At 50.1% G+C, this 54,326-nt stretch overlaps 5 protein-coding genes across 6 annotated transcripts; 2 read left to right on the top strand and 3 right to left on the bottom strand.

Annotated features, from left to right (window-relative positions):
• Positions 1 to 783: 783 nt before the first annotated feature.
• On the bottom strand, positions 784 to 4,820 carry CIAPIN1 (cytokine induced apoptosis inhibitor 1). The gene is made up of 9 exons (XM_066584159.1): positions 4,749 to 4,820; positions 4,175 to 4,338; positions 3,946 to 4,101; positions 3,410 to 3,486; positions 2,300 to 2,459; positions 2,137 to 2,210; positions 1,459 to 1,580; positions 1,301 to 1,382; positions 784 to 952 (listed from the first exon to the last, which is right to left on the bottom strand). Coding segments are annotated over exons 1-9 (948 nt in total). The 5' UTR covers positions 4,751 to 4,820; the 3' UTR covers positions 784 to 841.
• Positions 4,821 to 4,870: 50 nt separating this feature from the next.
• Positions 4,871 to 10,706, top strand: COQ9 (coenzyme Q9). The gene is made up of 9 exons (XM_066584160.1): positions 4,871 to 4,976; positions 6,865 to 7,009; positions 7,085 to 7,220; positions 7,291 to 7,433; positions 8,318 to 8,402; positions 10,020 to 10,124; positions 10,210 to 10,365; positions 10,448 to 10,501; positions 10,624 to 10,706. The coding sequence occupies exons 1-9, from the start codon at positions 4,898 to 4,900 to the stop codon at positions 10,657 to 10,659; spliced, it is 939 nt and encodes a 312-aa protein (XP_066440257.1). The 5' UTR covers positions 4,871 to 4,897; the 3' UTR covers positions 10,660 to 10,706.
• A 2,102-nt stretch (positions 10,707 to 12,808) lies between these two features.
• On the bottom strand, positions 12,809 to 21,702 carry UTP6 (UTP6 small subunit processome component). Its single transcript, XM_066583924.1, has 19 exons — positions 21,547 to 21,702; positions 21,382 to 21,466; positions 21,263 to 21,304; positions 19,925 to 20,017; positions 19,798 to 19,845; positions 19,657 to 19,720; positions 19,460 to 19,578; positions 17,197 to 17,274; positions 16,939 to 17,020; positions 16,775 to 16,856; positions 16,283 to 16,464; positions 16,118 to 16,197; positions 14,953 to 15,030; positions 14,693 to 14,872; positions 14,533 to 14,613; positions 14,360 to 14,463; positions 13,916 to 13,982; positions 13,753 to 13,825; positions 12,809 to 13,376 (listed from the first exon to the last, which is right to left on the bottom strand). Exons 1-19 carry the CDS (start codon positions 21,636 to 21,638, stop codon positions 13,063 to 13,065), a joined length of 1,944 nt encoding a protein of 647 aa, XP_066440021.1. The 5' UTR covers positions 21,639 to 21,702; the 3' UTR covers positions 12,809 to 13,062.
• Positions 21,703 to 21,815: 113 nt separating this feature from the next.
• POLR2C (RNA polymerase II subunit C) lies at positions 21,816 to 33,849 on the top strand. Its single transcript, XM_066583925.1, has 9 exons — positions 21,816 to 21,968; positions 29,841 to 29,890; positions 31,192 to 31,260; positions 31,336 to 31,388; positions 31,465 to 31,593; positions 32,741 to 32,792; positions 33,240 to 33,408; positions 33,503 to 33,577; positions 33,655 to 33,849. The coding sequence occupies exons 1-9, from the start codon at positions 21,883 to 21,885 to the stop codon at positions 33,797 to 33,799; spliced, it is 828 nt and encodes a 275-aa protein (XP_066440022.1). The 5' UTR covers positions 21,816 to 21,882; the 3' UTR covers positions 33,800 to 33,849.
• Positions 33,850 to 33,899: 50 nt separating this feature from the next.
• Positions 33,900 to 43,743, bottom strand: DOK4 (docking protein 4). Of its 2 annotated transcripts, none has more exons than XM_066582922.1 (8): positions 43,578 to 43,743; positions 38,219 to 38,326; positions 36,985 to 37,099; positions 36,075 to 36,194; positions 35,699 to 35,888; positions 35,444 to 35,579; positions 35,213 to 35,333; positions 33,900 to 34,127 (listed from the first exon to the last, which is right to left on the bottom strand). In XM_066582922.1, the coding sequence occupies exons 1-8, from the start codon at positions 43,641 to 43,643 to the stop codon at positions 34,048 to 34,050; spliced, it is 936 nt and encodes a 311-aa protein (XP_066439019.1). In that variant the 5' UTR covers positions 43,644 to 43,743; the 3' UTR covers positions 33,900 to 34,047. The 2 variants fall into 2 exon arrangements, with proteins under 2 accessions (XP_066439019.1, XP_066439020.1); XM_066582923.1 differs by having other exon boundaries at positions 38,247 to 38,326; positions 43,578 to 43,596.
• Between the last annotated feature and the right edge of the window lie 10,583 nt (positions 43,744 to 54,326).

Below are 54,326 nucleotides of genomic sequence, written 5' to 3'. Positions count from 1 at the left end.
ATCCTGTGGCTAGCAGTCCCACGTCCCGTTCCTCTCATCACTGCACCCCCCCCCCCCCCCCCCCACAATGAGGAGGAGATTGAATGGCGCAGCGGTCACACACGCTCGGTGCCACTGCATTCATTTAAATGGGGTTGAGGGAAATAGTCAATACAAGCGCTTCGCCATCTCCGGCCGTCACGGACAGCGAGCCCGCAGCCCACGTGGGAACGGCTGCATTCACTTTAATGGCTCACTTGCAACATCGGAGAGAAATCGGCCATTAAACTCTGAGGTCCATCCGAGTTTCCAGCGGACAGGACTTGGACCCGTTAACGTGAATGCAGCCGTTCACACGTGGGATTTGTTTTCACGCACGGAGGGTCTGCGTTAAAAGAAACATTGCAGTCTGTCCTATTTTGGTAAATTTTTACGCATCAAAATCGCCCTTTAGAAGTCAATGGGTGCACGAAAAACCCAGAATGCACTGGCATGGCTGCCATGAGCGCCGCTCTTTCATGCACCCATTGACTGCAGAGTGACTTACATGACATCATCCGGAGCCGCTGGTTTATGCGCACGACAAAGGGATGCCACTCCGATGACACGTCAAAATACAACGAAAACGCTGTGAAACGCAGTGAAATTGGTCAATATATCCCTGACTAGAGTCACAGACGCCTGTGCGAATAACGCCTTCGTCTCCGGCTCTGAGGGGTCTGATGGGGCGATAACATACCTGGTGCCCCCCGAGCAGAGGGCAGACCATGCCCCAGGCTACAGCAGCCAATCACCAGACACATCAACAGCAGCACATATTTATTGTAAATCCTGTACACACAAGAGGGTCTCGGGACCCCCACTAAGCGTCCTGCAGCTGGCCCGGATTCAGCAGAACCTTCTCTCCTGGTTTAAATGCGGGCATTCCTAGATACGGGCAGCTGGCACAGCGAAATGCATCTCCCAGGTAACACTGAAAGGCAAAGACAGCAGTGACTCCAACAGCAAGTGAACTTACCTACCCAGCCCACGGCGGCCACCATTGCTCAACCACATTCACTGTGGCCACCACTACCCACACCAGATCCGCAGCGGCCACCACTACCCACATCAGGCCTGCTATGGCCACCATTGCTCGACCATGCCTGTAGGCACCAATACCCAACCACATTCACTGCGGCCACCACCACCACCCGCACCAGGCCTGCAGCGGCCACCACCACCCACACCAGGCCCGCGGTGGCCACCACTGCCCGAGTGGAGGATTCCGTCTAGGAGAGCTGTCCCATCTTCCCACAGCCGAGTAGGACTCAGTACTCACATTACCACAGGCGGAGGCGGCAGGTCTGGGGGCGGCGCTCTTGGTCTTCTCTTCTTCCAGTTCTTCGGCTAGTCCGCACGTGCTGAGGGAGATAACAGAGTCTCAGCTGCAGGGCGGCCATGGAGAGTCTCTACTTCTCCAGCACGCTCGGCACTCACCAGTTCTTGCAGGCTTTGCGTTTCTTTTCGCTCCCTTCCCCACAGCCACCGGCTCGCAGAGAAGAAGGAAGCGGCTTCTTTAGGTCATCTTGGTCCAGAAGGTCATCCGAGTCTAAGAGATCCTGAAGAGACAGAAATAAGAAGGTGAAACAGCGACATCTGGAAATAATCCACGGAAACGAGGAAGAATCGGTCAAGTCAGCCGTCTGCGATACATCACTGATCTGTCCTCAATCCCTCGTCCACCTCACGGAGCTCTGTCCTCTCCTCCAGCAGTCTTCACCCTGACCTCATTCCCCCCCCCAATGACCCCAGTGCTCACCTCAGCCCCAATGGCCCAGTGCTCACCTCCATCCCTCACCCACACTGATGAGCTCTGACCTCACCTCCATCCATCTTCAGCCCGACCTCAAACCTCAGCCCGCTAATCTCAGTCCTCTCCGCCATTCCCGCCCCACCCCAATGACCTCAGTGCCCCTTCTCCCCCATTCCCGCCCACCCCAATGACCTCAGTGCCCCTTCTCCCCCATTCCCGCCCACCCCGATGACCTCACTGCCCCTTCTCCCCCATTCCTGCCCCACCCCAATGACCTCAGTGCCCCTTCTCCGCCATACCCACCCACCCCGATGACCTCAGTGCCCCTCTCCCTCAGTAAGTGAGACTGAGCCACAACTGACCACATCCTCATCATCTATGTCGTTAGCTGACAGGGTCCAGAGCTTCACGGCAGCAGGATCTGCAGAGGGCTTCACTGGAACACAAAACCACCATGTTATTAAAGGATCTACCAACCCCTCCCCCAACCACAAACTTATCCGCCCCGCCCCCTCCTGTCAGTACCGGGGATCGGGCGTCTGGAGAGTGACAGCGGCCGTGAAGACCCCACTTCATAGTTTGGTTTCTTAGCTGCCATTGTCACAGAGGCGACGTCACTGCTGGAGGAACCCAGACGCCCCCGGATGCCGTCCATCTGCTGCGGGGACAGCGGCCCTTGGAGAACCTTCAAAGGAAAGAAGAGGGACAAGATCACCGCATGCAAGACGTCTCGTCACGGGGCGGCAAATACAAGCAGCCTTCCCGAGCCGAGTATATATATATATACACACACAATAAACAAGCCCTGATTAGGAACCACATGACCCAGGGGCCCCTTACTGGACGAAGCACACGCACACGCGCACGCGCACACGCACACGCACACGCACACACACACACACACACGGCCTACGTACTACACCCCCCCCCCCCCACAAACCGTGCCCGACCCGCGGACCGCACCCCCCCACGTGCCCCGCGGACCGCACCCCCCCACGTGCCCCGCGGACCGCACCCCCCCCACGTGCCCCGCGGACCGCACCCCCCCCACGTGCCCCGCGGACCGCACACCCCCACGTGCCCAGCGGACCGCACACCCCCACGTGCCCAGCGGACCGCACACCCCCACGTGCCCAGCGGACCGCACACCCCCACGTGCCCCGCGGACCGCACACCCCCACGTGCCCCGCGGACCGCACACCCCCCACGTGCCCCGCGGACCGCACACCCCCCACGTGCCCCGCGGACCGCACCCCCCCCCCCCGCCCCGCGGACCGCACCCCCCCCCCCCCCACGTGCCCCGCGGACCGCACCCCCCCACGTGCCCCGCGGACCGCACCCCCCCACGTGCCCCGCGGACCGCACCCCCCCACGTGCCCCGCGGACCGCACCCCCCCCACGTGCCCCGCGGACCGCACCCCCCCACGTGCCCCGCGGACCGCACCCCCCCACGTGCCCCGCGGACCGCACCCCCCCCCCCACGTGCCCCGCGGACCGCACCCCCCCACGTGCCCCGCGGACCGCACCCCCCCCACGTGCCCCGCGGACCGCACACCCCCACGTGCCCCGCGGACCGCACACCCCCACGTGCCCCGCGGACCGCACCCCCCCACGTGCCCCGCGGACCGCACTCACCTGCGTTACTTCTGTCAGACCAGACAACGTGAGGGCAGAGGAGAGCTGCGACGGCGAGCGGAGCCAATCAGTGCCAGCTGAAGGAGGAAGGCAGGATACTGTCACTAGCAACAACTGCACATACAGAACATGGTCAGTAGGGGGCGTACGCAGCGATCAGTTTATCAGGTCTGGGCAATTAGAACAGTAGACGAGGTCAGAACTGACGGGTGGGATAGTAGACGGGGTCAAAGTTCGTGAGGGGTGATAGCACATGAGGTCAGAGGTAATAAGTGGCAGAGTGGACAAGGTCAAGGTTCGGGGGGGGGCACATGGGAGGTCAGAGGTGATAATAGGGTTAGTAAGTGATCTCACAGCTGATGAGGGGGGGGGGAGTAAAGGAGGTCAAAGGTAATAAAGAGGGTAGTAGTCAGGGTCAAAGGTCATAAGGAGGAAAGTGAGCAAGGTCAGAGGTCATGAGGATTCCTGGGTCGCCCCGGTACCCCCTCTGTGTGTCGGACACGGCTTCCATCTCCCCCCACGGACCCCCGTCTCACCGGCGCCTCGGGGGTCCACCGGCTCTTGCAGCAGAACGCTTCCTCCATTCTTCAGGATCCGAGCCACTTCTGCCAAGACATCGGCGCAGTGAACCGCGATGCTTCCTGCGGCCAAACCGAGGAGGACGGCGTCAAAGCTGGAGGCGGCGTGAGCGGCTGGAGGGGAGAAGAGGATGCTGGGTAACGAGAGCGCGAACACGGCGACACCGCACGGCGCCAAACTACTTACACAACACCAGCCGCTCCACGTTCTCCACAGCGACCCTCCCGCCGGCGGCGACCGATGCCTGCGCCTCCGACACCAAGTGCTGCAGCGCGTCCGGCGCACAGCCGCCGTCCCAGGTGACGAGGACGTGGCGAGCCTGCGAGAGCCGATCCCTGAGAGCCGCCAACCTGCAGGGAAGACAACAGTCAGCCGACGCCCCCCAGTGGCGGACCGAATACTGCGCAGGGTATGGGGTCTCACACCATGTTATATAACACAACTAGTCCATGACATCACAGCTATGACATCACACTAAACCACATGGCATCAAAACTATGGTGTGACATGCCAATGTATGACACCACACTCTACTATATGACATCACAGCTATGACATCACACTTCACTCTACTATATGACATCACAGCTATGACATCACACTTCACTCTACTATATGACATCACAGCTATGACATCACACTACGTTCTATAACTATTCTCTCCCAACACTCAGGCATATGAGTGTATTATGTTGCAATCTATGATATCACACTACACTACATGACGTCACAGTCCACTCTCTCACGTGACGCTCCGTACATCTCGCTCTTCGCGGTCGCCGGTTTCTTCTGCTGTTATTTCCAACTTCCGGTTCCTGACGTATTGTCTCCGGAAGTGACGTCTGCTCTGAGTGCCCGCCCCCTCTCTGGCAGTGAGTCTCCCCCCGCCCCCCGCTGCCAATAGGTGAGATGGCGGCGGTCGCGGTGAGGTCGTTGTCAGCCGCGGGCGGGAGAAGACTGCTAGCGCTGTGCGGGCGGCGGCCGGCGGGTGAGGAGAAGACTGCTAGCGCTGTGCGGGCGGCGGCCGGCGGGTGAGGAGAAGGCGGGCGGCCGGGTGTAGAGACCCACGGGGTAGGCGGGACATGACGGGAGTAGAAGCTGCCCCCTTCTGAGGGTCTCTGCGGCTCTTCTGCCCTCAGCCATGTTCTGGACACTGCCAGCAGGTGGCGCTGCAGGAATATCATACTGTCCTATTTGCATACCACATTTCCCAGGGAGCATTGCACGACCTAGAAGCCTCCTTACACCAACCAGCTGCTCTCCACAAGGTGAAAGCGGCCCGGACTCCTATAACCCCTTGTGCCCCCAGCGCTGTACAGTTTGGGGCAGTGCGGGTGCATCACACACCCCCCAGCCCTCCTGGATGTGATACGTCCCTCCTGATCTCATGATACTGCAAGTCCTCAGCGCTAACTCCACCTGGTCCAGCGATTGGCTGCAGCGGTCACATGTTACTCCGCACCGGCTGGCGGACTGAGAACCGGAGAATCAGCGGGATCCGGAAGGATGGAGAGCGGGGAAGCGGCAGAAAAGAGGAGACTGGGGGACACTAAAGGGGGTTGAAACGGCTACTAGGGGAGGCCTCCAGGGGCCCCTAAAAGGGATCGGAGCGACTACTGCAGCCGGCTGGGAAGCAGCGGTTTTGCGGGTCAGAAAAAAAGTGTGGAGTTCAGATTGATGATGGCGTCCGCCGGGGGATGGGGAACGCTAAGGAAGTTTTAAAAATGTTGCCTCGTCTCCGGGTTGTCACTTTACTACTGTGGGGGATGGGGGGCACTATTATCACCGGGGCCACTATGGGGGGAGCGGGGTCACTGTTATCACCGGGGCCACTATGGGGGGAGCGGGGTCACTATTATCACCGGGGCCACTATGGGGGGAGCGGGGTCACTATTATCACCGGGGCCACTATGGGGGGAGCGGGGTCACTATTATCACCGGGGCCACTATGGGGGGAGCGGGGTCACTATTATCACCGGGGCCACTAAGGGGGGAGCGGGGTCACTATTATCACTGGGGCCACTATGGGGGGGGGGAGCGGGGTCACTGTTATCACCGGGGCCACTATGGCGGGAGCGGGGTCACTATTATCACCGGGGCCACTATGGGGGGAGCGGGGTCACTATTATCACCTGGGCCACTAAGGGGGGAGCGGGGTCACTATTATCACCGGGGCCACTAAGGGGGGAGCGGGGTCACTATTATCACCGGGGCCACTATGGGGGGGGGAGCGGGGTCACTATTATCACCGGGGCCACTATGGGGGGGGAGCGGGGTCACTATTATCACCGGGGCCACTATGGGGGGGGAGCGGGGTCACTATTATCACCGGGGCCACTATAGAAGGGATGTCACTATTATCACAGAGGTCACTAGGAGGGGGGGTGGGTCTTTAATATCAATGAAGCCAATATGGGGAAGGACGGGGTGTGGGGGGGTGTCACTTTAATCACAGGGGCCACTGTGAGTAGGGGTGGTGGGGGCCTTATCAGCGGAGTCACTATGGGGCCCCGTAGTAATCTGTACCTGTTCTTCTTGTCCCTGGAGGTGAAGGTGTGATCATTGGATCGCTGCTATAATACACTGCACTACTTCTGCACGTGTCCCAACAGCCCAAATTCAGTGACTGCAGGGCGCCCTTACAGGTACAGAGGGGCATGGCCTGTCAGTGATGTCAGCCGTCGCTCATTACGCTGCTGCCCACATGTTGGGAGGTATAAGGCTGCAGCTGTACGGAGGGGCGGTGGGTGCCGATACCGCCCCCCCCCCCCCAATCTCCCAATCTACCGCGTTACCTGCAGTCACCTTGAGGCGTCGGGCCTCCCATATTACTGTGACGGCGCCCCTGATTTCCCATCACCCCTCTTGCCTTCCAGCTCTGCCGCGGACCGCCTTCTGCTCCGTCCGAACCTTTTGGGTGACCTCAGCGGTGAGATCTGCAGATCAGAAATTGCCCCCACCATTTCCGGATGCCTCCTCCCCACCAGACGCGGCGGAGGAGCCGAGCACATCGCCCCCCAGGTAGGACGAGGCTGCTCACTATCGGCATACACGGGGGTCTCCTGGGGTCCCGTCTGATCACCGCTGTGGCTGCAGGTACACAGACCAGGGAGGAGAGGAATCGGAGGGCTACGAGAGCGAGGAGCAGCTGCAGCAGCGCATTCTCTCCGCAGCCCTGACCTTTGTGCCCGAGTATGGCTGGAGCTCCGAAGCCATCGCTGAGGGGGCGAAGGTAGGTCCTGGCTCTGTGAGGTCAGTGGATGGGCCGGGTGGGCATCGTGTGACCTTCCTTCTTTCCACAGTCCCTGGATCTGTCCTCGGCTGCAGCAGGGATGTTCGAGAATGGCGGCAGCGACCTCGTTCTGCACTTCGTGTCCCTGTGCAATAGGAACCTGACGGAACTCCTGGAGGAGGAGCACAAACTGGTGCAACTGGGCAGCACGGAGTGAGTGCGAGGGCACCGCGGGATGGAACCTACAGGGTATTATGTACATGGGACACACATGGCAAACTCAAGGCCTGCTGGTCAGATCCGGCCCGCCACGTCCCTTCTTGCGGCCCTTAAGGACAGGCTCTCCACTTTTACCAGAGGGTGCAGCCATTCTGGGCACGAAGTGTGGTGGGGGGAGGGCAGCGCCAGCACAGGGAGCGGGTGCCATCTTGAATTCTGTACTCCGGCACGCACCTCATACAGGTCCGTTCAGCAACTCGCAGGTGGTGGCTCAGCCCTGACAGCCCCACTGGGCACCCTTGCCACGGTAGGACACTCGAGAGAGAGAAGGGGAGGAGCCCCGTCACAGTGCAGAGTGCGCCACAGCCGCGTCAGGGTGCGCCACAGCCGCGTCAGGGTGCGCCACAGCCGCGTCAGGGTGCGCCACAGCCGCGTCAGGGTGCGCCACAGCCGCAGATGCAGTTTCTGTCTGTGAAATAAGTAGCATTTTCCCGGATTGAAGCTGCGGATTTGGACCTTCTTGCGTTCTTTTTGCGCACGTATTCACTGCGGTTTACACGTATGTAAGGAAACAAAGTCCCGTAGATTTCACCTGCCTTCATTCATACATGTGCAGTGCGTGTGTCCGTGTTGTGTAGTCGCTGCGTATTTACTTCACCCCATTGACATTAATGGTCCGTTTGGCCTGTCTGACCCCCCAACGCCCATCAATGGGGTTTAAGCCGTCCATAATACACCCGTGGGATTGAGCCCTTATGAACGGCCCTCTGAAGGAAGCCATAATGCTGATGTGGCCTGCGGTAACAATGACTTAGGGGCCGCAGGATATGATGTCACAGAATGATACACTTTATATTCCCAAATACGGTTTATGGCAGGAAGAAGCCGACGGCGCAGATACTGAGGGATGCCGTGGAGACGCGACTGAGGATGCTCATCCCATACATCGGACAGTGGCCACAGGTAGCAGCCGCACCTTAATGACTACAACCCACGAGACGTTGTATATTATACAGCAGTGATGTCACTGCTCTGGAGATATAACTGACATCCAGAGAGCACTGCTGTATAATATATAACATATCTAGAGAGCGCTGATGTCACTGCTGTATAATATATAACTGATATCCAGAGAGCGCTGATGTCACTGCTGTGTAATATATAACTGGTATCCGGAGAGCGCTGATGTCATTGCTGTATAATATATAACTGATATCTGGAGAGCGCTGATGTCACTGCTGTATAATATATAACTGATATCCAGAGAGCGCTGATGTCACTGCTGTGTAATATATAACTGGTATCCGGAGAGCGCTGATGTCACTGCTGTATAATATATAACTGATATCTGGAGAGCGCTGATGTCACTGCTGTATAATATATAACTGATATCCGGAGAGAGCGCTGATGTCACTGCCGTATAATATATAACTGATATCCGGAGAGCGCTGATGTCACTGCTGTATAATGTATAATGTATAACTGATATCCGGAGAGCGCTGATGTCACTGCCGTATAATATATAACTGATATCCGGAGAGCGGTGATGTCACTGCTGTATAATATATAACTGATATCCGGAGAGCGCTGATGTCACTGCTGTATAATATATAACTGATATCCGGAGAGCGCTGATGTCACTGCTGTATAATATATAACTGATATCCGGAGAGCGCTGATGTCACTGCTGTGTAATATATAACTGATATCCGGAGAGCGCTGATGTCACTGCCGTATAATATATAACTGATATCCGGAGAGCGCTGATGTCACTGCTATATAATATATAACTGATATCCTGGGAGCGCTGATGTCACTGCTGTATAATATATAACTGGTATCCGGAGAGCGCTGATGTCACTGCTGTATAATATATAACTGATATCCAGAGAGCGCTGATGTCACTGCTGTATAATATATAACTGATATCCGGAGAGCGCTGATGTCACTGCTGTATAATATATAACTGATATCCGGAGAGCGCTGATGTCACTGCTGTATAATATATAACTGATATCCGGAGAGCGCTGATGTCACTGCTGTATAAGATATAACTGATATCCGGAGAGCGCTGATGTCACTGCTGTATAATATATAACTGATATCCGGAGAGCGCTGATGTCACTGCTGTATAATATATAACTGATATCCCGAGAGCGGTGATGTCACTGCTGTATAATATATAACTGATATCCGGAGAGCGCTGATGTCACTGCTGTATAATATATAACTGATATCCAGAGAGCGCTGATGTCACTGCCGTATAATATATAACTGATATCCAGAGAGCGGTGATGTCACTGCCGTATAATATATAACTGATATCCGGAGAGCGCTGATGTCACTGCTGTATAATATATAACTGATATCCAGAGAGCGGTGATGTCACTGCCGTATAATATATAACTGATATCTAGAGAGCGGTGATGTCACTGCTGTATAATATATAACTGATATCTAGAGAGCGCTGATGTCACTGCCGCTGTATACATATATGGTTGCAGGTGTACCAAGTGAAGTGCCCCCTTGTGGAGTGAGATGATGCTGATGTTTTCACTATTGTTTGTGGTTGTTTCCCAGGCGATGGGCATCCTTCTCTTGCCGCATAATATTCCCTCCAGCCTGGCGCTGCTCACGGCCCTGGTGGACGACATCTGGCACTATGCCAGCGACCAGTCTACTGATGTGAGTATCCACGGCTCTCGTATACATCTCCCTCTGCCCGTGTCATCACCCCCCAGTACTGACTAGTGCTCGCTGGTGTCTGCAGGTCAGCTGGTACACGCGTCGGGCAGTGCTGGCCGGGATATATAACACCACGGAGCTCGTCATGATGCAGGACACGTCGCCGGACTACGAGGACACGTGGCACTTCCTGCAGAATCGGATCTCCGAGGCCATGACGATGGGGGAGTCTATGAGCCAGGTACAGACCACGGCCGCAGCGGGGATGACCCAGCGGGGATACTTAACCCTTACATATTTAACCCCTCTTCTCCGTGTCATAGGTGACCGCCACTGGAGAAGCTGTGATCCAGGGGCTGATGGGAGCTGCCGTCACTGTGAGTATCATGATGTTACTGCCTACTTCCAGCAGAGGGAGTTACTGGAAGACAGTGAGCCCCAGCCGGGGGAGGGGTGTATAGGGGTCAAATCACTTAATTGCATTTTTCCTTTCTTCCAGTTAAAGAACCTGACGGGTCTGAACCAGCGCCGGTGAAGCTCTGCCCCTCCCCCATCACTCATGTATTAAACGACTGTATACCAGCGCTGTGTCCTGTTTTTGCATGCGGGTGCAGCCGTCCTATCAGAGACCCCCAGGTAGAAGGGACTAAACCAAAAAACATGTTCCCTGTCCTGCTCCGGCCATGGATGGACGATGTCTACCTGCATGCATCAGCCTCCTCCAGTATTGGGGCTACACAGATGCAACGCTACCGGTTGGTGATAAAGGGTAACTACCATCCAACAACCCCCGACATGTGGGAGGGCCGGTAAGAGCGGAGCCCCATCGCCTTCAGCTAGTGAGCAGAGATGGCGCTACTACTTCAGTCTAGGGGGTTTCTGCACCCCCCACTGATGTAAAGGGACCCCCGATCACTTCAGACCCCACAGTGAGGGCCTGCAGCTTTGGGGTAGGTAGGAAGGGAGAGCGCAGGACGCCATACAACACAGGTGCCGGCTGTTTCTTACCGGCGGCCCTCACCCGACGCGCCTTAACACTTTAAATGCCACCGTCCATTCTGACAGCAGCATTTAATTGCAGTAGGGCCGGATAGATTGCTTGTATGATGGAATGCTATGGCATCATATCATACTGCAGGAGTGAGAGAAGCAACGAGAGTTCTTGTCCCCGCTGCGGCCTAATCATTAAAAAAGAAAGTAAAAGCTTAAAAAACCTTTTGCTGTAATAATCTAAGTCAGAAAACAAAACTCCCTATTTGGTCCGGCTGCATCCGTAAGAGTCTGATCTATCACCGTACTGCCCTCCGCAGGCTTTGTGTTGGGGATATTCTGCACATCTTACATAAAGAGTTGCTGTGGCTATACTGCGGGCGCCTTCGCACTGTCGGAAAAAAATCAGGTGTTTTTCTTACTTTGCAAAAGTTTGTGAAAACACACGATTACGAAACCAAGCAATTTCCCATGGCTTCATTCTCGTTGATGTCTTCACCCCTGCGGGCTCACATTGTGTTTGTGATCGCATCCCTTGTTTCCAATGAGGCGAGCTGCAGCGCCGGCCCCTGTTCAGGGTAATAAAAGATTGTGATTCCTTTAGTCCCCAGCGGTTTGTGAGGCTGTCACAGCCAGGGGTGTAACCTTCTCAGCAGGGGAGCAGCAGCACCGGCCCCACTGAAAACATAGGGAGAAGATTCAGCTTCTCTGCTACTGCTGCGCTAGGGGATTCCCCTCATCCCTGAACACTGGCACAGCAGCTGCAGCCTGATCGGTGATGAGGGGGATCTCCACAGGCCACTGCTTGGGAGGGGGGGGGGGGGGGGGGGGGGGGGGGGGGGGGGGGGGGGGGGTGGGGGGGGGGGGGGGGGGGGGGGGCAGGAGGCAGGAGCCCTGATGGTGGGAATCCTACCTGTAAGATGTGACGGCCCCCTTGGCTCTGCCCACACAAATGCTGGGGCTTCTCCAACTGTTTGCAGGAGCCGCAGCTCCTCCCTCACACTAACACCAAGTGGGTAAGTTTACATCCGGGGGTCCGCGGCACGGAACATATTGAACTATTCATCCGGCAACAACGGTTTAAAAAGCTACAATGCTTTTCATTATGTACCCCAAAACGAGACATTAGGAACTACGGCGAGAAAAAACACACAAACCCTGCGAGGGCTGTGCAGAAAAATATAAAGCCAGGGGCCTTCAAAAAAAATAAAGGACACCATTTTTGATATCGTCATAAGCGCACCGACCGCCGGGAGCAACGTCGCGTCAGTTATGTTTAAATACTGTTTAAAAACAAAAAAAATGGCAGAATTGATAATCTTTCTCCTTACCCTCCAAAACAAACAAAATAAATGTAACAAAGCGCTCATTCCGCCGCGCCAACAGGCAGAATAAAAAAGTGATGGCTTTTGAAAAGATGAGCTGAAAATCCTCAAATAAGTGACGCCACGGCCGGTTTTTGGCCATAAGAAACACTAAGGGGTTAAAAAGAAGGAGGTGAAAATCCACGCTAATAGCAAAGAGGAGTCTCCCATCCCCCCAGGCGGTCAGCAAAAAGTCACCTGTGCTTCCGGGTGGGCTCACCTCCAGGATTATTAGGTAGTGAGCGGGTCGTGCCCGCCGCGCAGATTCTGCATTCAGACATACATGATCCTGCAAAACATTTCCAGGGGTGTGAGCGCCCTCAGGGGAGGGCAGCAGTGGCCATCTCTCCCCTCCCCCGCCCTGTAGTGATGGCGGCGCTCACGGGCTCTTTTTTTAGTGCAGTTTTTTTATTCTTCCAGAGTCAATGAGAAAAAGATATTACAACGGCGCCGTGCGTGCCTGAGAGAAACATAGTAAATAGACCCCAAAGACCCCGGGGCCCCTCCACCTTTTATGGATCCAAATGTAAACTGTGACCGCTGCCAGCGAGGCGCTAGCCTTAACGAGAGATCTCTTCAGCCGCTCAGCTTAGTTTACACACACACACTGTAACGAAGCACCAGCTCTCCGCATCGCTTTGACTGAGTAAGAGATGTTTCCATTCACTGACAGCAAGTACAGAGGTTGAAGACTGTAAGGCATTAAAGTCCAGTTGATCGGCTGGCGATGAAGCGCTGATCACAAGTGTCCCGCTCTGCAGCAGCACATGTTTATTCACAAACTCCTCCACGTCGGCTCCCTGCAGCACTTTCATGGCTCTCCAGTGGATGGCGCCGCAGTTCTCTGGTTTTCCTTCTGGATGGCTGCGCTCTTCTTTAATGTAGCAGAGCCAGAGATCTGCGGATGAAAGACAAAGTCAGCGTTCACTTGGGCAGAACCCCCTCCACAGGGGCAAGTGGGCTACAGCCTCAGCCCAGCAGGGGGTGCCATCACCAGAAGGCACAACCCTTTCTAGTTTGAGGGCCGCAATGAGACATATCGAGCGCACGCACCTTCTCTGGGTGGGGATATTAGCGGACGGGATGAGTCACAACGACCCTAAACTACATTCATGGCCACTACTCCACCTAAACTCCAAGCAGCGGACCCCCGGGGTAATAGATGGATCCTCTCTGCACCGGACTGTGTGGACATCCCACTAGTAGCATCGCGGGGGCCACGGGGCTCCTGATTTAGAAGATGCACTGTTGTCCGAGGGGTAGAGGACACTGACCTGGTTCCGTGGCACCAAACTCCCTCAGCGCCCGCTCGTAGTACTCTCTTAAGTTCACCATCCTGCTTTTCTCCTGTGTGTGATAAGTAGAGGTGAACTAAGTGCTTTAGAGCAGCACTCCTGAACTTGCATCATCTACACCAGCCAAGCGGTCTCCACTCACCTGCTGCTTCTCGATGTCAATCATCTTCTGGAAGAAATCCTCGGAGAAAGGACGATTCTCCTGCAAACTAGAGAAAACGGGGCGACTCAGGGCGGGTCATCGCATGCAAGACTTAAGACAAGGCCGGGCGACCCAGGGAGGGTCATCACAGGGCGACATCGGGAAGGGTCCCAAAACTCAGGATGGAGAGGAGCAACCCAACACAGGTTGTCACACACAAGATGAAAGCGGGCAACACAGATGGGGCAGACCCAGGACAGTGGTCTTGCACAAAGGCAGCAACTCGGGGAAAGTTGAGACACACAAGGCGAGGAGGGGGCAAATCGGGGCAGGTTGTCACAAAGGACGGGATGGGAAGACAACGGAGGGAAGGTGGTCACACACGGGCAGGAGATGCTCTGCAGGGACGGCTGTTAAGACAATAAGCGGCTGTAAGTTACGCACTTGCTGAACACCTTCCTCGCTCTCTTGTAGCCTCGCGTCCTGTAGGCCCAGTCCAGATACTTCACCTTCAGGGTCTTGGTGGCAGCCGGGTTGAGGACCAGTTTCTGTGGAGAATCAGTGGTGAGGACGAGTGGCTTCGGGTGGTGGTAGGTGGCTGGATGAGACACACTTACCTGGTACAGGGACTCCGTGGCTTCCTCATTCCTCTCCTCCTCACTCCAGTCGGCCATCAATGTCCACAAAGGCAAACAGTCCTACAAGCAAGAACAGCGGACGTCAGCTGCCATGACACCAGAACCTACAGCTCATCATCCTCCTCCTCAGGACTCGTACCTGCGTCTTCACAAGGGACAGCGCCTTCTCAAACATTGATTCCACGTTCTCACATTTCAGAGTAATCAGAGTCTCCAGTCTCCTCTTCCACATCTCCACCGACCCGCTGAACCTGTCAGTCGCTGCCGCCAAAACCTGCGCTGCCACATCCGCCTGACCCAGCTGCAGCAGGAGAGATACCTGGGAGGACACAAGAAGTTATAATCGGCCTCCGTCGCTTGGTGGCGCCACTGATCCCCTCCACCTTATCAGCTGCTCACCCAGTCATGGTATTGCGCTTGCGGTAACCGGCCGGCATCGTGCGCCTTCTGGAGTGCAGACAGCAGCCGCTCCTTCCTCTGGTGAGATAAGATGACCGTCACATCCAGACCGCCAGCCCTCTACGAGAGCCATTTCCTTCCTTACCCGAATGCAGCAATGCCCCTACAGCGCCACCTATTTGACTTGCAGGAATCTTGCCTTCCACGTCAGACGTCTTAACAAGTGTGACAATAGGTGGCGCTGTAGAGGCATTCTTCCAGCTTCCTATTTGCATAAGTTTCCCAAAGGATCTTGGATGACCTTAAAAGTCCTCAGCGGCCCACAGAAGATCACTTCCTGGTTACTTGATTCATAAATCCCGCCTCCAGGAAGCGATGGCTCTGAGTGGTTCTCGAGCACTGCTCAGCCAATCACATCCATCACGTTATGGAGGCGGGATTTATGAATTAACCAACCACCACGATGACTAACTGGCTAGGCAGCGCTTGAGAAGCAATCAACGCAGCGTTCGATGAACCAATCACAGACATCGCATTGGTTCATCGAGCCCTGCATTGATTGGTTCTCAAGTGCTGCTCCGCCAATTTAAAGCCATTGTTTCCTGGAGGTGGGATTTATGAATCCTATGACCAGGAAGTGATCTGTGGGCGAACGAGGACTGCAAGATGCATGACGGCGCTCTGGAGAGCACCGAGATGAACCTGCACGGAGCCTGCTAGGCAAGTATAATAAGTCATCCACCAAAAATAAGACCTATCGCCTCTTTTGGGACACAAATTAATATAAGGCAGGGTCTTATTTTCAGAGAAACGCGGCGCTCTTTGTCCCTATATCACATCGCACGACCCAATTCATTGTGTAACCCAACCCACTTTGTAGAAGCCCCTATCCCTGTGCAGAGGGATGCGCACCGCTGACCACTATCCTCGGAGGGTTGAAAGCTCAGAACAGTCATACTTAAGTGTGGGAGAGTGAAAGTGTATAACCAGAGGACTATCCAGACAGCACAGCCGAAATAGTCCCTGTCTCCACCCACAAGCTGAAGCTTCCAGGAACCAGAATAGAATACTGAAGCCACAGTGTAGACTGACACACAGCCTCCCTTTATTGGCAGTCCCTGCTTCCTTCAGTGAAGCAAGCTCCTGGGAGCGGATGGGGACGTACCTGCTGCTTCAGCTCTTTGCTGTTGGTCTGTCGCTTGTATCGCTCTAGGCAGAAGGACACGTAGAGCTGCCACAAGGACTCTAGAAATAAACGGATACCGCAGCATTAGCAGAAGTGCGTCACGCCATCACACGTGGCCCAACGAGACACCGTGCCAGTCATTACCTGTCTGCAAGGAGCCCAGCGCAGTCTCGTACACACGGCTGCAGCGCTCCTCCTGTCGCGCCAGGTCTTGCGCTTTAGTCTGCTTGGACGTGTACTCTGACGATGGCAACGGTTTGGCTAATAACTCCTGACGAGCCAAGAAGTCCCAGGTGAGAGGGTCCTCGGGATAGAGGGTCTGCAAGCTGAAGAGGAAACAGTCACTTCCAGCCCCCACTTCGAACCTCCTATGACAGGGACGACTTGCATATCTCACAGTAGTGGTAAACAATGGGGGTTGTTCTCTCTACCATCATCCAAGGTGGAAAAGAACTATGAAATACCAGAAAACTATCACAACTGAGGAGATGGAGCCGGCCGGGCACCGAGGAGGAGGTCACTGAGGAGCAGGTGGACAGGCACCGAGGAGGAGGTCACTGAGGAGCAGGTGGACACGCACCGAGGAGGAGGTCGTATCGCTTCCTCCCCAGTCCAATCCAGACAGCAAGAACTTACTCGGCCACCATGTCCTTCTGCAGGTCTTCAGTGAATGTAAACTTCTTGGCAATGTCGAGAAGCGAGAGATGGAACTTGGCCCCTGTAATAAAGAGGAGTAGACGCTGGTCACATGACCCCTCCCTGCGCGCTCTGGCGTCACGAACACACAGCACGGAACTCACCTTTAATCTTCTGCACGGCCGTCTTATAGACGATACGGACCAATCCTCCCTCCAGAATCTCATCTGAGTACGAGGCTTCCGCCTGCGAGGAGAGACACAAGGCTGCGATTACTGAGCCGTGTGTATATGCACGCGAACCTACCCATGGGGCTATAGGTCATAAACAAGGGGGCAAATACTTTACATATAACTGTACAGCCCAACTGCCAGGACTGCACCCCACCTACTAACTAATAGAAAGAAGGAAACAATGCTTACAATATCCATCTGCTCCCCGACCAAATCTTCTCGCTCTTTTCTTTGCTTCTCGACATTCATCAATTCCATCCGAAAATACTGGAAAGGAAAGCCGTGGTCAGTCCAGAAAGACAATTATACTACCGCCCCCCTACATCCAAGACTACAACTACTATAATACTGCTCCTACGTACAAGAATATACCAACTATAATACTGCCCCCTACGTACAAGAATATAACTACTACAATACTGCCCCCTATGTACAAGAATATAACTACTATAATACTGCCCCCCTACGTACAAGAATATAACTACTATAATACGGCCCCCTATGTACACGAATATAACTACTATAATACCGCCCCCTATGTACAAGAATATAACTACTATAATACTGCCCCCTATGTACAAGAATATAACTACTATAATACTGTCTCCTATGTACAAGAATATAACTACTATAATACTGTCTCCTATGTACAAGAATATAACTACTATAATACTGTCTCCTATGTACAAGAATATAACTACTATAATACTGCCCCCTATGTACAAGAATATAACTACTATAATACCGCCCCCTATGTACAAGAATATAACTACTATAATACTGCCCCCTATGTACAAGAATATAACTACTATAATACTGTCTCCTATGTACAAGAATATAACTACTATAATACTGTCTCCTATGTACAAGAATATAACTACTATAATACTGCCCCCTATGTACAAGAATATAACTACTATAATACTGTCCCCTATGTACAAGAATATAACTACTATAATACTGCCCCCCTACGTACAAGAATATAACTACTATAATACGGCCCCCTATGTACACGAATATAACTACTATAATACCGCCCCCTATGTACAAGAATATAACTACTATAATACTGCCCCCTATGTACAAGAATATAACTACTATAATACTGTCTCCTATGTACAAGAATATAACTACTATAATACTGCCCCCTATGTACAAGAATATAACTACTATAATACTGCCCCCTATGTACAAGAATATAACTACTATAATACTGCCCCCTATGTACAAGAATATAACTACTATAATACTGTCCCTTATGTACAAGAATATAACTACTATAATACTACCCCCTATGTACAAGAATATAACTACTATAATACCGCCCCTATGTACAAGAATATAACTACTATAATACCGCCCCCTATGTACAAGAATATAACTACTATAATACTGCTCCCTATGTACAATATAACTCCTATAATACTGCCTCCTATGTACAAGAATATAACTACTATAATACTGCCCCCTATGTACAAGAATATAACTACTATAATACTGTCCCCTATGTACAAGAATATAACTACTATAATACTGTCCCTTATGTACAAGAATATAACTACTATAATACTACCCCCTATGTACAAGAATATAACTACTATAATACCGCCCCTATGTACAAGAATATAACTACTATAATACCGCCCCCTATGTACAAGAATATAACTACTATAATACTGCCCCCTATGTACAAGAATATAACTACTATAATACTGCCCCCTATGTACAAGAATATAACTACTATAATACTGCCCCTATGTACAAGAATATAACTACTATAATACCGCCCCCTATGTACAAGAATATAACTACTATAATACTGCCTCCTATGTACAAGAATATAACTACTATAATACTGCCTCCTATGTACAAGAATATAACTACTATAATACTGCCCCCTATGTACAAGAATAGAACTACTATAATACTGCCCCCTATGTACAAGAATATAACTACTATAATACTGCCCCCTATGTACAAGAATATAACTACTATAATACTGCCTCCTATGTACAAGAATATAACTACTATAATACTGCCCCCTATGTACAAGAATATAACTACTATAATACTGCCCCCTATGTACAAGAATATAACTACTATAATACTGCCCTATGTACAAGAATATAACTACTATAATACTGCCCCCTATGTACAAGAATATAACTACTATAATACTGCCCCCTAGGTACAAGAATATAACTACTATAATACTGCCCCCTATGTACAAGAATATAACTACTATAATACTGCCCCCTATGTACAAGAATATAACTACTATAATACTGCCCCCTATGTACAAGAATATAACTACTATAATACTGCCCCCTATGTACAAGAATATAACTACTATAATACTGCCCCCTAGGTACAAGAATATAACTACTATAATACTGCCCCCTATGCACAGTGTGTGGTAGGGTTGGCACTATCTGGTAGGTCATACACTCACTTCGTGGTACAGTTTGGCGGAGTCCGGGTGGAAGCGCAGGGCTCGCAGGAAGAGTTGTCTTGCGCTCTCAGTTGACAGTTTATCTTCAAATTCCCACTTAGCCGCCATTATCCACAAGGCTGAAAGGGAAGATAAAGGGGTTGAGAGGCGGTGGCGGCGGGGCCCCTGGGGCCGCAGGTATGAGGAGCGGCAGGTACCTGGTTTGTTGGAGTGCACGGCCAGCAGGGAGGAGAAGATGCGGCTCAGCTGCAGTTTACAGTTCTGAAAGGGAGAAGCGGGACATTCAGAATCCGCGCGGCGGCCGACCGCGAATCGGCAGCGACGGAGAAAACACTCACCCACTTCTTACAGAAGGCCACGTGAGAGAGCCACAGCTGGAGATCCTCCTGCAAGACAGCAGCCGAGGGGTTAAGACTGCTCCACAAGGACCACAACCCCCAGCAAACTCTGCTCAGCACTACTTACCTTCCACTTGTTGATGGCGCGGCTGAAGAGGTCGTGGATCCGGTGCACGATGACGAATTCAATCTCCTCCTTCTTAAACAAGTATCCGATGCGCTGAGAGCAGGAAACACTGACCAATCACTGCAAGTAACAGCACTGACCCCGCCCCTGCAGATCCACCAGGCACCTGCAGCCTTTAGAGCGCTGACCCCGCCTCCCAAGAGCCACCAGGCAAGCACCTACAGCCATCGCAGCCCTGACCCCACCTCAGCAGAGCACCCAGCCACACATCTGCAGCCATTGCAGTGCTGACCCCACCTGCAGCAATCACAGTCCTAGCCGGCCTCCCAAGAGCTACCAGGCAAGCACCTACAGCCGTGGCAGCGCTGACACCGCCTCCGCAGAGCAGACAACCAGTCACCTGCAGCCCTGGCCCCGCCTACACAGAGCCTGCAGCCATCACAGAGCTGCTCCTGCCTGCGCACAGCCTCCAGTCAATCAGCTGAAGTGACTGCACCTCCGCAGAGCCAGCCGTTCACCTCCAGCCCTGACCCTGCTTCTGCCATTCAACTGTAGATGCCACAAATTACCCCTCCTCTGCAGAGCCACCAGCCATTCAACTGCAGCAGTTGCAGCGATGACACCGCCCCCGCAGAGCCATCAGCAGCCCTGACCCTGCCACTAATCTGCAGCCATTGCAGTGCTGACCCCACCATGATCAGTCACCTGCAGCAATCATAGTTCTAGCCCGCCTCCCAAGAGCTACCAGTCAAGCACCTACAGCAGTTGCAGTGCTGACACCGCCTCCGCAGAGCCAACCAGTCACCTGCAGCCGCCGCCTACACAGAGCCTGCAGCCATAGCACTGCTGCTCCTGCCTCCGCAGAGCCTCCGGCCAATCACCTGCAGAAGTGACTCCGCCTCCGCAGAGCCAGCCATTCACCTCCAGCCCTGACCCCACCTCCGCAGAGCCAGCTATTACAGTGATAACCCCGCCTCCACAGAGCAACCTGCCATTTAACTACAGTCACAGCGATGACCCTGACTCTGCAGAGCCACCAGCGGCCCTGACCCTGCCCCTCATATGCAGCGCTAACCCAGTCTTTGCAGTGCCGTCAGGCAGTCATCAGAAACCACAGCCCTAACCCACTTCCCAAGAGCCACCAGGCAAGCAACTACTGCCGTGGCAGCACTGACCCCTCGTCCGCAGAGCCACCAGCCAGTCACCTGCAGCCCTGGCCCCGCCTCCGCAGAGCCAACAGCCCTGGCCCCGCCCCCGCAGAGCCAACAGCCCTGGCCCCGCCCCCGCAGAGCGCCCTGCCACTCCTCTCATGGCAGAGCTTCCCTCAGGATCACTTACCCGCCGCCTCTTCGTCAGCAGCTCCAGCAGGTTGATCTCATACTGGAAGACAGAAGGTGGAGCCGCTAAGTACACGGCGGGGGAGGGGTCTGCAGGGACCACTCCCCCCCGACACTCACCTGGATGTAGGTAATGTAGTCCTCCTTCCCCACCGTCCTCCGCAGCAGCCTGTACTCCAGCGCCGCCACCTTCTTCACCACCGTCCTGCACAACAAGCGTCACACGTGAGCGCAGAACTGACCGAGCAGCCCAGCGCCCCCGCCGGCAGCAACACCGGCACTCACCTGGCCTCCTTCTCGGTCAGCAGACCGACTCTCTCCAGCTGCTGCAGCTCCGGGATCTGATCCTCCAGCCGCCGCTGCACGAGCTCTGCCATGCTGCCGAGAGGACCGGTTCGCCACTTCCGCTCTACAGTCCTCCTAGAGCTCTATGCTGTACTAGACGCTCTATACTAATCTTAGAGCTCTATTGTCCGCTCGGCGCTCTGTCCTCTTCCTAAAGCTCTATGCTCCAATAGACGCTCTGTTCTTTTCCCCTAGTACTCTGTACTCCGACTGGCGCTCTGCCCTCCACCTCCTCTCGCTTGTTCACACTTCCGGTTGTGCTTCTTCAGGTAAAAGATGCCGTACGCCAACCAGCCCACCGTGCGGATCACGGAGCTCAGCGACGAAAACGTGAAATTTGTCGTGGAGAACACGGATCTGGCGTGAGTGACCATAGTTATTAGAGCGCCCCCTTGTTACAGTCCTGGGTATAATAGATAATGGGAGAGATCTCTGTGCTGACCCCTGATATATCTATACATAGTTATTAGAGTACCCCCTTGTTACAGTCCTGGGTATAATAGATAATGGGAGAGATTTCTGTACTGACCCCTGATATATTATACATAGTTATTAGAGCGCCCCCTTGTTACAGTCCTGGGTATAATAGATGATAAGAGAGATCTCTGTACTGACCCCTGATATATCTATACATAGTTATTAGAGCGCCCTCTTGTTACAGTCCTTGGTATAATAGATGATGGGAGAGATCTCTGTACTGACCCCTAATATAATATACATAGTTATTAGAGTACCCCCTTGTTACAGTTCTGGGTATAATAGATGATGGGAGAGATCTCTGTACTGACCCCTGATATATTATACATAGTTATTAGAGCGCCCCCTTGTTACAGTCCTGGGTATAATAGATGATGGGAGAGATCTCTGTACTGACCCCTGATATATCTATACATAGTTATTAGAGCGCCCCCTTGTTACAGTCCTGGGTATAATAGATGATGGGAGAGATCTCTGTACTGACCCCTGATATATCTATACATAGTTATTAGAGCGCCTCCTTGTTACAGTCCTGGGTATAATAGATGATGGGAGAGATCTCTGTACTGACCCCTGATATATTATACATAGTTATTAGAGCACCCCCTTGTTACAGTCCTGGGTATAATAGATGATGGGAGAGATCTCTGTACTGACCCCTGATATATATATACATAGTTATTAGAGCGCCCCCTTGTTACAGTCCTGGGTATAATAGATGATGGGAGAGATCTCTGTACTGACCCCTGATATATCTATACATAGTTATTAGAGCGCCTCCTTGTTACAGTCCTTGGTATAATAGATGATGGGAGAGATCTCTGTGCTGACCCCTGATATATCTATACATAGTTATTAGAGTACCCCCTTGTTACAGTCCTGGGTATAATAGATAATGGGAGAGATCTCTGTACTGACCCCTAATATAATATACATAGTTATTAGAGTACCCCCTTGTTACAGTTCTGGGTATAATAGATGATGGGAGAGATCTCTGTACTGACCCCTGATATATTATACATAGTTATTAGAGCACCCCCTTGTTACAGTCCTGGGTATAATAGATGATGGGAGAGATCTCTGTACTGACCCCTGATATATATATACATAGTTATTAGAGCGCCCCCTTGTTACAGTCCTGGGTATAATAGATGATGGGAGAGATCTCTGTACTGACCCCTGATATATTATACATAGTTATTAGAGCACCCCCTTGTTACAGTCTTGGGTATAATAGATGATGGTAAGGATCTCTGTACTGACCCCTGATATATATATACATAGTTATTAGAGCGCCCCCTTGTTACAGTCCTGGATATCATAGATGATGGGAGAGATCTCTGTACTGACCCCTGATATATTATACATAGTTATTAGAGCACCCCCTTGTTACAGTTCTGGGTATAATAGATGATGGGAGAGATCTCTGTACTGACCCCTGATATATTATACATAGTTATTAGAGCACCCCCTTGTTACAGTCTTGGGTATAATAGATGATGGTAAGGATCTCTGTACTGACCCCTGATATATATATACATAGTTATTAGAGCGCCCCCTTGTTACAGTCCTGGGTATCATAGATGATGGGAGAGATCTCTGTACTGACCCCTGATATATCTATACATAGTTATTAGAGCACCCCCTTGTTACAGTCCTGGGTATAATAGATGATGGGAGAGATCTCTGTACTGACCCCTGATATATTATACATAGTTATTAGAGCACCCCCTTGTTACAGTCTTGGGTATAATAGATGATGGTAAGGATCTCTGTACTGACCCCTGATATATATATACATAGTTATTAGAGCGCCCCCTTGTTACAGTCCTGGGTATCATAGATGATGGGAGAGATCTCTGTACTGACCCCTGATATATTATACATAGTTATTAGAGCACCCCCTTGTTACAGTCCTGGGTATAATAGATGATGGGAGAGATCTCTGTACTGACCCCTAATATATTATACATAGTTATTAGAGCGCCCCCTTGTTACAGTCCTGGGTATAATAGATGATGGGAGAGATCTCTGTACTGACCCCTGATATATTATACATAGTTATTAGAGCGCCCCCTTGTTACAGTCCTGGGTATAATAGATGATGGGAGAGATCTCTGTACTGACCCCTGATATATCTATACATAGTTATTAGAGCGCCCCCTTGTTACAGTCCTGGGTATAATAGATGATGGGAGAGATCTCTGTACTGACCCCTGATATATTATACATAGTTATTATAGCGCCCCCTTGTTACAGTCCTGGGTATAATAGATGATGGGAGAGATCTCTGTACTGACCCCTGATATATCTGTACATAGTTATTAGAGCGCCCCCTTGTTACAGTCCTGGTATAATAGATGATGGGAGGGATGTCTGTACTGATCACTGATCTATCTATACATAGTTATTAGAGCGCCCCCTTGTTACAGTTCTGGGTATAATAGATGATAAGAGAGATCTCTGTACTGACCCCTGATATATTATACATAGTTATTAGAGCGCCCCCTTGTTACAGTCCTGGGTATAATAGATGATGGGAGAGATCTCTGTACTGACCCCTGATATATTATACATAGTTATTAGAGCGCCCCCTTGTTACAGTCCTGGGTATAATAGATGATGGAGAGATCTCTGTACTGAGCCCTGATATATTATACACAGTTATTAGAGCGCCCCCTTGTTACAGTCCTGGGTATAATAGATGATGGGAGAGATCTTTATACTGACTCCTGATATATTATACATAGTTATTAGAGCGCCCCCTTGTTACAGTCCTGGGTATAATAGATGATGGAGAGATCTCTGTACTGACCCCTGATATATTATACATAGTTATTAGAGCGCCCCCTTGTTACAGTCCTGGGTATAATAGATGATGGAGAGATCTCTGTACTGAGCCCTGATATATTATACACAGTTATTAGAGCGCCCCCTTGTTACAGTCCTGGGTATAATAGATGATGGGAGAGATCTTTATACTGACTCCTGATATATTATACATAGTTATTAGAGCGCCCCCTTGTTACAGTCCTGGGTATAATAGATGATGGAGAGATCTCTGTACTGACCCCTGATATATTATACATAGTTATTAGAGCGCCCCCTTGTTACAGTCCTGGGTATAATAGATGATGGAGAGATCTCTGTACTGAGCCCTGATATATTATACACAGTTATTAGAGCGCCCCCTTGTTACAGTCCTGGGTATAATAGATGATGGGAGAGATCTTTATACTGACTCCTGATATATTATACATAGTTATTAGAGCGCCCCCTTGTTACAGTCCTGGGTATAATAGATGATGGAGAGATCTCTGTACTGACCCCTGATATATTATACATAGTTATTAGAGCGCCCCCTTGTTACAGTCCTGGGTATAGTAGATGATGGAGAGATCTCTGTACTGACCCCTGATATATTATACATAGTTATTAGAGCGCCCCCTTGTTACAGCCCTGGGTATAATAGATGATTGGAGAGATCTCTGTACTGACCCCTGATATATCTATACATAGTTATTAGAGCACCCCCTTGTTACAGTCCTGGGTATAATAGATGATGGGAGAGATCTCTGTACTGACCCCTGATATATCTATACATAGTTATTAGAGCGCCCCTTGTTACAGTCCTGGGTATAATAGATGATGGAGAGATCTCTGTACTGACCCCTGATATATTATACATAGTTATTAGAGCGCCCCCTTGTTACAGTCCTGGGTATAATAGATGGTGGGAGAGATCTCTGTACTGACCCCTGATATATCTCTACATAGTTATTAGAGCGCCCCCTTGTTACAGTCCTGGGTATAACAGATGATAGGAGAGATCTCTGTACTGACCACTGATATATTATACATAGTTATTAGAGCGCCCCCTTGTTACAGTCCTGGGTATAATAGATGATGGAGAGATCTCTGTACTGACCCCTGATATATTATACATAGTTATTAGAGCGCCCCCTTGTTACAGTCCTGGGTATAATAGATGATAGGAGAGATCTCTGTACTGACCCCTGATATATCTATACATAGTTATTAGTGCGCCCCCTTGTTACAGTCCTGGTATAATAGATGATGGGCGAGATCTCTGTACTGACCCCTGATATATCTATACATAGTTATTAGAGCGCCCCCTGGTTACAGTCCTGGGTATAATAGATGATGGGAGAGATCTCTGTACTGACCCCTGATATATTACACATAGTTATTAGAGCGCCCCCTTGTTACAATCCTGGGTATAATAGATGATGGGAGAGATCTCTGTACTGACCCCTGATATATTATACATAGTTATTAGAGCGCCCCCTTGTTACAGTCCTGGGTATAATAGATGATGGAGAGATCTCTGTACTGACCACTGATATATTATACATAGTTATTAGAGCGCCCCCTTGTTACAGTCCTGGGTATAATAGATGATGGGGGAGATCTCTGTACTGACCCCTGATATATCCATACATAGTTATTAGAGCGCCCCCTTGTTACAGTCCTGGGTATAATAGATGATGGGAGAGATGTCTGTACTGACTCCTGATATATTATACATAGTTATTAGAGCGCCCCCTTGTTACAGTCCTGGGTATAATAGATGATGGAGAGATCTCTGTACTGAGCCCTCATATATTATACACAGTTATTAGAGCGCCCCCTTGTTACAGTCCTGGGTATAATAGATGATGGGAGAGATCTCTGCACTGACCCCTGATATATTTATACATAGTTATTAGAGCGCCCCCTTGTTACAGTCCTGGGTATAATAGATGATGGAGAGATCTCTGTACTGACCCCTGATATATTACACATAGTTATTAGAGCGCCCCCTTGTTACAATCCTGGGTATAATAGATGATGGGAGATCTCTGTACTGACCCCTGATATATCTATACATAGTTATTAGAGCGCCCCCTTGTCACAGTCCTGGGTATAATAGATGATGGGAGAGATCTCTGTACTGACCCCTGATATATTATACATAGTTATTAGAGCGCCCCCTTGTTACAGTCCTGGGTATAATAGATGATGGGAGAGATCTCTGTACTGACCCCTGATATATTATACATAGTTATTAGAGCGCCCCCTTGTTACAGTCCTGGGTATAATAGATGATGGAAGAGATCTCTGTACTGACCCCTGATATATCTATACATAGTTATTAGAGCACTCTCTTGTTACAGTCCTGGGTATAACAGATGATGGGAGAGATCTCTGTACTAACTCCTGATATATCCATACATAGTTATTAGAGCGCCCCCTTGTTACAGTCCTTGGTATAATAGATGATGGGAGAGATCTCTGTACTGACCCCTGATATATTTATACATAGTTATCAGAGCGCCCCCTTGTTACAGTCCTGGGTATAATAGATGATGAGAGAGATCTCTGTACTGACCCCTGATATATTATACATAGTTATTAGAGCGCCCCCTTCTTACAGTCCTGGGTATAATAGACGATGGAAGAGATCTCTGTACTGACCCCTGATATATTATACATAGTTATTAGAGCACCGCCTTGTTACAGTCCTGGGTATAATAGATGATGGGAGAGATCTCTGTACTGACCCCTGATATATTTATACATAGTTATCAGAGCGCCCCCTTGTTACAGTCCTGGGTATAATAGACGATGGAGAGATCTCTGTTCTGACCCCTGATATATCTATACATAGTTATTAGAGCACTCCCTTGTTACAGTCCTGGGTATAATAGATGATGGGAGAGATCTCTGTACTGACCCCTGATATATATATACATAGTTATTAGAGCGCCCCCTTGTTACAGTCCTGGGTATAATAGATGATGGGAGAGATCTCTGTACTGACCCCTGATATATCTATACATAGTTATTAGAGCGCCCCCTTGTTACAGTCCTGGTATAATAGACGATGGAAGAGATCTCTGTACTGACCCCTGATATATATATATATATATATACATAGTTATTAGAGCGCCCCCTTGTTACAGTCCTGGGTATAATAGATGATGGGAGAGATCTCTGTACTGACTCCTGATATATCTATACATAGTTATTAGAGCGCCCCCTTGTTACAGTCCTGGGTATAATAGATAATGGGAGAGATCTCTGTACTGACCCCTGATATATATATACATAGTTATTAGAGCGCCCCCTTGTTACAGTCCTGGGTATAATAGATGATGGGAGAGATCTCCGTACTGACCTCTGATATATTATACATAGTTATTAGAGCGCCCCCTTGTTACCGTCCTGGGTATAATAGACGATGGGAGAGATCTCTGTTCTGACCCCTGATATATTATACATAGTTATTAGAGCGCCCCCTTGTTACCGTCCTGGGTATAATAGACGATGGGAGAGATCTCTGTTCTGACCCCTGATATATTATACATAGTTATTAGAGCGCCCCCTTGTTATAGTCCTGGGTATAATAGATGATGGGAGAGATCTCTGTACTGACCCCTGATATATTATACATAGTTATTAGAGCGCCCCCTCGTTACAGTCCTAGTATAATAGATGATGGGAGAGATCTCTGTACTGAGTCCTGATATATTATACATAGTTATTAGAGCGCCCCCTTGTTACAGTCCTGGGTATAATAGATGATGGGAGAGATCTCTGTACTGACCCCTGATATATTATACATAGTTATTAGAGCGCCCCCTTGTTACAGTCTTGGGTATAATAGATGATGGGAGAGATCTCTGTACCGACCCCTGATATATTATACATAGTTATTAGAGCGCCCCCTTGTTACAGTCCTGGGTATAACAGATGATGGGAGAGATCTCTGTTCTGACCCCTGATATATTATACATAGTTATTAGAGCGCCCCCTTGTTACAGTCCTGGGTATAATAGATGATGGGAGAGATCTCTGTACTGACCCTTGATATATTATACATAGTTATTAGAGCGCCCCCTTGTTACAGTCCTGGGTATAATAGATGATGGGAGAGATCTCTGTACTGACCCCTGGTATATTATACATAGTTATTAGAGCGCCCCCTTCTTACAGTCCTGGGTATAATAGATGATGAGAGAGATCTCTGCACTGTCCCCTGATATATCTATACATAGTTATTAGAGCGCCCCCTTGATACAGTCCTGGGTATAATAGATGATGAGAGAGATCTCTGTACTGACCCCTGATATACATAGTTATTTGAGCGCCCCCTTGTTACAGTCCTGGGTATAATAGATGATGGGAGAGATCTCTGTACTGACCCCTGATATATTATACATAGTTATTAGAGCGCCCCCTTGTTACAGTCCTGGGGTATAATCAATGATGGGAGAGATCTCTGCACTGTCCCCTGACATATGTATACATAGTTATTAGAGCGCCCCCTTGTTACAGTCCTGGGTATAATAGATGATGGGAGAGATCTCTGTACTGCCCGCTGATATAGCTATACATAGTTATTAGAGCGCCCCCTTGTTACAGTCCTGGGTATAATAGATGAGGGAGAGATCTCTGTACTGCCCCCTGTGATACCCCATTAGTAATGGTGACCCCCTCCATTACTGCCCCCTCTGGTACCCCACTGGTAACGGTGACCCCTCATATATTGCATCGCAGAGCACACGGACACCGCACATTACATGCCCTGTGATCGTATGATACATGTAAACAGGACCTGCAGTGATTCCCGTCTCGGGCGGCGGGTGAAGAATCACTCGTGTAAATGAACCTACAAGATAGAAGCGGCGGGAGGTCAATCCGTCTGAGTACAACCTGATCCTCTATCTTATTCTGCCCTCATTGTTTTGTAGGATTGCCAACTCCATCCGCCGCGTGTTTATTGCAGAGGTGCCTACGATTGGTAAGTCGTGTGACCTGGGTATATGGGGCAGGTCTGGTGCCTACGATTGGTAAGTCGTGTGACCTGGGTATATGGGGGCAGGTCTGGTTCCTACGATTGGTGAGTCATGTGACCTGGGTATATGGTGTGGGTCTGGCCCCTCACGGATCATTGATGTTATGGACTTTGCTGGGCAGATCTGCTGTTTGGTCTGTACCCCGGGATACAACGCTGCTGCCTGCAAGACTGAGTGGGACCAACCTGCTGCTCCTCCATCGGCCTTCATTGTCAACTGTCGGCAGTCTGGTGGCCGCAGCCACAACTTCTGTCTTTTCCTCTGCAGTGGTGAATGCTCGGCCATGTGAGAGCTGCTTCCCCAGTGGGCGCCCTGTGGTGGGCACTGATTGTCTGGCCATGTGGTAGCTGCTCCCCCAGTGGGTGCCCTGTGGTGGGCACTGATTGTCTGGCCATGTGAGAGCTGCTCCCCCAGTGAGTGCCCTGTGGTGGGCACTGATTGTCTGGCCATGTGGTAGCTGCTCCCCCAGTGGCGGGCACTGAATGTTTGGCCATGTGAGAGCTGCTCCCCCAGTGGGCGCCCTGTGGTGGGCACTGAATGTTTGGCCATGTGGGAGCTGCTCCCCCAGTGGGCGCCCTGTGGTGGGCACTGATTGTCTGGTCATGTGAGAGCTGCTCCCCCAGTGGGCGCCCTGTGGTGGGCACTGATTGTCTGGCCATGTGGTAGCTGCTCCCCCAGTGGGTGCCCTGTGGTGGGCACTGATTGTCTGGCCATGTGGTAGCTGCTCCCCCAGTGGGCGCCCTGTGGTGGGCACTGATTGTCTGGCCATGTGGTAGCTGCTCCCCCAGTGGGCGCCTTGTGGTGGGCACTGATTGTCTGGCCATGTGGTAGCTGCTCCCCCAGTGGGTGCCCTGTGGTGGGCACTGATTGTCTGGCCATGTGGTAGCTGCTCCCCCAGTGGGCGCCCTGTGGTGGGCACTGATTGTCTGGCCATGTGGTAGCTGCTCCCCCAGTGGGCGCCCTGTGGTGGGCACTGATTGTCTGGCCATGTGAGAGCTGCTCCCCCAGTGGGCGCCTTGTGGTGGGCACTGAATGTTTGGCCATGTGGGAGCTGCTCCCCCAGTGGGCGCCCTGTGGTGGGCACTGAATGTTTGGCCATGTGAGAGCTGCTCCCCCAGTGGGCGCCCTGTGGTGGGCACTGATTGTCTGGCCATGTGGTAGCTGCTCCCCCAGTGGCGGGCACTGAGTGCTATCTTCTAACCGGGTTCAACATGTTCCAGCTACTAATCTTATCTGCTTCTTGCAGCCATCGACTGGGTGCAGATAGACGCCAACTCCTCCGTCCTCCATGACGAGTTCATCGCACACAGAGTAGGTGAGTCGGGAGACCCCTGCCCGGGTGGTATTGTGTGCGGGACCCCCATGACCGGTCTGTTCTTCGTGTCCGCAGGGCTTGTTCCTCTGACCAGTGATGACATAGTAGATAAGCTGCAGTACTCGAGGGTAAGTGTCCCGCTGACCACCGCCGGCGGGCATCGATGTGCGTTACTCTCAGTGACTCTTGCCGCTCGCCCCGCAGGACTGTACATGTGACGAGTTCTGCGCAGAATGTTCGGTGGAGTTCACGCTGGACGTACGATGCAATGAAGACCAGACGCGTCATGTGACCTCCCGGGACCTCATCTCCAACAACCACAGAGTGATTCCGGTCAGTGTCGCGGCACGCAGAGGGTCGTGTATCCTCCGCTACGCTCAGGTGCCTCGCCCGTCTGTGAGGCCAGGAGTGATCATGTTTATAGCGGACACATGGGGGCGTTGCCTGTAGTAGCCAATCAGATGCCAGCTGTTATCCTTGCAGTTAGACCCCTACCGTGGGGACCCTCAACCTTCCAGTCGCTGGAGTCATGGCAAACACTGGGCAACGTGATCAGCTATACACCTTGTAGTTCCCCGCAACGCCACGTGTCTGATGATGTCTCTCACGTAATATAACAGCCATTACTGCTGACCCTCCACACCATTTTTAACCCCTTAGTGATGCGGCCTATTTTGGATGCAACGCTATTTTGGAGGCCGGCTATTGTAACAGATGGCTCCGCTTCTGATCCGGCACCATACACAGGATGTAAGTTTACGTCCTGTTGCGTTAAGTACCCGGCCGCCAGGACGTAAACTTGAATTAAGGGGTTACAGAGGCTAACGGCTACTTTTAGCCCTATAGGTTTATGGGCTGACGGCAGGTGACCCGCTGAGCCCGGGGATGGAAGGGTTTTTCATTTTTTTTTATACTTACCTCCCCTGTTGTTTCCCTGGTAACAGCGCTGGAAGACTCCACTGGATGCGTTGAGCTGCGCCGCTAAGTAGTCCGTCCATTATAACATTAAACAGGTGGACTACTTGGCGCACCACTTAATGCATCGGGGGTGGGATGAAACTTACCTCCCCGGACTCAGCGGGTCGCCTTCCTTCAGTGCATAGATATAGCGTATGGGGCTAAAAGTAGAGCGATTCCCTGCAGTGAGAATTCACCCGTTAGTCATTAGTTTTCGGCTCACCTATAAACTTGGCATTGGTTGATGAATTGACATGATCACATGACCGTGCATGGGAGGAGTGAAGAAATGGCGAATCCGTGCCGCCAAACAAAAGGAAACGCCCCAACAAGTGGTGAACGATAAATCTGCTGGTGTAAACGCTTCAAATAACTGAACAACCAGCGTTTCAGATGATAACCGCCCTGTATAAAGGGACCTTTACCCTCCAGGTATGTTCCCTCTCTGCCTCTTGTGCTTTGACTGTAAAGAAGCTTTCCGGTAGGCGCCTGCTCCGACTCATGTGCTCAACCTGTGTTTTAGGTGACATCGCGGAGCAGAGACAACGACCCCAGCGACTACGTGGAGCAGGATGGTGAGTGGCTCAGTGGGAGGCTTACCTCCACATGGGCGATGCCCCCGCAAATGCCAGGCGGTTTTCAGGCAATGACCATCCTGCATCTGTGAAGTTGCGATCCTTCGTGCGAGTTTTACATGATAGAAAATTGGAAGTGATTTCCAAGGAAATCTCGCATCGCACTTCATGCCAGAGCCGTGCGGGGCATTAAAGGTCCCGCTGCATGGCGAAGAACACAAAGTTAGAGCGCCCCCTCGCTCCTGTGTAGGACTCCATTCAAAAGAATGCGCTTCAGAGTCTCCCAACACACAAATCTCACAAGATTTACTCCGCCTAATGCAGGGGGATGGAGAGACTAGATCACATAAGGGGTAATGGCACGACTGCTAGGAGGGATGGCGTGGGTCAGGGCGAGGGTGGCACACAGCCGTGCCCGCAGGTTGAGATCTTCATTTCTCCTCTTAGATATTCTCCTGGTGAAGCTACGCAAAGGACAAGAGCTGCGACTCCGCGCCTACGCCAAGAAAGGGTTTGGAAAAGAACACGCCAAGTGGAACCCCACCGCCGGGGTAGCATTCGAATACGACCCTGACAATGCCCTTAGGCACACGGTCTACCCCAAGCCTGAGGAATGGTACGGCAGGGAGCGGCTCTTACACTCTGTGCCTACGATGTGCATGAGGGCGCCGCCGCTCCTCGGTATCTCACACGTTTGTTTCTGCTTTCAGGCCTAAAAGTGAATACTCAGAAATAGATGAAGATGAGGCGCAGGCGCCATACGATCCCAACGGAAAGCCAGAGAGGTGAGTCTCATCTGACGCCAGCGCCCGATTCGCATAGATCCGTGACCAGGACAATCATGCATTCTCCCCTCCCCCAGGTTCTATTATAACGTGGAGTCCTGTGGATCCCTCCGGCCGGAGACCATCGTCCTGTCAGCTCTGTCCGGGCTGAAGAGGAAGCTCAGCGATCTGCAGACGCAGCTGAGCCACGAGATCCAGAATGACGTCCTCACCATTAACTGATCCCCTCCCCCATGTTTTGTAATAAAGCTGCTCTATTATATGCAACCCTATCAGTGTGTCTCTCCGAAGTGAATGGAACACATCACAACACAACTGGGATCTTTTCTTTTATAGTGCAAAATTGACTTTCTCCAGAATCCCCCCCTCCCCCGATGAACTCAGCGCTGCGGAGGCCGGTCCCTGACAGGGCGCCATCCACTGCGGCCGTAGTCCTGGAGTCTTGTCTGTTCAGAATGAGGCAGATGTGGTCACTGTGAGGCTGACGTGGGCAGTTTCCGAGGAAATGTCCTCCGTGTGATCGGATCTGAATCTCTTCCACTGTGAGGTTCTGGAAAACAAAGAGGTAACATGAGGGCGGACCCCTGGGGTAAGGCAGGGTGGTGGGCTTCACCCCCTGATGTGGTTAGGGTGGAGATCATCCTGGAACCCAAGGACCGATCTGGACTGACTGCTCCACCCAGGATGGATTAGGATCTGCTACGTTCACATGTTTGTATCTTTTGGGGTTCCCTGGGAACGCCTCGCTCATGGTTTACAATGGGGCTTTTCAAGACCTCGCATAACGTGCGCCTGAAGATCGCAATTTCACAGAAGTGATGCAAGGCATCTCGCCCCATATTGCGCATGCCCGTGTGAATCCAGCCTACAACCGGATTCCTATTGTGGAATCTGCAGTCTATATTCGCAGTGAATGGCCCGCAGTGAATGGCCCGCAGTGAATGGCACGTACTTTCGCTTTTTCCTTCACACTTGTGGAAACTAATCACAGATTCCGAGAGCGGAAGAAAATTTGCAGCATGCTCTATTTTGCCGAGGACGGCCTCCATTGAAGTCAGTGAAGGCTGTCCGATCCTCAGCCCGTTCGCGACTGACATTGCGCTGGGCAGCGCTTGGCGACGGCGCGGGAAATACAAATATTTTCTTTTTAAAAATTTGTATTGCACATGACTGATGGTGAGCGGCCGCGGTCATCCGCAATACAGATGCAGGTACGCAGGGTCACTGCGGGTTCCCGCATGTAGTAATCGGCTCTCCTGTGTGCAGCTGGCCTAACGGGGACCAGGACTACTCCACCCATGACATGATAGCGGGGTCTGCAGCTCACTAATATGGATAGTGCTTCCATTCTACCCAAGACTGAGGATGCATCGGCCGGGCGCTAACACGCACCTGGGCAGGAACGCTATCTTTTCTCCTTAGGGAGAGCACCTAGAAGGTGAGTGAGGAGACTTAAAAGGCCATTCATGCTCCTCTGGGTAATATGCAAATAAGGGAGCTGGAACAATCTCCCTTATTTGCATAACACAGACCTTTAACTATGCTCCACCCAGGATAGAAAATGTGGAGTGGTGTGACATGGATTTGCTGCACTCCACCAGGGATGAATTACAGGGGGACACGCGGATCACTTACTGTTGCTGGAAGACTCTGCGCTGTTCTGGCCGCTGGTAATATGATGCCAGTATGCACTACGGGGCAGCATGGAGGTGCTGGGGCCGGGGTGAGGCACGTTCTCCACTTCCTTGTTCAGTAGCTGAATTCAAACAAACCAATTAGACCCTGCAAACCAATTAGACCCCGCCCAGATCCGCATTCCTCCGCCCTCCAGTAGATGGCGGTTGCCAAAGAAAATCCAATTCTCACCCGGGAATTTTTTTCCATCTCGAAAAGACTCTTGTGCTGCTCAGCCAGAGCCAGGACGGCCACGTGCACCCGCTCGTAGATCTGCTGTCCTTGAAGGGTCTGGAAGGTGTAGAGCCCCTCGCTGATCCCACACACCCTAAAAGCCAGCAGAGATGATCAGGGGAGAGACAGGGCAGGACTTGGGGGTCCGGATGGTTGGAGATTCTGCATCGTCCAGCCGCCCATCAACTTCCCTCTAAAGGACTAAATTCTCACCGTTCTGCCTCAAAAGTGAAGCGGGAGGAGTCGCTCCCATATCTTCGCAGTGCGCAGAGGGGCCAGGAGAGCAGCTTGGTGCGCGGATTGTGGGGGTCCCAGAGGTAGAGATTTTCTTCAGTTATTTGCATCTTGCACTCTCCGTACACGTCCAGGTTTGATGTCGGCACCAAGAAGACACTGAAGCGATCTGAAAAGGAGCAGAAGACACTTATCTCCCCAGTCTGGGTCTATTGTTCCTGTTTGCTCTGATGATGGGGCCTTTACAACAGAGCAAGACTAGACGTAGACAAGTCCAGGTGTACAGCTGCGCCCCCCCCCAGGTACATTACCTGGGCCCCCCTTACCCACCAAGACCCTTGTGCCGCCCGCTCACCTGTCTGCTCGCTCTGCACTCCTGGAGTCAGCAGGTCTGGTTCTCCGAGGTTACAGTCGTTGACTTGTGTGCCCGGACAGTCCATGGACAACACCTTGAACCACTCCTCAGCTTCCAGCTCTAGAAACAAAAGCATAACAGACCCTCACAACGCAAGATGGAAGACACGGACCCCCGGAGAAGGGCCCAAGGCAACTTCTAGGCTTCCTTTACACACATTTTTGATAGCAGACCCTGAAAAGCGCATGCCAACCACCATACGACCGCCTAATGTAGACCTATGTCGGGCGGTCGTGAAGTGTGTATGAAGCAGACTCTGGAGCCGAGTCCACGACGTATCGGGCGGCTATCAGCTATTTCTTGACAGTTGCCAGTAGTTGCAGCGATCAGGGTTAGCGGTTTAGATACTGCGGTCAAAGCTGACTGCACATCTGAACAGCGGGAAGGGGAATTGCCAAACCAGCACCACCTGCAATGCGGTTGGAGGGTGCTAACGGGCTAGCATGCCAGCCTGGTGCCTACTGAAGGCTCCGAGGGCTGCCATGCATACATTCTCACAAAGTCCTGCTTGTGGCAGAGCTTGACAGGAAACTTTAAAAAATCATTGTCCTGACCCCAACAACAAAGTTCATAGGTCATAGTTCCTGCACTGTGAACGCTGCAGACCCTAAATCCCCCCAAACAGCACAGTTGCATCTTTTTAACATTTCTGCCATTTTTAAAATTCTCCCCCCCCCCCCCCCCCAAAGTGCCACCAGAAGAAACGCCGCTGTTTCTGTTGGGTTTCCCATTTCCTCTTGACCGGCTGCGACTATCTGACCACTGCGATTTCTACAGCAAAAAACGCTTCTAAAAGGCGTCCGCGACATTCTAGGCCGTCCGAGCGGTCCGGACTCTGCATCCAGCTCACCTGAATCACAAGTGAAGGTGCGGGCGAGGTCGTCGCAGAAAATGATGGCCACCGCTTGCCTCTTCGTTTCCTTAGGAAGCCGCATGATGCATTTAACGTTACTGATCTCCATCACCTGCGGGAAGAGCAACAGAGCTGGCTCCGGTTAGAACGGCCGGCCGGCAGTAATTCACCCCATTATATGCCAAGACACAAATGGCCTTCAGGGAATCGGAAGAGTAACCTAAAGGGACACACGGATGGTTGCAAGCAGAATTCCCCCCCCCCCCCCCCCTCCATTGCAAATTGGGTTTATCTACCAAATTTACAAACTTTCAGCTGTTTGCAAACACAACAAAAAACACAAACAATTGAAAGGGAATCTGTCAGCAACTCTGCGCCCCCGACCACCCCCTAACCTGAACGTACGCCCATCTATACGAGCGGATGAGTCGTCCACTCAATGCGTTTGGCGGTGGGTTTGAGTGATGACAACGGGCGAATGGAGGGGAAGGGAAGTCTTAAACCTCCATCCTCGGACTCAGCAGGTCCGCTACGTTGGGCCCAGAAGTTTAGGTTCTAAGGCTCAGAGTCGTCAACAGAGTCCCAGCTAATCACAAATAATAGAACAAGCAGTTTATCTAAATTCACACAAAATGCCATTTTTTCCTGAGTCCTGTATTTATCCCCCCTTCATGTCTTTAGTACTTGGTGGGCTGTGAGGTCTCCTTGGGATGGTTGTCCTGTTGGAAGGTCCAATGACGCCCAATCTTCATCTTGCTCCCATGTTTTCTCTCGGGATTTCCTGATACTTGATGGAATCCGTCTTCCCCTCCACACGCTGCAGGTTTCCAGCCCCCGATCATCAGCGAGCCGCCGCCATGCTTCATTGTAGGCGGGGGTCTCTTCAGCGTCGGCTTCCTTCTTCCTCCTCCAGACCTCCGCTGGTCCAGAGGACCGAACAGTTCTGGCGTTCTCTCTCCGCTCCACAGAACAGAATCCCAGAACTTCTGTGGTTATTTATGTGGTTTTGATCGGAGGCGCCTCTTCTTGTCTTCGGGGTCAGTGATGTCTTGGAGTCTGGACATGGAGGTCTTCAGCGTTTAGGACGCTCCTCAGCCGCTTCAGAAGGCCAAATTCACTGCAGAGTTTTCCACATGAATTCTGTCTATAAAAACTGTAGCAAAATTCTGCCGCAGATTTAGTCCTGTCAATGGGGAAATAAGAGGCTCTGAGCAGGAAGGTTCTCCCTCACCTTAGGGGACACGCGCAGGAGGACTGACCTCTCGTCCGGATACTTTTCCAGTCTCCAAGGTCCCTTACTTGAGGATTTTCTAAGCACCAGCCAACAGCGGCGGTAGATCTGCAGATGAAAGGATCGCAGGTTAGACAGGTCTGGCTTAATGGAAATACGGATGCTACATCGTAAGGAGAAGAGGTCCCAGAGGAAGATGGCGGCAGAGAGAAAAAGGGTCCGGGAGGAAGATGGCGGCGGGGAGAAGAGGTCCCAGAGGAAGATGGCGGCTGGGAGAAGAGGTCCCAGAGGAAGATGGCGGCAGAGAGAAAAAGGGTCCGGGAGGAAGATGGCGGCGGGGAGAAGAGGTCCCAGAGGAAGATGGCAAGGAGAAGAGGTCCCAGAGGAAGATGGCGGCAAGGAGAAGAGGTCCCAGAGGAAGATGGCAGCGGGGAGAAGAGGTCCCAGAGGAAGATGGCGGCAGAGAGAAAAAGGGTCCGGGAGGAAGATGGCGGCAGGGAGAAGAGGTCCCAGAGGAAGATGGCGGCAGGGAGAAAAAGGGTCCGGGAGGAAGATGGTGGCGGGGAGAACAGGTCCCAGAGGAAGATGGCGGCAGGGAGAAAAAGGGTCCGGGAGGAAGATGGCGGCGGGGAGAAGAGGTCCTATTGGAAGATGGCGGCAGGGAGAAAGAGGTCTGGGAGGAAGATGGCGGCGGGGAGAACAGGTCCCAGAGGAAGATGGCGGCAGGGAGAAGAGGTCCCATTAGAAGATGGCGGCAGGGGGAAGAGGTCCCAGAGGAAGATGGCGGCAGGGAGAAGAGGTCCCATTAGAAGATGGCGGCAGGGAGAAGAGGTCCCAGAGGAAGATGGCGGCAGGGGGAAGAACTCCCAGAGGAAGATGGCGGCTGGGAGAAGAACTCCCAGAGGAAGATGTCGGCAGGGAAAAGAGGTCCGGGAGGAAGATGGCGGCGGGGAGAAAAGGTCCCAGAGGAAGATGGCGGCAAGGGGAAGAGGTCCGAGAGGAAGATGGCGGCAAGGAGAAGAGGTCCCAGAGGAAGATGGCGGCAGGGAAAGAGGTCCCATTGGAAGATGGCGGCAGAGAGAAAAAGGGTCCGGGAGGAAGATGGCGGCGGGGAGAAGAGGTCCCAGAGGAAGATGGCGGCGGGGAGAAGAGGTCCCAGAGGAAGATGGCGGCAGGGAGAAGAGGTCCCATTAGAAGATGGCGGCAGGGGGAAGAGGTCCCAGAGGAAGATGGCGGCAGGGGGAAGAGGTCCCAGAGGAAGATGGCGGCAGGGGGAAGAGGTCCCAGAGGAAGATGGCGGCAGGGGGAAGAGGTCCCAGAGGAAGATGGCGGCTGGGAGAAGAGGTCCCAGAGGAAGATGGCGGCTGGGAGAAGAGGTCCCAGAGGAAGATGGCGGCGGGGAAAAGAGGTCCCAGAGGAAGATGGCGGCGGGGAAAAGAGGTCCCAGAGGAAGATGGCGGCGGGGAAAAGAGGTCCCAGAGGAAGATGGCGGCGGGGAAAAGAGGTCCCAGAGGAAGATGGCGGCGGGGAAAAGAGGTCCCAGAGGAAGATGGCGGCGGGGAAAAGAGGTCCCAGAGGAAGATGGCGGCGGGGAAAAGAGGTCCCAGAGGAAGATGGCGGCGGGGAAAAGAGGTCCCAGAGGAAGATGGCGGCGGGGAAAAGAGGTCCCAGAGGAAGATGGCGGCGGGGAAAAGAGGTCCCAGAGGAAGATGGCGGCGGGGAAAAGAGGTCCCAGAGGAAGATGGCGGCAAGGAGAAGAGGTCCCAGAGGAAGATGGCAGCAGGGAGAAAGAGGTCCCAGAGGAAGATGGGGGCGGGGAGAAGTCTCAGAGGAACGTGGCAGTGGGGAGGAGACATCCCAGAGAAAGGTTGCAGCAGGAAGAAGTCCAAGAGGAAGGTGGCAGGAAATTGAGGAAAAAGAAGGCGGCGGGAGAAGGAGCAGTCCCAGGAAAAGATGGCGGCAGGAAGGAGAAGCGGTCCCAGGGAAAGATGGTGGCGGGGAGGATAGGTCCCGAAAGAGGACTGCAGCAAGGAGGAGAGGTCCCTGGGAATAATTATAGCAGGGAGAAAAGTTCTCAGAGGAAGATGGCGGCAGGGAGGAGGAGCGGTTCCAAAGGAAGGTGGCGGGGGGAGGTTTAAAGGAGAGATGACAGCAGAGAGGAGTTGTCCCAAGAAAAGATGGTCAAAGGGAGGAGGAGCGGTCCTCGGAAAAAGATGGCAGTGAGGAGGAGGAGGGGTTCCAAGAAAGATTTGCACAGGGAGGAGGAGTGGTCCCAAGGAATGGTGGGGAGGAGGAGCGGTCTCGGGGAAAGATGGTGGTGGAGAGGTTCCGAGAGAGAATGGCAACAGGGAGGAGTGGTCCCGGGGATAGATGGCGATGGAGAGGAGGTAGCAGTCCTGGGAAAAGATGGCAACGGGGAGGAAGTAGTGGTCCCAGGGAAAGATGGTGGCGGGTAAAAGAAGCTGTCCCTGGGAAAGATGGCGGCGGGGAGGAGCAGTCTCGGGGAACAATGCTCACAGGGAGGAGCGATCCCAAAGGAAGGTGGCAGGAGGGGGAGGTTCGAAGGAGAGATGACAGCAGAGAGAAGTGGTCCCGGAAAAAGATGGTTACAGGGAGGAAGAGCAGTCCAGGGGAACGATGGCGGCTGGAGGGGGAGTCGTCCCGGGGAAAGATGGCGGTGGGGAAAAAAAGTCCCGGAGGAAGATGTCAGAAAGGAAGAAAAATCCCTAAGGGAAAATGATAGCGGGGAGAAAAAGTTTCAGAGGAAGATGGAAGCGAGGAGGAGCGGTCCCAAGGGAAGATGGCAGGAAGATGAGGTTGCAAGGAGAGATGACAGCAGAGAGGAGAAAAGATGGGTCCCGGGAAAAGATGGTCACAGAGAAAAGGAGCGGTCCCAGGGACAGATGGTGGCGGGGAGGAAGAGCGGTCCCAGGGAAAGATGGTGGCGGGGAGGAAGAGCGGTCCTAGGGAAATATGGCGATGGGGAGGAGATAGCGGTCCTAGGGAAATATGGCGATGGGGAGGAGATAGCGGTCCTAGGAAGATGGCAGTGGAGAGGAGCAGTCCCGGGAAAAGGTGGCAGCGGGGAGGAGGAGCGGTCTCAAGAGAGGATGGCAGCAGAGGAGAGAGTTCCCGGGGAAAGATGGCAGCAGGGAGAAGGAGCGGTCCTGGGAAAAGATGGTGGCAGGAAGGAGTGGTCCGGGGAAGGAGGTAGCAGTCCTGGGAATAGATGGCAGTGGAGAGGAGCAGTCCTGGGGAAAGATGGCGTCGGGGAGCAGGAGCAATCCCAGCGGAGGATGGAGGCAGGGAACAGAGTTCCCTGGGGAAAGATGGTTGCGGGGAAGTGTGGTCGCAGGGGAAAGATGGCATTGAAGATGGCGGCCAGGAGAAGGAGAAGTCCCGGGAGAAGATGGCAGCAGAGAGGAGAGGTCCCAGGGGACTATGGGAAACCATTTGCCTATTGACTACAGACTCCCAAAAACTGCACTGTGGATTAGAGCGGTCAAAAAGTGTCAGAAGTATTGTGCCATCCATACGCCACCCGGTGCCCGGAGACCGCTGCCGCCGCCTTGGTCCGGCGCTGACCGCCTCTCGGCGCCCGCTGCTTTGATTACATTCACAGAGTATCGCCCGTAGAGATGCCATCCCATCCATCAGACGGCGGCGGACGGCGGTTATACACATTACTGCGCAGCAAATATAGTCGGGATCGGGCCGCTCTCATACAAGCGTTTTTAACGCACCCCATTCATTTTAATGGGCGCTGCACATGGGTGAGCCTGGAGGCCCTGAGGGTGTATACAGTCGGACGCGCCCCATTATCTACTAACAATCCCCATAATATCGATAGATCCCTGCCGTGACCCCTCCCCCCCCCCCCTCCCCCTCGTGTTCTTGTTTCTTTACGTTATTCTTCATTCTATATGTTGACATGTGACCTCAGGTCCTTCACAATAACGTATTGGAACATAAAACGCGCCGCGGAGATTAGCGCATATAGCGGTAGTTTTAGCGCGCGTTGATCCGCTGCTCTGAGATGAATGGAGGCTCGCTGCAGCGTTGGAAACGCCCGCTAAACGCTGTAAAACCGCCTGTGTGAGCGATAATCACCGTATAGTATATGTAATAATAGGGATCAATGAGCACTGCAGGGTGTAATAATTGGCAGTGATGTTGGGATCAGTTTTGGGGTGCAGGGATCATGCAGGATATGGTTTCTTGGGGTGCAGCCTTCATGTAGAGCACTTTGTTGGGGTACTGCGATCATTAAGGGGGGCAGTGATCATGCAGGGTGCTGTGTGTCGGGGTGATCCTGTAGGCTGTCGGGGTGATCATGCAGGGTGTCGGGGTGATCATGCAGGGTGTCGGGGTGATCCTGTAGGCTGTCGGGTGATCCTGTAGGCTGTCGGGGTGATCATGCAGGCTGCTGTGTGTCGGGGTGATCATGTAGGCTGTCGGGGTGATCTAGCAGGCTGTCGGGGTGATCGTGCAGGGTGTCGGGGTGATCATGCAGGGTGTCGGGGTGGTCATGCAGGGTGTCGGGGTGATCCTGTAGGCTGTCGGGGTGATCATGCAGGGTGTCAGGTGATCATGTAGGCTGTCGGGTGATCTAGCAGGGTGTCGGGGTGATCATGTAGGCTGTCGGGGTGATCTTGCAAGGTGTCGGGGTGATCCTGCAGGGTGTGGGGGTGATCATGTAAGGTGTCGGGGTGATCCTGTAGGCTGTGGGGGTGATCATGCAGGGTGTCTGGGTGATCCTGCAGGCTGTCGGGGTGATCATGTAGGCTGTCGGGGTGATCTTGCAAGGTGTCGGGGTGATCCTGTAGACTGTCGGGGTGATCCTGCAGGCTGTCGGGGTGACCATGCAGGGTGTCGGGGTGATCATGCAGGGTGTGGGGGGATCGTGCAGGGTGTCGGGGTGATCCTGTAGGCTGTCGGGGTGATCATGCAGGGTGTGGGGGGATCGTGCAGGCTGTCGGGGGGATCGTGCAGGGTGTCGGGGTGATCATGCAGGCTGTGGGGGGATCGTGCAGGGTGTCGGGGTGATCATGCAGGCTGTCGGGGGATCGTGCAGGGTGTCGGGGTGATCATGCAGGCTGTCGGGGGATCGTGCAGGGTGTCGGGGTGATCCTGCAGGCTGTCGGGGTGATCGTCTAGGCTGTCCGGGTGATTATGCAGGGTGTCGGGGGGATAACATGCAGGCTGTCGGGGGGATCATGTAGGCTGTCGGGGTGATCCTGCTGTATGCCGCGGTGATCCTGCAGGGTTCGGGGTGATGATACGATGTTGGGGTGCCGCGGTCAGACTCGGGGCTCCCGCGGGCTAGATGACTGCTGCCGCCCCTGATGGCGGTACTCACCCCGAGCTTCCTGCTCTTCATCCGCACGTAGCCCTGCCTGACGATGTCCGTGGAGTTGGAGGCCATGACGCAGCTGCCCCGGGCCGGCTCTCCTCATCCTCCTCCCGGCTCCGCTCCTGTCACTGCCCGGTTCCCCCTCCGACACCCAATGGACAATCCCACGGCATGCAGGGCCGGGGGAGGACCGGAGCAAACCACTGCACTAGATGGGTGGGGCCTCCGGAATGCTACATTCCATCACCGAACACTCAGATCGCACACAGAGTCATATATATATATGAGGGAGGACAGAAGATCCTATAGAGGAGACCCCGATGTCCATCCATATACGAGAGACACCTATAGAGTATATACAGGATGGATGAGACACTATATACACCTGGTACCTCTATATACAGGATGGATGAGGGTCTATATACACCTGGTACCTCTATATACAGGATGGATGAGGGTCTATATACACCTGGTACCTCTATATACAGGATGGATGAGGGTCTATATACACCTGGTACCTCTATATACAGGATGGATGAGGGTCTATATACACCTGGTACCTCTATATACAGGATGGATGAGGGTCTATATACACCTGGTACCTCTATATACAGGATGGATGAGGCACTATGTACACCTGTTACCTCTATATACAGGATGGATGAGGCACTATGTACACCTGGTACCTATATATACAGGATGGATGAGGGTCTATATACACCTGGTACCTATATATACAGGATGGATGAGACACTATGTACACCTGGTACCTATATATACAGGATGGATGAGACACTATATACACCTGGTACCTATATATACAGGATGGATGAGGGTCTATATACACCTGGTACCTATATATACAGGATGGATGAGGCACTATGTACACCTGGTACCTATATATACAGGATGGATGAGGGTCTATATACACCTTGTACCTATATATACAGGATGGATGAGGCACTATGTACACCTGGTACCTATATATACAGGATGGATGAGGCACTATATACACCTGGTATCTATATATACAGGATGGGTGAGGCACTATATACACCTGGTACCTATATATACAGGATGGATGGGGGTCTATATACACCTGGTACCTATATATACAGGATGGATGAGGCACTATGTACACCTGGTGCCCTAATATACAGGATGGATGAGGCACTATATACACCTGGTATCTATATATACAGGATGGATGAGGCACTATATACACCTGGTACCTATATATATATACAGGATGGGTGAGGCACTATATACACCTGGTATCTATATATACAAGATGGGTGAGGCACTATATACACCTGGCACCTATATATACAGGATGGATGAGGCACTATATACACCTGGTATCTATATATACAAGATGGGTGAGGCACTATATACACCTGGCACCTATATATACAGGATGGATGAGGCACTATATACACCTGGTACCTATATATACAGGATGGATGAGGGTCTATATACACTTGGTACCTATATATACAGGATGGATGAGGCACTATATACACCTGGTACCTATATATGCAGGATGGATGAGGGCCTATATACACCTGGTACCTATATATACAGGATGGATGAGGCACTATTTACACCTGGTAACTATATATACAGGATGGATGAGGCACTATATCCACCTAGTACCTCTATATACAGGATGGATGAGACACTATGTACACCTGGTACCTCTATATACACGATGGATGAGACACTATATACACCTGGTACCTCTATATACAGGATGGATGAGACACTATGTACACCTGGTACCTCTATATACAGGATGGATGAGGCACTATATACACCTGGTACCTATATATACAGGATGGATGGGGGTCTATATACACCTGGTATCTATATATACAGGAGGAATGAGGCACTATATACACCTGGTACCTCTATATACAGGATGGATGAGGCACTATATACACCTGGTACCTCTATATACAGGATGGATGAGGCACTATATACACCTGGTACCTCTATATACAGGATGGATGAGACACTATGTACACCTGGTACCTCTATATACACGATGGATGAGGCACTATATACACCTGGTACCTCTATATACAGGATGGATGAGACACTATGTACACCTGGTACCTCTATATACAGGATGGATGAGGCACTATATACACCTGGTACCTATATATACAGGATGGATGGGGGTCTATATACACCTGGTATCTATATATACAGGAGGAATGAGGCACTATATACACCTGGTACCTCTATATACAGGATGGATGAGGCACTATATACACCTGGTACCTCTATATACAGGATGGATGAGGCACTATGTACACCTGGTACCTATATATACAGGATGGATGAGGGTCTATATACACCTGGTACCTATATATACAGGATGGATGATACACTATGTACACCTGGTACCTATATATACAGGATGGATGAGACACTATGTACACCTGGTACCTATATATACAGGATGGATGAGACACTATATGCACCTGGTACCTATATATACAGGATGGATGAGGGTCTATATACACCTGGTACCTATATATACAGGATGGATGAGGGTCTATATACACCTGGTACCTATATATACAGGATGGATGAGGCACTATATACACCTGGTACCTATATATACAGGATGGATGAGGGTCTATATACACCTGGTACCTATATATACAGGATGGATGAGGCACTATGTACACCTGGTACCTATATATACAGGATGGATGAGGCACTATATACACCTGGTACCTATATCTACAGGGTGGGTGATGCACTATATACACCTGGTATCTATATATATACAGGATGGATGAGGGTCTATATACACCTGGTACCTATATATACAGGATGGATGAGGCACTATGTACACCTGGTGCCCTAATATACAGGATGGATGAGGCACTATATACACCTGGTATCTATATATACAGGATGGATGAGGCACTATATACACCTGGTACCTATATATACAAGATGGGTGAGGCACTATATACACCTGGTATCTATATATACAAGATGGGTGAGGCACTATATACACCTGGCACCTATATATACAGGATGGATGAGGCACTATATACACCTGGTACCTATATATACAGGATGGATGAGGGTCTATATACACCTGGTACCTATATATACAGGATGGATGAGGCACTATTTACACCTGGTAACTATATATACAGGATGGATTAGGCACTGTATACACTTGGCACCTATATATACAGGATGGATGAGGCACTATATACACCTGCTACCTATATGTATATATTATGGATGAGGCACTATATACACCTGGTACCTCTATATACAGAATGGATGAGGCACTATGTACACCTGGTACCTCTATATACAAAGTGGATGAGGCACTATATACACCTGGTACCTATATGTATATATGTATATATTATGGACGAGACACTATGTACACCTGGTACCTATATATACAGGATGGATGAGGCACTATGTATACCTGGTGCCCTAATATACAGGATGGATGAGGTACTATATACACCTGGTATCTATATACAGGATGGATGAGGCACTATATAAACCTGGTACCCTAGTATACAGGATGGATGAGGCACTATATACACATGACACCTATAGAGTATATACAGGATGGATGAGGCACTATATACACCTGGTACCTCTATATACAGGATGGATGAGGCACTATGTACACCTGGTACCTATATATACAGGATGGATGAGGCACTATGTACACCTGGTGCCCTAATATACAGGATGGATGAGGTACTATATACACCTGGTATCTATATACAGGATGGATGAGGCACTATATAAACCTGGTACCCTAGTATACAGGATGGATGAGGCACTATATACACATGACACCTATAGAGTATATACAGGATGGATGAGGCACTATATACACCTGGTACCTCTATATACAGGATGGATAAGGCACTATCTACACCTGGTACCTCTATATACAGGATGTATGAGGCACTATATACACCTGGTACCTATATATACAGGATGTATGAGGCACTATATACAACTAGCACCTATATATACAGGATAATGAAGCACTATATACACCTGGTACCTATATATACAGGAGGGATGAGGTGCTATTTACATCTGGTACCTATATATACAGGATGGATAAGGCACTATATCCACCTAGTACCTCTATATACAGGGTGGATGAGGCACTATATACACCTGGTACCTCTATATACAGGATGGATGAGGCACTATATACACCTGGTACCTATATATACAGGATGGATGAGGCACTATTTACATCTGGTACCTATATATACAGGATGGATGGTGTACTATATACACCTGGTATCTGTATATATATATATATATATATATATATATATATATATATATAGGATGGATAAGGCACTATATACACCTGGTACCTATATATACAGGATGAATTAGGCACTATATACACCAGGTACCCTAAAATACAGGGTGGATAAGGCACTATCTACACCTGGTACCCTATATATACAGGATGGATGAGGCACTATATACACCTAGTACCTGTATATACAGGATGATGGGGCACTATATACACCTAGTACCTGTATATACAGGATAATGGGGCACTATATACACCTGGTACCTATATATACAGGAGGGATAAGGTACTATATACACCTGGTACCTATATATACAGGATGTATGAGGCACTATTTACATCTGGTACCTATATATACAGGATGGATGAGGTACTATATACACCTGGTACCTATATATACACAGGATGAATGAGGCACTATTTACACCTGGTACCTATATATACGGGGTGGATGAGGCACTATATACACCTGGCACCTATATATTCACAGGGTGGTACCTATATATATATATATATATATATATATATATATATATATATATATGGGATGGATGAGGCACTATTTACACCTGGTACCTCTATATACAGGATGGATGAGGCACTATATACACCTGGTACCTCTATATACAGGGTGGACGAGGCACTGTTTACACCTGGTACCTATTTATACAGGATGGATGAGGCACTATTTACACCTGGTACCCTAAAATACAGTATGGATTAGGCACTATATACACCTGCACCTATATATACAGAATGGATGAGGCACTATTTACACCTGGTACCTATATATACAGGATGGATGAGGCACTATATACACCTGGTACCTGTATGTATATATTATGGATGAGGCACTGTATACACCTGGTACCTATATATATACAGGATGGATGAGGTACTATATACACCTGGTACCTCTATATACAGGATGGATGAGGCACTATATACACCTGGTACCTATATATACAGGATGGATGGGGGTCTATATACACCTGGTATCTATATATACAGGAGGAATGAGGCACTATATACACCTGGTACCTCTATATACAGGATGGATGAGGCACTATATACACCTGGTACCTCTATATACAGGATGGATGAGGCACTATATACACCTGGTACCTCTATATACAGGATGGATGAGACACGATGTACACCTGGTACCTCTATATACACGATGGATGAGGCACTATATACACCTGGTACCTCTATATACAGGATGGATGAGACACTATGTACACCTGGTACCTCTATATACAGGATGGATGAGGCACTATATACACCTGGTACCTATATATACAGGATGGATGGGGGTCTATATACACCTGGTATCAATATATACAGGAGGAATGAGGCACTATATACACCTGGTACCTCTATATACAGGATGGATGAGGCACTATATACACCTGGTACCTCTATATACAGGATGGATGAGGCACTATGTACACCTGGTACCTATATATACAGGATGGATGAGGGTCTATATACACCTGGTACCTATATATACAGGATGGATGAGACACTATGTACACCTGGTACCTATATATACAGGATGGATGAGACCCTATGTACACCTGGTACCTATATATACAGGATGGATGAGACACTATATGCACCTGGTACCTATATATACAGGATGGATGAGGGTCTATATACACCTGGTACCTATATATACAGGATGGATGAGGGTCTATATACACCTGGTACCTATATATACAGGATGGATGAGGGTCTATATACACCTGGTACCTATATATACAGGATGGATGAGGCACTATATACACCTGGTACCTATATATACAGGATGGATGAGGGTCTATATACACCTGGTACCTATATATACAGGATGGATGAGGCACTATGTACACCTGGTACCTATATATACAGGATGGATGAGGCACTATATACACCTGGTACCTATATATACAGGGTCGGTGATGCACTATATACACCTGGTATCTATATATATATACAGGATGGATGAGGCACTATATACACCTGGTACCTATATATACAGGATGGATGAGGGTCTATATACACCTGGTACCTATATATACAGGATGGATGAGGCACTATGTACACCTGGTGCCCTAATATACAGGATGGAGGAGGCACTATATACACCTGGTATCTATATATACAGGATGGATGAGGCACTATATACACCTGGTACCTATATATACAAGATGGGTGAGGCACTATATACACCTGGTATCTATATATACAAGATGGGTGAGGCACTATATACACCTGGCACCTATATATACAGGATGGATGAGGCACTATATACACCTGGTACCTATATATACAGGATGGATGAGGGTCTATATACACCTGGTACCTATATATACAGGATGGATGAGGCACTATTTACACCTGGTAACTATATATACAGGATGGATTAGGCACTGTATACACTTGGCACCTATATATACAGGATGGATGAGGCACTATATACACCTGCTACCTATATGTATATATTATGGATGAGGCACTATATACACCTGGTACCTCTATATACAGGGTGGATGAGGCACTATGTACACCTGGTACCTCTATATACAGAATGGATGAGGCACTATGTACACCTGGTACCTCTATATACAAAGTGGATGAGGCACTATATACACCTGGTACCTATATGTATATATGTATATATTATGGACGAGACACTATGTACACCTGGTACCTATATATACAGGATGGATGAGGCACTATGTACACCTGGTGCCCTAATATACAGGATGGATGAGGTACTATATACACCTGGTATCTATATACAGGATGGATGAGGCACTATATAAACCTGGTACCCTAGTATACAGGATGGATGAGGCACTATATACACATGACACCTATAGAGTATATACAGGATGGATGAGGCACTATATACACCTGGTACCTCTATATACAGGATGGATGAGGCACTATGTACACCTGGTACCTATATATACAGGATGGATGAGGCACTATGTACACCTGGTGCCCTAATATACAGGATGGATGAGGTACTATATACACCTGGTATCTATATACAGGATGGATGAGGCACTATATAAACCTGGTACCCTAGTATACAGGATGGATGAGGCACTATATACACATGACACCTATAGAGTATATACAGGATGGATGAGGCACTATATACACCTGGTACCTCTATATACAGGATGGATAAGGCACTATCTACACCTGGTACCTCTATATACAGGATGTATGAGGCACTATATACACCTGGTACCTATATATACAGGATGTATGAGGCACTATATACAACTAGTACCTATATATACAGGATAATGAAGCACTATATACACCTGGTACCTATATATACAGGAGGGATGAGGTACTATTTACATCTGGTACCTATATATACAGGATGGATTAGGCACTATATCCACCTAGTACCTCTATATACAGGGTGGATGAGGCACTATATACACCTGGTACCTCTATATACAGGATGGATGAGGCACTATATACACCTGGTACCTATATATACAGGATGGATGAGGCACTATTTACATCTGGTACCTATATATACAGGATGGATGGTGTACTATATACACCTGGTATCTGTATATATATATATATATATATATATATATATATATATATATAGGATGGATAAGGCACTATATACACCTGGTACCTATATATACAGGATGAATTAGGCACTATATACACCAGGTACCCTAAAATACAGGGTGGATAAGGCACTATCTACACCTGGTACCCTATATATACAGGATGGATGAGGCACTATATACACCTAGTACCTGTATATACAGGATAATGGGGCACTATATACACCTAGTACCTGTATATACAGGATAATGGGGCACTATATACACCTGGTACCTATATATACAGGAGGGATAAGGTACTATATACACCTGGTACCTATATATACAGGATGTATGAGGCACTATTTACATCTGGTACCTATATATACAGGATGGATGAGGTACTATATACACCTGGTACCTATATATACACAGGATGAATGAGGCACTATTTACACCTGGTACCTATATATACGGGGTGGATGAGGCACTATATACACCTGGCACCTATATATTCACAGGGTGGTACCTATATATATATATATATATATATATATATGGGATGGATGAGGCACTATTTACACCTGGTACCTCTATATACAGGATGGATGAGGCACTATATACACCTGGTACCTCTATATACAGGGTGGACGAGGCACTGTTTACACCTGGTACCTATTTATACAGGATGGATGAGGCACTATTTACACCTGGTACCCTAAAATACAGTATGGATTAGGCACTATATACACCTGCACCTATATATACAGAATGGATGAGGCACTATTTACACCTGGTACCTATATATACAGGATGGATGAGGCACTATATACACCTGGTACCTGTATGTATATATTATGGATGAGGCACTGTATACACCTGGTACCTATATATATACAGGATGGATGAGGTACTATATACACCTGGTACCTCTATATACAGGATAGATGAGGCACTATATACACCTGTTACCTCTATATACAGGGTGGATGAGGCACTATTTACACCTGGTACCTATATATACAGGATGGATGAGGCACTATATACACCTGGCACCTATATATACAGGATGGATGAGGCACTATATACACCTGGTACCTATATATACTGGATGGATGAGGTACTATTTACACCTGGTACCCTAAAATACAGGATGGATGAGGCACTATATACACCTGGTACCTATATATACAGGATGGATGAGGTACTATTTACACCTGGTAACTATATATACAGGATGGATGAGGCACTATTTACACCTGATACCTATATATACACCTGGTACCTATATATACAGGGTGGATGAGGCACTAAATACACCTGGTACCTCTATATACAGGATGGATGAGGAACTATGTACACCTGGTACCTCTATATACAGGATGGATGAGACACTATGTACACCTGGTACCTCTATATACAGGATGGATGAGGCACTATATACACCTGGTACCTCTATATACAGGATGGATGAGGTACTATATACACCTGGTACCTCTATATACAGGATAGATGAGGCACTATATACACCTGGTAGCTCTATATACAGGGTGGATGAGGCACTATTTACACCTGGTGCCTATATATACAGGATGGATGAGGGTCTATATACACCTGGTACCTATATATACAGGATGGATGAGGCACTGTTTACACCTGGTACCCTAAAATACAGGATGGATGAGGCACTATATACACCTGGCACCTATATATACAGGATGGATGAGGCACTATATACACCTGGTACCTATATATACAGGATGGATGAGGTACTATTTACACCTGGTACCTACCCTGTTTCCCTGAAAATAAGACATAGCATGATTTTCCAGAATTTTTGAGGATGCAAAATGATTTTTCAGGCTTTTTGAGGCTGCTTGAAATATAAGCCCTACTCCAAAATTAAGCCCTGCTAACAGTTAATTAAAGTCAATTTAAATAGTGTCAGGGCAGCTATACATGTAAAAAAGTCAAACCTTTTTGATGGATGAGGAACAAAAATTAATATAAGACACTGTCTTATTTTCGGGGAAACAGGGTGTATATATACAGGATGGATGAGGCACTATGTACACCTGGTATGTCTATATACAGGATGGATGAGGCACTATATACATCTGGTAACTATATATACAGGATGGATTAGGCACTATATACACCTGGTATCTATATATACAGGATGGATGAGGCACTATATACACATGGCACCTATATATACAGGGTGGATGAGGCACTATATACACCTGGCACCTATATATACAGGGTGGATGAGGCACTATTTACACCTGGTACCTCTATATACAGGGTGGATGAGGCACTATATACACCTGGTACCTCTATATACAGGCTTGGATGAGGCACTATATACACCTGGTACCTCTATATACAGGCTTGGATGAGGCACTATTTACACCTGGTACCTATATAAACAGGATGGATGAGGCACTATATACACCTAGTCCCTATATATACAGGATGGATGAGGCACTATTTACACCTGGTACCCTAAAATACAGGATGGATTAGGCACTATATACACCTGGCACCTATATATACAGGATGGATGAGGCACTATTTACACCTGGTACCTATATATACAGGATGGATGAGGCACTATATACACCTGGTACCTATATATATACAGGATGGATGAGGTACTATATACACCTGGTACCTCTATATACAGGATAGATGAGGCACTATTTACACCTGGTACCTCTATATACAGGGTGGATGAGGCACTATATACACCTGGTACCTCTATATACAGGCTTGGATGAGGCACTATTTACACCTGGTACCTATATATACAGGATGGATGAGGCACTATTTACACCTGGT

Source organism: Eleutherodactylus coqui, chromosome 11 (genome assembly GCF_035609145.1).
Source record: "Eleutherodactylus coqui strain aEleCoq1 chromosome 11, aEleCoq1.hap1, whole genome shotgun sequence".
NCBI lineage: Eukaryota > Metazoa > Chordata > Amphibia > Anura > Eleutherodactylidae > Eleutherodactylus > Eleutherodactylus coqui.
Note: the sequence above shows the minus strand (reverse complement) of the source record. Positions and strands in the feature narration are given on the sequence as shown.

Excerpts from the sequence above, each read along its gene's own strand:
- COQ9 (XM_066584160.1), top strand. The coding sequence starts at position 4,898 with ATGGCGGCGGTCGCGGTGAGGTCGTTGTCAGCCGCGGGCGGGAGAAGA. Across the intron at positions 7,221-7,290 it reads CCATCGCTGAGGGGGCGAAG|TCCCTGGATCTGTCCTCGGC; the intron begins GTAGGTCCTGGC and ends TTCTTTCCACAG. Across the intron at positions 10,502-10,623 it reads TGATGGGAGCTGCCGTCACT|TTAAAGAACCTGACGGGTCT; the intron begins GTGAGTATCATG and ends CCTTTCTTCCAG.
- DOK4 (XM_066582922.1), bottom strand. The coding sequence starts at position 43,643 with ATGGCCTCCAACTCCACGGACATCGTCAGGCAGGGCTACGTGCGGATG. Across the intron at positions 38,327-43,577 it reads TGAAGAGCAGGAAGCTCGGG|ATCTACCGCCGCTGTTGGCT; the intron begins GTGAGTACCGCC and ends TTTCATCTGCAG. Across the intron at positions 35,580-35,698 it reads TTCACTTTTGAGGCAGAACG|GGTGTGTGGGATCAGCGAGG; the intron begins GTGAGAATTTAG and ends GCTGGCTTTTAG.
- UTP6 (XM_066583924.1), bottom strand. The coding sequence starts at position 21,638 with ATGGCAGAGCTCGTGCAGCGGCGGCTGGAGGATCAGATCCCGGAGCTG. Across the intron at positions 19,846-19,924 it reads GCGCCATCAACAAGTGGAAG|GAGGATCTCCAGCTGTGGCT; the intron begins GTAAGTAGTGCT and ends GCTGTCTTGCAG. Across the intron at positions 15,031-16,117 it reads GCAAAGAGCTGAAGCAGCAG|AGGAAGGAGCGGCTGCTGTC; the intron begins GTACGTCCCCAT and ends TTATCTCACCAG.
- CIAPIN1 (XM_066584159.1), bottom strand. Across the intron at positions 4,102-4,174 it reads CGTGGAGCGGCTGGTGTTGT|CCGCTCACGCCGCCTCCAGC; the intron begins GTAAGTAGTTTG and ends TCTCCCCTCCAG. Across the intron at positions 2,211-2,299 it reads CTCCAGACGCCCGATCCCCG|TGAAGCCCTCTGCAGATCCT; the intron begins GTACTGACAGGA and ends TTTGTGTTCCAG.
- POLR2C (XM_066583925.1), top strand. The coding sequence starts at position 21,883 with ATGCCGTACGCCAACCAGCCCACCGTGCGGATCACGGAGCTCAGCGAC. Across the intron at positions 31,389-31,464 it reads ATAAGCTGCAGTACTCGAGG|GACTGTACATGTGACGAGTT; the intron begins GTAAGTGTCCCG and ends CTCGCCCCGCAG. Across the intron at positions 33,578-33,654 it reads CCCAACGGAAAGCCAGAGAG|GTTCTATTATAACGTGGAGT; the intron begins GTGAGTCTCATC and ends CCCCTCCCCCAG.